General features: G+C 41.8%; 3 protein-coding genes and 1 long non-coding RNA gene across 6 annotated transcripts; all 4 read right to left on the reverse strand.

Annotated features, from left to right (window-relative positions):
• Nucleotides 1–2,357: 2,357 nt before the first annotated feature.
• On the reverse strand, nt 2,358–5,108 carry LOC128702435 (ctenidin-1-like). 2 transcript variants are annotated; one of them, XM_070091723.1, is made up of 4 exons: nt 4,969–5,108; nt 2,896–2,990; nt 2,755–2,862; nt 2,358–2,533 (listed from the first exon to the last, which is right to left on the reverse strand). In XM_070091723.1, exons 1-4 carry the CDS (start codon nt 4,987–4,989, stop codon nt 2,512–2,514), a joined length of 246 nt encoding a protein of 81 aa, XP_069947824.1. In that variant the 5' UTR covers nt 4,990–5,108; the 3' UTR covers nt 2,358–2,511. The 2 variants fall into 2 exon arrangements, with proteins under 2 accessions (XP_069947824.1, XP_053652651.2); XM_053796676.2 differs by having other exon boundaries at nt 2,755–2,990; nt 4,969–5,087.
• Nucleotides 5,109–17,550: 12,442 nt separating this feature from the next.
• LOC128702417 (uncharacterized) lies at nt 17,551–19,422 on the reverse strand. 2 transcript variants are annotated; one of them, XM_070091869.1, is made up of 3 exons: nt 19,299–19,422; nt 18,100–18,581; nt 17,551–17,781 (listed from the first exon to the last, which is right to left on the reverse strand). In XM_070091869.1, the coding sequence occupies exons 1-3, from the start codon at nt 19,314–19,316 to the stop codon at nt 17,742–17,744; spliced, it is 540 nt and encodes a 179-aa protein (XP_069947970.1). In that variant the 5' UTR covers nt 19,317–19,422; the 3' UTR covers nt 17,551–17,741. The 2 variants fall into 2 exon arrangements, with proteins under 2 accessions (XP_069947970.1, XP_069947971.1); XM_070091870.1 differs by lacking the exon at nt 19,299–19,422 and adding an exon at nt 18,934–18,963.
• Nucleotides 19,423–29,139: 9,717 nt separating this feature from the next.
• Nucleotides 29,140–34,636, reverse strand: LOC128702466 (uncharacterized). The gene is made up of 3 exons (XR_008409111.2): nt 34,462–34,636; nt 31,171–31,343; nt 29,140–30,872 (listed from the first exon to the last, which is right to left on the reverse strand). It is a non-coding gene; the product is annotated as an uncharacterized lncRNA (long non-coding RNA).
• Nucleotides 34,637–48,877: 14,241 nt separating this feature from the next.
• LOC128702391 (uncharacterized) lies at nt 48,878–53,575 on the reverse strand. The gene is made up of 3 exons (XM_053796638.2): nt 52,929–53,575; nt 51,050–51,273; nt 48,878–49,916 (listed from the first exon to the last, which is right to left on the reverse strand). Exons 1-3 carry the CDS (start codon nt 52,947–52,949, stop codon nt 49,904–49,906), a joined length of 258 nt encoding a protein of 85 aa, XP_053652613.2. The 5' UTR covers nt 52,950–53,575; the 3' UTR covers nt 48,878–49,903.
• Between the last annotated feature and the right edge of the window lie 18,514 nt (nt 53,576–72,089).

Below are 72,089 nucleotides of genomic sequence, written 5' to 3' on the forward strand. Positions count from 1 at the left end.
TATATGTATATATATGTATCCGTTGATGGTTTGTTTTCTGTTATTAATTATTCCATGTACTGAAATGTTTTAAATATATATATATATATATATATATATATATATATATATATATATATATAAATATATATATATATAAAATACCCTTTAACCTCCCCATACGTTGTCTCGTAATCTTGTGTTCTTGTCACTGTATGGTACATTAACAGCCACACGCGTTATATAACACAGAAATAGACAATATTTAGGAAGAGATTCTTCTGAGCACATCGGTAGAACATTAGAGTACCTCATAGCAGGACATTTAAACGGACAAAGCACATTCTATTCCTTTCTTTCATTATTTGGAAAGGTCTCACGGAATAATAGCTATCCATGTCTATGGTATCTAACGAGAAATTTATTTTCTCAAACCACATGACCTGTTATAAAAGATTAGAAAAAGCTTAAGGATGGCTTTTTCTTATTTCATACATGACATCTCAGAAACCCTCCTACCCCATATGGGGAGTAGGGGGATGGTAGGGTGGGATTGGCACCAACCACTAACCCAGTCTAAGGGTAACCGTGGACGGTGATACCTACGCTACTCAGACCTCTCCCTGCTTTGGTTGCTCCCTTGCAACATTGCACAGCTCCTGATGACGCACTGAGAAGTGTGAAAGTACTTGAGCTAAAGGTTTCCACCCCCCCTCCCCCGGGGCTTGTTCTGCGTAGTTAATATCGCCCGTCTGCGATTGTTTGCGCATATATATATATATATATATATATATATATATATATATATATATATATATATATATATATATATATATATATATATATATATATATATTATATTTATTTATTTATTTATTTATTTAGACTGTACAGTAGTTGTGCTTCACTACTAGTGCAGATTAACTGGATAAATCGTGAACTGAAACTTCAGCATTATAAAGTATCCTAAGTTCAGTTTAAGTCTCGAAAAAGTTTCTAATTATACATATACCATTTCAACAAAATGAACATACAATAAGATTTTTTTTATGGTTTATACCGTGAGTTTATTCCTGAAAAATTGTTTGCAAGTTTACTTAAGTAAAAGGACACAAGTGCAACTAATGTGACATTTCATTGTGGCAACGTTTCGCTCTCCAGGAGCTTTATCAAGCCATTACAAACAATACATGGACACAGAGGGTATATATAGGCTCAGAGTGAGGTGCAATATTAGTGATAGTAGCAGTAATAGTGACAAAAGTGTTGTAGTAGTAGTAATACAATATGGTAGAGCAATTAATTCGTACATGAGTAAAAGGATAGAAAAGCTATTACTTGGGCAACATAAAAATAGGTTGGATAAATATAGACTGGATAAAGGCAGCTTGTTTCAGTGTTCACTCTCTGTAATGTGCTTTGTGTAGTATAACAGGAGAGACTATGTGATGGCAGGGTTTACTGTTTTCAGGAGGATTCTAGCTTGATAAAGCTCCTGGAGAGCGAAACGTTGCCACAATAAAATGTCACATTAGTTGCACTTGTGTCCTTTTACTTTACATATTGTCAGTAATTCTACCAACTTTATTGCAAGTTTACTTAACATATAAGGTGTTCCTATTCTGTATTAAAGTATTGCTTATTTACGGATTTCATTTGGTCTACTGACATTTCATTAGTGTGATTATGATGTACGAAAATAGTCATTCTATGAATAAATCATCTCATATTCCCGAGATACAGCCAGTGCAGTTGGTGTTTGCCAGTCTTGTGTGGAAGATGTCATCCTGTCAGTAAAGTATGGTACTGATATTGGCCTTGTACATAGCAGTAAGATCACCACATCCCTAAAGTGTTGTAGGCTCTGCTACCACTATCACAAATTTGCTGCATTAGCATCAATGGCGCAAAAATCTCGTATCTCACTAATACGCACAACAATAGCATGACTAGTAAGAACAATATTAAATTAGATTCACAACTGTTGGTCTAAAGGAAGGAATAATAAATTTAACTTTTTACTGATCATTTTGTCTTGCTACTATTTTGATACTCTTCAAGCCTTGATGCTAATGGGAGGCTTTTGATACAAGAAATAAATCTTAAGATTCCGTATATTCATTCGGAAACTAACCCAACAGGGTTAGTTTCCGAGTGAATATACCCCTCGAGGGAGGTTCCTTGATGCTCGTGAGGGGCTCTTGATCTAGGGAATTGGGTCTGTGCTCCAGTTCCCTGAATTGAGCTGAATGCGTTCCATCCCCCCCCCCCCCACATGTGCTGTATAATCCTATGGATTTAGCGCTCCCCCATGATTATAATTATAATCCTAGTGAGTATAACCTTAATAATCATAATTTCAAAGAGTAACGAAAAACTTTTTCATTTGGTTATTTATTGAATGCAATAAGCCTGTTAATGTTTAAACATTGTCCACGGATAGTAGTGGCTTCAGTGAACGACGATCGTCGTTGAGGTCGTTCTCATGAAGGTGTCGTCGAGGTGTCCATTCGGTGCTTCCTCCAACTCCCTCTACCCATAGTAGCCACGACCTCTGAAGATACAATCGTGTAAACATTAGTCACTGTGGCCACACTCCCTTGAGCACCCAGGCCATTTACCTCACTCTAAATTTAACTTTTCCTGTATATCCTAAAACTGTAATGGTATGTGTATGACCAATCTTATTAAATTCACATAAATCATTAATGATTTACTTTTCCTTCATACATATATATTTCGGTTATAACTGGACTCACTCCCGCGTTAGCTTACCCGAATTTACCACCACCAAATCCACCACCACCGAATCCACCGCCACCAAATCCACCGCCAAGTCCACCACCAAGTCCACCGCCACCGAATCCGCCAAGTCCACCGCCACCGAATCCGCCAAGTCCACCGCCACCAAATCCGCCAAATCCACCTCCGTATCTACGGCGATATCCTGGAGAGGGATCTGGATAGGCTATGACCATTCCCACCACAGCCATCACCACCACCAGCATCATCTGGGAAGAGAAACAAAAACTAAAATTGTTAATACTGTGAGAGTAACAAGTGGTGTATTTTCTGATTGTTTATCAATATCATCTTCCTAGCTTCGTAAATTTGCTCTAAAAAAAATTCTTTTTAGATAAAAAGCAGGAAAGTATACTCGAGTTCTTAATCTAATCTTAACAGTTAAAAATACACCATATCAAAAACAATGCAGAGGCAAAAGAACAAACAACTGTAGTACAAAACTAAACTGTCATGTGAAAATACTAATTTTCAATCAAAATTACACAAAATAATAGAGCTGATCTCCAAGTAAACTTTATAATAATTATTTCCAACATGGAGAGCGTTGCATTTTCCTATATTTTCCAACTTTTATTCAGTAACACACAAACATTAAAATGGCGTTAAAGTGAGTTCTGTATATATCTGATACCTTACAAATTTTACCATGTTCATGATCAGTCGTGTATTAACAACAATGTGCTTAAGTGAAGCTGTAGGACTGTTCTTGACGCTGGTGAAGAGTTCTTGAAACAAGAAATATGATCTACGCTCCCATACCTTGGATCGAATTTAATTGCCTCCCATTCCCAAGTGTTGTGTGATTTCTACAAATGTAATTTTTGTCCATGGATTAATGCAGGTGAATTGTTCGGAATAATTATACTGATGGAGATTCACGTCCATTAAAACTTGTAAGAGGATTAATAAAAGCACCAGTGCTAATAATATTACTAGCATTAATACCAGCAACAGCACTAATACTGGCACCAATAGTGGCACCGACAACAGCGCCAGTAGTGACACAAACAGCAACACTAATACCAACAGCAGCACTGGCATCAACAGCAAACAACAAACTATGTTAAACCTCGGAAATAACAAGTGAAAAGTAAACTGAAAAGGATAAATTACTTTTAATGTCAAGTGTAATGGGGAATCCATCATTTTAGTATCCTCTGTGAAATATCTGTATTAAAAAAAAATCTAGGCTGAAGTCCCTCTATAGAGGCACAGTGTCTAGGCACTGAGGCTCGCGGGACTGTCTAGCTCTCATACAATGTCATGCAGATTATTCTTGTTCTTCATGGTACTCGGCTTTAACGAAAAAAATAAGACAAATCACCCAGACGAAAATGGTGAGACGCATCTTGGGTCTGGGTCCAAGAGAGCATGTAGGCCAGGAAAATTACAACTGGATTAGCTGAAGTTATTTGTTAATAAAATTGCTCACGAAGCAGTGTCCAGAATATCTTTCTGCCAAGTTTGTCTAGGTTACGAACCAAAACCAGTATGGTACAAGGAAAAATGAACACTATTTTTCTAGCTCTTACAGTAGATACTCAGGTCTCAAACAACTTCTGTTATACAGGAGTATAAGAGTGGAACTGACTGCCTGCACATTTCAAAGCCTATCCTAGCATGAGCCAGTTCAGGAAGAGCTAAAAGGTTTCTGATGAATGAAGCTACAGAAAGGGAAGGGAGTGGCTTCTTATATAGTTAACATTCGTCCAATTACTGTAAGCTGATCCCCTCAAGGAAGGTTCTTTGATGTTGGTGAGGGGCTCTTGATTTAGGGAATTGGATCTGTGCTCCAGTTCCCCGAATTAAGCCTGAATGCCTTCCACATCCCCCCCCAGGCGCTGTATAATCCTCCGGGTTTAGCGCTTCCCCTTTGATTATAATAATAATAATGTAAGCTGATCCCTTTTTTAATGTTCATGTAAATAACTCGGTTCACTTTATTCCTATTTTATCTCCTTTTACTGTAAATGATTTTCACACTTATGTTACAGTAGAAATAATGACTGATAGGCTTCAGAAAATAAGATAATACAAGGACCCCAATGGAAATAAGTCACTTTGATATTATTTTGGGTTATCCTGGGTTATTTACACACGTTACTATGTATAATAATTGTACTTATGTGTGTCTGTACCTAAATAAACATAAAAACATCACACCATTAATTCGTAAGTACTTACCAGCGCTCTCAGAGAGATCATGGTGGCTGCTGTTCAGTTGTGAGTGAGAAAGTGATACTTAACCAGGTCCAGCCTCACCTTATATATCCTGCTCACTCTAACCTTAACGTTGCTCTTGCCAACTGATGCTGTTTTATTATCATGAAAGAAGCACAGCCGATATATTTTGTTCTTTAGCTCACGTTATTAAATAAGGAAAGAGAGATCTGTCTTAGAGGAGTTTTTAATGAATTTTATTATTAGTAGTAGTATAATATAAACAGTGATTGTTGATTGTATTGGGAATTATTAACAGCAGTACAGGACAAGGCAAGGAAACTGGTCGTGACTGTGAGAGCAGCTTGCAGGGGAATTTTACAATGATTGCTCCAACACCTTAGGAGTTCCCTACCATTAATTTTTTTTGTTCTTTTTTTCCTCTAAGTCTCTCCTCTCAGTCTCTGTCTCTCTCACTGTAATATATGTATAATCTTCATGGGGAAGTGGAAAAAAAATTCTCCCTCCGTAAGCCATGCTTGTCGTAAGAGGCTACTAAAATGCCGGGAGCAAGGGAAACAAACTACGGTACGGATGGGAATTGAATTCTCGGCGAGTGAGTCGTAAAACTCCAGACCGAGGTGTTAGCCACTGGGCCAGCTGGTTGCAATAAGATTCATCCAACTCCGTATATTTATATACCACAGGAGTCTCTCCTGTATGGATTACTAAATTTAAAAAAAAGAACTTTGGTTTTTCTTTTTAGGTCATGTTCCTCAAAAAAAAGTAATAGTTTCGTATACCAGTAAATCATAATACTTCATTTTTAGTTTATCATTCTGCTTAATATTTTGTGAATTATATTTGTTTTATAAATAAGAGTATATAGGTTCCTCCCTCACCCTTTGTTAAATAAAAAAAAAAAAGTATAGGAGTAGGATATTAATTTTGAAAATATGCCTCAGCATTATAAATAAACTTGCATGGCAGCATATTAATTTGGTAGTAGGTTTGCTAGCAATATAATAAAGACTAACACTTTGATAGGTGAATAATAAGTGTACACAAGATAATTAGTAGATACTGAAAAAATCTGAGAATTTTGATGGGAAGTAGGTTTCCAAGAATATTTTGCAATTTATATGAATCCTGACAAGTTTGAAAGCTACTTTATGTAATCGCTGGGACCTCTGTTAATTACGGAATATATTTTTATGATGTTAATGGGAATAATGTATTTAATTATTGTATATTCAGGCATTTTGCTACTCGTACATTAAATTTAATATTTACAACTTAGTTAACTATTTAGATGCTTCATTATATTAAATATTATGCATAAAAAACTACATGCAAAATATATATTTAAAAATGGTGGGTAATGGTTAATGAGTGTGAAAATATAAATTTCATGGTATATGTTGGGTCTAGTTTAAATAGCAAATGTGTCTGCTTGGGGGGGGGGAGAAGATCCATGGAACAGCGTGACCAGAGTTGCTCTTGAGGTCTTGCATGATTGTACTGTGTGCGACTCGCTCTTCAAATTCTGTTGTATTTTGGTATCTGGGCTGTAGAAGTATATTAAAATAAGTGCTGATACTTTTTGTGCATTGGGGAACCAGGCAGGTATGTGTATTGTTATTTTATGCAAGTTCCTTCCTTATATAGCTTGTTTTTAGTGTACCTTTATGAAATGAATACGAGACAAGGGACACGACGGCTGGTTCTGACACCTCTGTGATAGCAACTACAATTTATGACGTGCAAGTGTCGGGTGGTAGGTACCGACGTTATCGATAGTATCATTGGCTGGTTCAGACAAATGAGTCTGGTAATGACAGTGAAAAGAGAAGAATTATGATTTGAATTTTTTTAAACACGTCGGCAAGGTAACCCGAAGGAACACTATCACATTCATTCCATCACAGTCTTGCCAGAAGCGTTCTGACATCACAACTCAGAAAACCTTCGGAACTGCAACATCCTCACTCCTCCACAGTGCAGGCATTTATTTCCCACCTCCAGGATGTTCGAAAAAAAAAAATCCGGGAAAATGGTGAGCTCTGGTTATCGACAACTACGCGGCAGAACTCTGGTATTTGTATTTTACAGTACACAGCTTATCATGACTCACGAAATAGTAATAACACGATTAGTTAGCTTAATATCTTTATTTACCCCATACCCATCCTGTAGGAATAGCATGAGTGCAAACATTATAAAACTAAAATTGTCCCGTGAGATTTAGGACTTGCCATAAGTTGGAGTCCCACCCGTTCTGTGATTTTATTACTGTAACCTAAGTATACCCGGAGAGGGTTTCGGGAGCCAACTTCCCCGCGTCCCGGTCTGAGACCAGGCCTCGTGGTGGATCAGGGTCTGATCAGTCAGGCTCTTACTGCTGGCCACATGCAAACTGACGTACGAACCACAACCCGGCTGTTTAGGTAATGACTTCAGGTACCTGTCCAGCGTCTTCTTGAAGACAGCCAGGGGTCTGTTGGTAATCCCCCATTATGTATGCTGGGAGGCAGTTGAACAGTATTGGGCCCCTGACACTTGTGTTGTCTGTGTACTCGTGGCGCCCCTGCTTTTCATTGGGGAAATGTTTTATCTGCAGAGTCTTTTGCTTTCATAGGGAGTAATTTTCGTGAGCAAGTTTGGTATCAATCCCTCTAGGGTTTTCCAAGTGTATATTATCATGTATCTTTCTCTCCTGCATTCCAGGGAATACAAATCAAGAGACTTCAACCGTTCCCAGTAATTTAGGTGTTTTGTCGTATTTATGTGTGCCGTGAAAGTTCTTTGTACACTCTCAAAGTCAGCAATTTCGCCTGCCTTGACGGGGGCAGTTAGTGTACAGCAGTATTCCAGCCTAGAGAAAACAAGTGATTTGAAGAGAATCATAATGGGCTTGGCGTCAACCTAGTTTTGAAGGTTCTCATTATCCATCCTATCATTTTCCTAGCAGATACGGTAGATACGTTGTTGTGGTCTTTGAAAGTGAGATCCTCTGACATTATCACTCTCAGATCCTTCGCATTACTTTTTCGCTCTATTGTATGGTTAGAATTTGTTTTATACCCTGATACATTTTTAATTTCCTCAAGTTTTCCATATCTGAGTAGTTGAAATTTCTCTTCATTTAACTTCATATTGTTTTGAGTGGTCCATTTTGAATTAGTATTTTTTGTGCAAATTGCTGTTTTGAAAGAGTGAAAATAGCACATTCTTCTGGTTGCACAGTACGTCCTACACGTCACGCGCCTACCCGAGTGCAAAGATGCAGATATACCAATGAAAAATGGTGGAATAACGCTGGTACTAATTAATACAAGCACCCATACTGGTGCTAGTACAAGCGCCAACACGTACTAGTACAAGCATCAACATCTACCACTACAAGCATCAACACCTACTAGTACAAGCATCAACACCTACTAGTATAAGCATCAACTCCTACTAGTACAAGCACCAGCTCTGGCATCAGCACTGGTACTATTATGAACAAAAGTACCAACATAAACACTGGCACTAACGCCATCACTGGAAATAGAACTTGTGTAGTACTAGCGCCACTCTTAGCACCAGTGTCATTACTGGGACAAGTACTTGTATAAGCATCAACACTAGTACTAGCACTAAAACAAGTATCAGCATCAACACTAGCACAGTTGGGAATCAGTCACAGAAAAAAAATTTCCCCTGCCTTAAGAATTTATCTTTTTTTTTTTTTTTTTTTTTTTTTTACAATCTTAATGCTGAGGAAGAGAGCCTTTCTCAAGGAGTACGAGTGAGCAAGACTTTTTTTTAAGTGGTAGAGGAGTGTGGGGAACTTAAGAGTTGTGTGGTAAAGGTTTTGAAATGAGTTAGAGTTGTAGAAAAAAGAATGAGGTAAAGGGTTGGAGATATGTGGGAATGAGGAGTTGGGCGTTGGAGATAGTTGGTTCTTTTAAAGTTGTATGGGTGTGGGAATGATTTGCGTTATTATTGAAGGAATGTCGAAGTTGTACTGGTGATAGGTGTTGAGCTGTGGAATTTCCTTAAAAGAGCGTGTAGGGGAATGAAATGATTCGGAAAAGCAAGTAAGAGTTTATGGCGGGTAGAAATGAACTGTAAGACTGTAAATTATGTAAAGTGGGTACTACTTTGGTATGCGATCTACATGTCATGAAGCTACTTTGGTATGCGATCTACGTGTCATGAAGCTAGTTTGGTATGCGATCTACAGCAAAAGTAATAGCCTAACCTAACCTAATTTTTTTTTTTTTTATATTTTATTAATAAAATCCATACAACAAATATAAATCAAAATGAGAAAGCGTTACAGGACTGCTATCCAATAAACAATATTACATACACACATCAGTGTTCTGTGTAAAAGCAAAACCCCTTCCCAATTCCTAGGATACAGACCAAGACGAATAATATCAACAAAACATAATGGAGCTACCCTGCAAAACAAAGCTATACCGTGGTTACACACAAAAAAAAATATCCACGATATGTAAAAATCTGTGTCTGCATAATACACTGGAAATAATCGTACTGCTTACAATAATGCATGGCATAAACAATAGAATGAACTGACGTAATACACAGAAACTTTTACTATGGTTATCCTAAAGCAGTCATCCATCAACCCCCCCCCCAGAAACCCACTTCACCCCACTAATTATTCCCTACTACCAAATGTGCTTACAACCGATCCATACTTTGTAACAAAAGTGAAATAGTCAATATCATCAGTAAGATATCGAGAGGCATGTAATATACAGTACTTGGCACAATCATGGACCACTCAAGAAGACCGCATCATATAAATTATAGCACAACATAGGAAAGACGTGTTTTTTGAAACAAACATGTTAAGACTATTACCCACTTAAAACTTCTACCATTAATTAAAACACAAATCTTCCAGCACACACTTTACGACTCGCAGGTCGCATGACATACATTGCTGTGACTCTTATGTACTAAGTAAAACCAGTACTAACAGGTGCACACAGAATACATCGCAAAAACAATTGCATTACAAAACTCCAAACAATTCACACTATATGCAACTAACACCAACCTGGCCAATTAGAAAATTTTGTATAACATAAACATTAAACACGGCGTAGCCTCTGTTGGTGACTTAGTGGTTCAACATGACTCAGCATAAGAAAACCATACCTTGGTTCTAAGTACCACTCCCCCCCCCTTTCTCAGACTATGATACTCATTCACGCCAGAAAGACACTATACCCCAGACCACACAAGGTTCCCTTCCTTCACCCTACATTACACCCAGATTCACCATACACACCAAATAAAACATACAGTCCAGACGCCCCAAAAAAAAAAAACTAACTCTTCTCTCCCCCCCCCGGGAGACCAACCCCTAGGCCCTACCAAGCGATTATACCTACCCCCACCTCATTACTCCCGTAACGTTTCCATCGTTAGATTCCTATACCCCAAAGAAAAAGCTCCCTCCCAGCATTGCCCATATACCTCTCTATTCCTACATTTCGTCCTATAAACATGACACATCAGCGCCTTGACACGCATCGCACCCCTAAGCCCCCGCATACCCCATGACACATATAAATAGTCAAGTACCAAATATGACACAGAACGTCGTACAGCATCCGAGCAATCTCCCATTTCAAGACTCAAAACTCTAAGCATCGACAAACCCCCCCCTCCCACTCTTCGGAGAACACCCTTGAACCAATCCCTAACCTTATGTAAACTATCACAAAAGTATACGACATGAAACGCCGTTTCCGGCCACCCACACCACGCACAGGTCTGATCCTGGGTCATTCCCATAATGTACAATTGTGCCTTGGACGCCAAAATCCCGAGGAGGAATCGGTAACCAGTTTCCCTAACCCGTGGTTGTAAGCGCAATTTCTTGAACCCCTGCCATATAGTCTTCCAATTATATCCTGGGAAAACCTCAGCACCGATGACTTCCGCCGATGTTATACCTATATTATCTAGTTTACCTGCCTTAACTCTCACAGGGTTTTGCACCATCAATAAGTGCCGTAACATTGCTTCGCACCTTGTGAGGTCCTTCCCCACCCACCATCGTCGAACCTCCCTCATCACTGCATCAACTCTCACTCCCCTGACCCCACCCCTTGTTAGGTATTCCTGTCGTACATATATGCCCATTAGTCGACTGTGTAGTGGTATTAGCCCCAAACCTCCTCGAGTTACGTGCGTCATAACTATGTCTTTCCCTAACCAATGCCTACGGTAACCCCATATGAAATCCAAAGCCTTCCTCTGTAACCGCAACGCATCGTCCGTCATCAATGGATAGACCGCTGAAACAAACCATAATTTACTATACACCAGTACGTTGACAACTATTACTCTTTGGTGTAATGTTACATCACCTGGTCTCCATCCCGCCATCCTACGAATTGCAGCTGTAACTACAATGGATGAATTAAATGCACGCGCTGCCTGTTCGTCATTGCAAAAATGCACACCACAGATCTTTATCCGCTCAACGGTTCTCCACCCATACTCCGTACCTAACGTCCCGCCCACCCAGGACCCCACCTCCAAAAGTTTGGATTTTTCTCTATTAATGCGCATGGAAGACGCATCGCTAAAAAACCTTATAACCTTATTTATGAACGCTAAACCATTCCTACTATGCACCAAGATGGTGGTGTCGTCCACATAACCTAAAATTTCTACTGCTTCTTCCTGTGCACAATCCTCCCCCCCCACCCCACCCATTACCAATCTATAAAAGGGGTCCTGCAAACAGGCAAACAAAAGCTGTGAGAGGGGACACCCCTGCCGCAGCCCCCACCCCATGCCTATCGCGGACCCCACCCTCCCATTAACCTGGACTCGTACCTGTGCCTCCGTATATAACATACGTACCCACGCTATTATTTCTTCCCCGAAACCCTGCTTCAATAATATAGCTAATAATGTTTCCCTATCCACATTGTCAAAAGCCTTTTCCCAATCCAATCCTACGACTCCGCCTCCACTACAATCTTTCACGAAACTTTTGAGGCGTCGATGACCATCTCTCATAGATCGGCCAGGAATCCCGTATTGCCCTTCCCATATTACCTTGTCCAAAACTCGTTTCATCCGGTTTGCCAAAATACGCGCAAAAATCTTATAATCCGCCCCCATCAATATGATGGGCCTATATGCCTCCAAAGATTCACAGACCTCGGCCTTTGGTACCAATACTACAACACCCAACCCCGCTTCACCGCCCATGCTACCTCTAGTTTTCATTGAATTGTAAAGTCGAACCAACATGTGTTTTAACAGTTCCCAATGAACGACATAAAAATCACCTGGTATCCCATCCCAACCAGGTGATTTCCTCAGTGCCTGTCCCTGAACAGCCTTGGAAACCTCCTCCTCCGATATACAACCCTCCATGTCCTCTCGATCCACGTCTCTCAAATTTGCCACTATGCCACGCAGTAAAGCTTCCCTCGCCTCTCGATTCCCCTCTCTACCCTTCCATTTTCTCTCAAACCATTGGTCTGCATAGGTCCCAATGCTCTCAGTAGTAACTAGCCTTTGTCCTTTATGATAACCGCCCAAGTCATCACCGACCACTACTGACAAAACTGTCGTCGCCATCCGTCGCATTCTGAAACTACGCAGAACCCCAACTGAGGGTTTATCCCCCCAAAGCACCTCCTCAATCCCAGCTCGCACCCTCAAAGCCTGAAATTTATCATTCTGAATTTCCCGTAATTGACTATGTAGACACTCTATTTCTGCTAGGTCATACCTCCCTCCTGTACCATAACAATCCCTCAGCTGTCCCTCTAAATATTTTTGCTTCCCATATCTATAACACGCCTCCTCCTTCCCTAACCGTCTATAAAAACCCTGTATTGCATGTTTCGCCTTTGAATGCCACCACTCTACAACATCCTCTATCCCATTCCCGTTATTCCAGAAGTCAACCCACCATAACCTGAAAGCTTCCACAGCATCGACTCCTTGCAACAAGCTGACATTTAATTTCCAATAACTAGTAAATACACGGATAGCGCCCTCCCACTCCAGTGTTACCAGAACACCACGGTGATCTGAGAAACCCAGATCAACACAATCGACCCTGCCACCACGGATTAAGTTGGTGATATAAACCCTGTCCAACCGCGCAGCGTAACCCCTTCTACAAAACGTATGTTCCACATTCCACCCGTCGCTACCCACAACATCCACTACACCAATCGCTTGCAATACCTCACGTAAAACCCTTAAATTACACCCCCCACCACGCGGTTCAACGTCTTTTTCCCGGATCACACAATTCCAATCACCTGCCACGACAGAAACTAAGGGTAGACTTCTGAGAAAATAAACCAAAACATCGCGTACAAAATCCTCTTTTACTCGTCGATTTGTTGTCGCTGGCATATATACTCCCACGAAACCCACCTGAATGTTCCCCCACAAACCCACCACACGCACAACCCGGCCCCCTCCGCCCCACTCCCATGCTACAAGCTTAAAAGGGCTGGTCTCCCTTATGCCTATCACAACCCCACCTTTGAGATTATCCGAATTTCCCGCATAGCACTTATACCCTTGCACACGTAATTCACTACCACACCGAAAATTGTGTTCCTGTATAAAAAAAACGTCAACATTCATACGTCTGAGCGATACCTCTACCCAACGTCTCTTGACCTCTGCTCTGAGGCCATTGACATTCATTGTTATACACTTGAACTCTCTGGTTAGGTTTTCTCATTTCGTTTTCCCATCACCTTTATACCTGACTTGGACTTGCCACTGCTGCACCTACCCGTTTTCCCCACACTCCCACTTAACTTCTCTAAGGGGGGTCCCTTAACTCCCTTGGCTACGTCAGCCCACACCATTTTACCAGACCTTTGACCCGGTGTTAAGACATCGTCCTCCACGTGTGTACTGGGCCTCTTCCGTGACACTCCCTCATAGTCCATAGGCCCATCGCTGTCTGTTCTATGTACCTCGACATCCGTCACCACCACAGACGTAAAAGTCGAACGCCTATCTTCACCGCCCACACGTCCCGCTAGACCATGGTCGACCACAGGCGACACCGCTAATGTAGGCGGTAAACCCTCCGTCGCCGGGCTATCGAGGATCCTCTGCAAGTCTTCAAAACTGGGCAATATCAAGGGCGTTTGTGCCTCCTCTTCCACCTGAGGTGACGCACTGTCCGCGCACCCAATCGCCTCGATCTCCGACGCTGGTGGTAGCGTCGAGACTATCCCCTCTGCAGCATCCACTGCTTCACTCCACTTTACGTCCGCTGGTAAAATCTGCAGCACGTTGTCCACCATTGTGGGCTTCTGATGGCCCAGCTCACCCTCCTCCATCGTATCTTTGGATGCAGTGTCTGTCAGGTCCGACCGTTGTTTCCCTCGTCGGTGCTCACAAGACGCCGCCATATGACCCGTCGCACCACACAGGCGGCACGTCCGAACCTGGCCCGGGTAGGTTACGTAGACCTGCGTCTGAAAATCTTCCAACATGACAAACGAGGGAATTGGATGTCTCAATGTTATTTTCATAGAAAAGGAACCTGCGAGCATACCAGCATAAAAACCCTGGGACCAACGCCCAATTTGGACAGCTTGTACGGTGCCATAGCGCCCAAAAGTCCGACGGATGTCCACCTCGTCTGCCTCGAAGGGGATATTACGTAGACGAACCCACGTATAACTTGTCGATACATCACGCAGGCGCACCTCCAGACTAGCGTTGATAACAATCCGTTTTTCTTGAAAGGCATCCACAACACTCACATACGCAGCAGACGACACAAATTTCACAAAAATTCTTGCGTTGCCGTTCAGAGAAATCCCATATAAATCCTCACGTGGGATTCCATACGTATCTCTTATCACAAGAGGCAGAATGACGTCAGCGGTGTCCTGGTATATTGCACCTTTCAATAATTCCACACAGACAGTGTTGACTCTTTTCCTGCGTTCCGCCATCTTGAGAAAACAAAACTTCTCAATACAGACACCAGAGGGCACCAGCCGCACGCTCTGCGTCCGCCCTCACCAACAGCTGGGTGAGAACTGATAACCTAATTTGACTCCTGTAGATCACGTTGGCTATGTAAATCGCATACCAAAGTAGCACCGTAAAGTGAGTTTAGGAGTGAGTTCGAATTTGCGTGAATTATTTTGAGAAGTGTGGTAGTTGCACTGTAAGGTTGTAGGAAAGGAATGGAAGAAGTGCATTGTAGTAGTGTGGGAGAGTTGGTGGGGTATAGGAGTACGGTGAAGGGGTATTAGCGCTTACTGGAGGATGAAGGGTGAGGTGGAGTAGGGAGTTGTCGGAGTAAATAACTTTATTCGGGTCCACTTTCACAATCTTTGGGTGATTACGACTGTCTTACACAATAATGTGTGTAAATAACCTAGGATAACAAAAAAATCAGTTACATATTCGATGGGGTCCTTGTAGTATTAACTATTAGATACGGCAAAATTCACTTATGATTATCATTAAATATAAAATAAAATTAAGTAAAAATTATTTACAATAAAAATAAAATTAAAAGAGTAAACAAAATACGCAAGAATGAAATATATGAGAATTAAAAAGAAAAAATCCTGGAAATGAATTACAATAGAAATAAAATAAAATTAAGGAAATCTAATAAATAAAAATGAAAGGCATGACCATTAAAAAGTAAAAAATAAAATCAGTTGAATTTATTAACATTTACACGAATGTTAACTATACAAGAAATACCTTTCTTTTCGGTAGATTCATTCATTAGGTGTTTTTAACTATCTTCCTATATGCTGGTAATACAACCCGGTCCACTACTTTATTGCTGTGTAATAAAAGGTGAGACCTGGCCACCTACTGTGTTGACCTTTCCCTAGTAACATACTAGCTTGGATTCTCAACCTTGACAAAATTTGCAGCTAGATATGTATAGTCGGTGGCATGAGTATTTATTGTGGTACTGTTATGTATTTGGTATTGTATTTTACCTGTTAGGACTGTTGATGTCTTGGCGCCAGTGAGCTTATGTATAGCACTATGTATACATTGTAAAATGTTTTTGATAAAACATTTAAAATGTTAGGATAACAGCCGGTTTTTTTTCAATACTGTAGAGTTGTTATTGTCATTATATAATATATTCTTAGGTTTAAATTAGTATGGTTAGTTTATAAGTTAAATAAACAATGGTGAAATGTTGTACGATTTGGTGAACTGGGGTAAATAGGGGGGAGGGGGTAGTTATACTGCTTGCATTTTTGCGGCATGTAATTTACTGTGTGTATATTAGAATTTGCAGATGGGAAGGGGTAAGAGGATTATGTATTATGTCTTATTGGCACATTTATATTTTGTTGTAATGGAATTATGTATAATGGCAGTATACACCTATCAGCTGTATGGAGTGTACATATTTCACATTACTGTATATTGCAGTGTTTAGACAATGATGACTTTGTTGTCTGTCGATGATCTGATTCTGTATACTTTTGTTTAGTTTTATGTATTGTATGTTATTAAATAAAATATAAAAAAAATTCCCAATATAGGTTTCTACATGCTTATGTGTTTTAATTTTTTTAATGCATATTGAAGTGCCCTCATACCGGAGAAAGGTTCTTGATCCAAAGGGCTAAAACTATCCTCCCTTGGATCAGACTTGATTACATCTGATTCCCAAGCGCTGTTATGGTTCATAAGAATTTAGCGATTCACTATTGAAAGTTGCGCTACACTTGAATTTATGGAGGTTGTTTTTCACTATTACTGCCCCAAGTTCATTTTGCTCACAGACTGCATTTAAGCTGAGAAAGTTCATTTTTTTTATTCTTATTCCGGTGTTTAGTTTCAGTTTTTCACTAACCTTAATCCACCTTGTCTCTACATCTGAGCATCTTGTATCATGATAATATATGTATATGTTCTTCAGGACATTAATTAATGGAACCGTTTCATCACTAATGGGTTCTTCAGTCCTTACAAGTGGCTTCTTCAGCATGTCAACATCATAACATTTACATCTTCTTCTCAATATATCTTGTAAGTTCTGACCACGTTACACACTGAACCTTCTTTTCTCTTGTGCTGTATAACCCTTGTGGCTTAGCGCTTCTTTTTGATTACAATAATAATAATTTTCTCTTGTGTATTATGACATAATTTCAGTCATTTACTTCATGAACTACCCGGATAGACATTATTATTGCAGTCAGGGGAACCCCTCAATCCATAGGAGTCATACAAAATCTGGGAAATAGGAAGAAACAAGGTTTGATCTAAGGATTGATAGGGTAGGTACAATTCCGTCGATCCATTGTTCTTCACCAAATATCCGGATTTAGTGTTCCATACCCAATATTGGTCTCGTTTGTATAGTGTATATTATAGTGATAGAATAATTGTTGAAATTCCTGAAAATTCATTTTGTATTGGCTAACGACTTCGTATAAGTAAGTACATACTGTATGTGTCTTTGTATTCAACTTTTAAATGTTATTTACCTCGGCGAACTTTATCATTCAATATAATTCAGTCTTATATTAGTTCTAATATATATGCCCCATTAGATAATAAAAAATATTTCAATGTTCAAAGCACAACACATTATTTGGCAATTTATTTATTTATTATACATAAATATTGGTCAAAAAAAGACTTAATGTAGATGCTTCCAAGGTGTCCATCAGGAGTGGCGTTAGTGGACGAAGGTCGTTTTGGTGGTTCCAACTTTCAGATGTCGTTCGGTTTGTTCGCCCAGACGTTCTCCAGCCTCACCACTTGCCGTAGCTACCACCACCGCCAAGACGAGCCCTGAAAGAACCCCCCCCGTTTTGTAAACGTTAGTGATTGTGGATAAACTGCTTCCGGGGCAAAGTGTACACCTATATCTACTCATCAGAATAATGTAAATTTACATATAAGAGGCAGTATAATGCATAAACTGTATTGTGAGAATTTATGACAGAACACGAGTCTCATAAAATTCTGGAATTAATACTAGATTGCTCATTGTCTAATTTAATTTAATTTATATAACTTTTCAGACAAAACTTGACGCATTAGATATTTATTCAGACTGTGTGTATACAGTATATGATATCTTAGGAACTGGTCTCAAGCTTTACTTACCCACCATATCCACCGCTACCGAGTCCGCCTCCAAATCCACCGCTACCGAGTCCGCCTCCAAATCCACCACTACTGAGTCCGCCTCCAAATCCACCGCTACCGAGTCCACCTCCAAATCCACCGCTACCGAGTCCGCCTCCAAATCCACCACTACCGAGTCCGCCTCCAAATCCACCGCTACCGAGTCCGCCTCCAAATCCACTGCTACCGAGTCCGCCTACAAATCCACTGCCACCGAAGCCACCACTTCCGAATCCGCTACCTTTGGACCCACCAGTTCCGAATCCGCTAGTGTATCTACTGCCGCCGAATCCACCCCCACCAAGTCCACTGCCACCGAATCCACCAAGTCCACCACTACCGAATCCACCGCCACTGAATCCACTACTACCAAATCCACCACTACCATATCTTCGGCGATAGCCCCCAGAAGGATCTGGGTAAGCCACAGCGATGCCCACCGCAGCCATCACCACCACCATCTGGAAAACAAAAAAACAAAGGTTAAACAGGTGTATGTAACTCGTCTCTGCAGTTTAGTCGATGTCCCAAAAAAGTACGTAGACTTCCGCTAAAAAAAATCTATAGGTAAACTGCAAAGAATATTACTTTGTTCGTACACTGACAGCTAAACAAAAGCATATTACATCACTTAAAAAATAACAGTCAATTCCACAAGTGACTTCTATACTGGTCTCAAACTGATACAATATAATGATCCAAAGGTGAATTCTGTATACATCTGATGCCTCGCAAATTTTACAAACTCGGTGATCAGCTGTATGGTAAAACCAGTGCATTAAAGCGAGTCTTCATAGTTGTTAATAGTATTACCACTTGTTGCAGCACTCAGTAGCAGAGATACCAGCTGCAGCAATGACTAAACTATCAGACTAATCAATGTCATCTTTACACTTCTCAAGGACCCTGAAAACAGTTCATCAGTACCTGGTGATTTGGTTGTTTTTAATATCCGAGAACCATGTCGCTAGTGACTGATCTGGTATAATTAGCGGCAGGCAGAAAGCAAATATTAACGGCTTAACCAGAACAGCAGAATTATAAACATTTTTTTTAACACTGAAAGCGTAAATATCAACTCCGGCATAAACACTTGCAACAGCACCATTACTGACACCAGAACTGATAAGAGTAGCAGTTCTTACCAACATCAACACTACAGTTTACTAGCTACTCACCAGGGCTCTTGGAGACATCACAGTGACTGCAGTTTGCTGTTGAGTTAACAAGTGCTACTTGGTTATGTCCTGCTCCTGCTTATATAGCCAACTCACTCAAACCGCAATGTTGCTCTTGCCAACTGTTGTCCTTTTACCATCCTAAAATGAATACCACGATATATTTGGTTCTTTAGTTTTCGTGTTATATATGGAAAGCGAAGGCTATATTATAGAAAAACTTATAAATTTTAGTATTTATTGTAGACATAAATATAGCAGTTGCATTGAGTATTGATAACAGTCGTACAGAACAGAGAGAGATAATCACTGACTATCGGAGTGAGGGAAGTACGGAGGGGAATTTTACAATGATTTGCTAGAACGTTTTGGGATTTACCTGCTATAAAATTATCTCTGCTCTTCTCTTTATATATTTCTTTAACTGTTTTTTTTTTACAAGGATAGGCTTATAGTTCCTACCTTTATGCATAAGTTAAGAGCTGTTACTTATCACATATTATTTAACCCTTCCATCCTCTCTCTCTCTCTCTCTCTCTCACACACACACACACACACACACACTCTCTCTCACACACTCTCTCTCTCTCTCTCTCTCTCACACACACACACACACACACCGAGCATGTCATTTGTAGATATTAAAGAAGAAGAGGTTTCACTTTGCAATAATTTCTGAATTTTCTTTGGATTGTGGCAAATGGACTTTGAATTTTTTAATTGCATTATAATTATGATATCTGTATTTTGACCTTAAATTATTCACGATAGCTGCAGACTAGTATTTATTGTAGCAAATTTTTAAGATCGCTAAAAAAATTAATAATGACTAAATTATTTCTGATCTTACTGATCTTAACAACACCCTCCAAACTATAGACATCAAACTTAACTTTTTGCCAGACTAATGCTCTTCTTTGTGATCTAGTTCCTCTTCAACGGGGTCTCCTTGTTGTGGTGAAGAGGCTCTTGGTCTGAGGAATTAGACCTGTCGGTCTCCTTCCTCAGACCGAACCTCATTACCCCCCAATCCCCCCCTTCCCTATCCCATCCTCCCCTTTTTCCTTTCCTCCTACTCCCCACCCCTCCCTTTTGCCCTTCTTCTTTTTGGCCTTTGGGATTTCTCCCACAGGCGTGCTAGTTCCTAGGTAGGGGAAAGGATACCAGGGTCCATCCCATTCCGTTGAGGTTCCTGGCGGCAGTGGCGTAGTTTGCCGTGGAATCTGGATCGCCTGGGGATGTCCCGATCCGGTATCCCTGAGTGTAGCTTTGGGTTTCTTTCAGGCGATGGGTGTAACTCTGGAAGCCACCTTTCGGATTCCGGGGGTGGTGGCCGAAGGAGGTATGCTTTGTGGCAGATATGCGGCCGCCTTCTCTTTTGTCCACCGAGGTAGCTCGGCAGACGTGAGGTTGCTATCCCAGATTGCTGGTTTACTGGCATGAAGGGTAGGGTATGGCACTGGTTCCATGCTGCATCTGTGCTACTAGCGGTGCTGAGGTCCTCTTTGGTGCGGAGGGAGATTTCCGGCCCTTTCATTCCTCCTGGGAACTATTCCTCCCCGCTCCCCCCTTTTTTTTATTCTTTTTTTATTTTTATTTTATTTTCTTTTTTTTTTCTTAAAAACTAAAAGCAAAGGAGTAACCTAACCATGGAGAACCCAGTCCATGAACCCACTACCCCCGGGCCCCTTCTTGATACCGCACCCCATTCTGACCCTGCCTTATTTTTAGACCACTCTTCAGACACTCCTGATGCCCCTGTACCTCTTGCTGGTGCTGTTTCCTCACCCGCTTCAGGTACCAGGGCTTCGACTGACTCCTTCGATTTGTCTGGCCTCCGCTCTCCTTTGACTATGCTTCCGGCCTCTCCCTCTTTGGTATGGCAATTTTCGAATTGCCAGCCCGTTTCACGATGGACCAACTCTGGTCCTACTCCTAAACGTCAACGTCAATCTCCTGATGATGTTCCTTTGTTACCTTCCCATTCTACTCGGAAAAGACCGACACGTCATGCACTCCCTCTCCACGCTCAGTTTCGGACCACACAATGGACTAAATTCTTTACTTCAAGACTGACTTCTTCTGCCTATCTTTCTGACCATAGTATTGGCAAAGCGCTCCTGCATCATGTTGGTAGAGATATTTCATTTCATGCTCTCAAGAGCAGTACGCGCATCGTCACTGTCCAGAATGCTACCCAAGCTCATGATCTTTCTCTCCTTTCGCATATCGATACTACTCCTATCACTATTGAAAAACATCTTTCTCTCAATTCTTGTAGTGGTACTGTCATTCTGCTCCATACCATAGTTCAACAGAATTTCCAGTAATGTTGCAATGACATTCTTGAACAGCTGGAACTCCAGGATCTCCCAATCCTCAAAGTAGACACTTATGTCCTTCCTGCCCGTGGGCAGAGACGTTACCCAGCCGAGAACTCCCGTCCTCTGTTTATGTCGCGGGACATCGGTTACAAGTTCGAAAGGTGATCTCTACACCACAACAGTGTAGAAATTGCTGGCGTTTTGGTCACCCAGGGAAATATTGCAGATCTATAGCTGAATGCCCAGTCTGTGGTGCCGACGACCATTCTAATACATCTTGCAGTCAGCCTCCATCTTGCCTTAATTGTAATGAAGCTCACCCTTCGTACTCCCGCCGTTGCCAGGTCTACTTAAATGAACGTGAAATCCGTTGCCTCAAAGAGGCAACGGATTTCACGCCTCCAAGGGAGACTACCCCGTGTTTCTTATTCTCGTGTTTCAAAACATCCCCCCACTTCTGGGGTCCCATCTTCTGCAGCCTCCTCTGTTGTTACCCCTCCCATAGCCACTCCAGCATCTAATCCTTTTGCTGTCCTTGGCTCTGACGTCCCAACTACAACTCAGTCTGTTCTCACATCTTCGCGTCCTTCCTCACAAGCCCCGGTATCGACAAGACCTCGTACGACACCTTATACCAATCGCCCCTCTACTTCTCAGAAGTCCAAAAAATCCACATTGCTCAAATCTTCTGTGCCCCTTCCTTCCCTTCTTCCACCTCTACACTTTACCTTTCCAGTCTCTGTGCCTAGTTCTTCCCCTCTCTCTGGCTCTATTACAAGTGTGGAGGTTCACCCTCCTCCTCATACTATGCCTTCCACCCCTGTCCCCTCCCAAGTTTCTCCCTCTTCTGCCACCTCCCAGGTTTCTACCTCTTCTGTCCCCCCTCACACTTCATCTCCAGTCCCCTACACTCTTTCGTCCCCCTCTACTTTGGTACAGTCCATTACTGTCCCAATCTTTACTCACTCTCCTCCTTCTACCTCCAATATGGTCTCCCATACATCTTTGACTTCAGAAATACTTGAAGCCATTTCAGAATATATTGCAGAGACTAAACCTTCAATGGACGCTGATTCACCTCCTGTTCCTTCTCTTCCCTCTCCTCCATCTTCACAACTCCATTCTTCGCAATGCTCCGTTCCTTCGCTGCTTGAACGTCTTCCAATGCCACCACACGTTGACTTTTCTAACCCCTCTAGTCCGTAGGTGCCCTTCCCTATGGATTCCTGGTATTTTCTTCATTGCCAATCATGGCCTATTTACAGTGGAATATCCATGGCCTCATGGGTAATCGGGGTGAGCTTCAGATGTTGCTTTCCAGGTTTTCCCCTGTTGGTGCTTGCTTACAAGAACCAAAATTACACTCAGCTGTTTTCCAACCTATCTCAGGCTATAATTTATTGTATTCTTCGGATCCTTTCTCAGATGGGACCTTTAATGAAAGTGCCCTTCTTCTATGCAGTGATATTCCGTACTGTCAACTATTTGTTCATACCTCGCTGCATTACACTGCAGCCCATATCCACTTGAGTAAGTGGTTTACAATATGTTCTTTATATCTCTCTCCTTCTCGAGCATTTTCTATCCCAGATTTTGCCTTTCTAGTTTCATCTTTACCACCACCACTTCTGTTACTTGGTGATTTTAACGCCCACCATTTCCTCTGGGGGGGGGGTCTCATTGTGACTCACGTGGCATCCAGTTGGAGGCTTTCCTCGCCTCTCACCCCCTTCATGTTCTAAATATGGGTACTCCCACCCATTTTGATCCTTGTACTCATACTCTCTCTCTTGCATCAATCTATCAGTTTGCTCTGCCTCCACTGCACTAGACTTCACCTGGTCTGTTCTACCGGACTTACATGACAGCGATCATTTTCCAATCATTCTTACTTCATATTCACCACCTTTCCGTAGCCCTCGCTGGCAATTTGAAAGGGCAAATTGGGACCTTTACTCGCAACTCACTGCTTTTAGTGAGGTTCCTTCTTCATCCTCCATTGATGAGCTCCTACACCTCTTCTCGACGTCAGTTTATACCGCAGCTTCTCATTCTATACCCCAAACCTCAGGCAGGCATTCTCAGAAGTGCGTGCCTTGGTGGTCTCCTGCTTGTGCTCGTGCAGCACGTTTGAAACGCACTGCATGGGGCAGGTACCGATACAATAGAACCAATGAGAGACTTCTTGTTTTTAAGCAGAAGCGTGCGATCGCTCGCCGTGTCATCCGTGATGCTAAACGCACTTGCTGGCGAGACTATGTTTCTACCATCGCCTCTGCTTCCTCTATGAGTGCAGTCTGGAAAAAAGTGAGGAAATTGAGTGGTAAATACTCTCCTGACCCTGCTCCTGTTCTACGGGTCGCCGGTATTGATGTAGCAAACCCTCTTGACGTTGCCATTGAAATTGGCACCCATCTGGTCTGTATTTCCCGGGGGCTCCATCTATGCCTCTCGTTTTTTTCCCTCAAAGTCTGCCAGAGAGTTAGTACCCTTGGACTTTTCATCTCTCAGAGAAGAACAGTATAATGTGCCTTTTACACTTTAGGAACTGGAGGCAACACTCTCAACTTGCCGATCATTGGCAGCTGGGCCTGACGACATTCATATTCGTATGTTACAACACTTACATCAGTCAGCCCTTGTAGTCCTCTTACACCTCTTCAATCTTATTTGGGCACAAGTTCTTCCCCAGCTGTGGAAATCTGCCATTGTTCTCCCTTTCTGCAAGTTGAGTACTACAGGACATGATGCCTCCCGCTATCGTCCCATCGCTCTTACTAGTGCAGTTTGCAAAGTGACGGAACGTCTGGTAAATCGACGTTTAATGTGGTATTTAGAGACACACAACAGTCTCTCCACTAGTCAGTATAGCTTTCGTAAGGGCCATTCTACCATAGACCCCTTACTATGCTTGGATACGTATGTTCGTAATGCCTTTGCGAATAATCACTCAGTTATTGCCATATTTTTTGACCTTGAGAAGGCATATGGCACAACTTGGAGGTATAATATTTTGGCCCAAGCCCACTCCTTAGGCCTCCGAGGCAATCTACCATCCTTCCTTAAGAGCTTTTTAACTGACAGACGCTTCCGTGTTCGAGTCAATAATGTGCTTTCCCCGGACTTCGTCCAAGCTGAAGGTGTCCCTCAGGGATGTGTTCTGAGCACAACACTTTCTCCTTGCTATAATGATTTGGCCTCTGTTCTTCCACCCAATATTTGGTCATCACTCTATGTTGATGACTTCGCTATTGCTTGTACAGGCGCTGACTGTCATCTCATTGCAGTTTCTCTCCAGCATGCAGTCGACCGTGTTTCCACTTGGGCCACCACGCATGGGTTTAAATTTTCCAGTACCAAAACTCACCAAATTACTTTCACTAGACACTCTGTCATCTCCGATCATCCTTTGTATCTCTATGGCTCCCGTATCCCCGAACGTGATACAGTCAGGTTTCTAGGCCTTCTCTTTGACCGTAGGTTATCCTGGAAACCTCACATTACCTCTCTAAAGGCAACTTGTCACAGCCGGCTAAACCTTCTTAAAACCCTTTCTCATCTTTCCTGGGGAGCTGATTGTCGAACTCTGCTTCGCCTACATTCAGCCCTCATTTTATCGAAACTCGATTATGGTGACCAGATTTATTCAGCAGCCTCTCCTGCTACTCTCTCTAGCCTTAACACCATCCATCACCAAGGATTACGTTTATGCCTTGGTGCTTTTCGCTCTTCCCCTGTTGAGAGCCTCTATGCAGAAGCGAATGTTCCATCCTTGTCTGATCGCGGTGATGCCCATTGCCTTCGCTACTATGTACGCTCTCACGATCTCCACAATTTATAGAATGGTCACCGATATTAGTAGACATTATTTGTTCACCACCCCTGTTTGCTCCATCCCTTTTCTCTTCGCCTACATTCGCTCTTGTCTTCCCTTCAGTTACCACCTTTATATGTTCATGTAGCATCTCACTTTTCCCTACCCCCCTGGGAAGTTCCAGCTGTTCGGGTCTGTTCTTTCTCACTCCCTTGCTCGAAAGTCCAACTGCCTACGGTGGCTTCCTGCTCTCTCTTCTTGATCACTTCCACTCTCATTCTCATGCCATCGCTGTGTACACAGATGGCTCTAAGTCTTCAGACGGCGTCGGATTCGCAGCAGTGTTTCCGGACAGTGTCGTGCGGGGGCATTTACTATCTTTGGCTAGCATTTTTACTGCTGAATTGTATGCCATTCTTGCAGCACTTATTCATATCACATCTATGCCTGTGTCATCATTCGTGGTAGTCTCAGACTCCCTTAGTGCTCTACAGGCTATACGAAAATTTGATACTTCTCGCCCCCTAGTTCTCCGTATCCAACTTTGGCTACGCCGTTTCTCTACCAAGCATAAAGTTTTTTTTTGGGTCTCTGGTCATGTCGACATACAGGGCAATGAACAGGCAGACACTGCTGCACAGTCAGCAGTACATGACCTACCAATTTCCTATAGAGGTGTTCCATTTCTGGACTATTTTGCTGCAATAGCTACCCACCTTCACACCCGTTGGCAACAATGTTGGTCAACTCTGCTCTGTAACAAACTTCATTCTGTTAAACCAAGCATAGGTTACTGGCCGTCTTCTTGTCATCAGTGCCGAGGTTGGGAGACCACTCTCTCCCACCTTCACATTGGCCACACTCGTCTTACTCATGGGTATCTCATGGAGAGACACCCTGTTCCTCTCTGTGAGCAGTGTCAAGTTCCAGTATCGATTAGCCACAATTTGTTAGACTGCCGTCTCTATCAACGAGCACGCAGAATTTACCTCCAACGTCGTCTTCGTTCTACTACTTTCTTTACCTTCCCTTCTTGCTGATGGACCTTCCTTTAATCCTGACTCTCTCATTGACTTCTTAACGACTGATTTACTCCACAAACTCTGATGATGATACCTTTCACACTCCCCTCGGCCCTTTCTAGCTCAATCTCTTGCTGCCCTTTACCCTTTCACCATCCACAGCCCCTCTGTTCTCCATAACGTATTACTCATCCATCTCCCTTTTGCCACCTGATGCCCTCGCTTCCTTCCTGTCCTGCAGCGTTGTATAGCCCTTGTGGCTTAGCGCTTCTTTTTGATTATAATAATAATAATAATAATGTGATCTAGTTCATATATCTCCCCTCCTGCCACTGGTGCTTCCTGTGTTTACTCCATTTCATGCGCCTCTTGTCGTTTCCAAAACGTTTCAGAAACTGGCCGCTGTCTTTCTGACAGACTTAAGGAGCACAGAAGACGTGTTAACCTTGCCGACACTCTTTTCTGTCATGTTAGAAACCACAGTTATCATATTAACTGGTTCTCTTACAAAACTGTCTAGGATTTACAAGAGCCGTCTTGTTGAAACATTCCTAATATGAATTTTAGTCCTGACTTGGTCTTAGGCGATGGCCTCCTTTGTCATTACATTGCCAAAGGCTCCAAACTTAAGAACACTGGCGATATGACCTGACTTTTGTCTCCTTTCCTTTTCACATTTCCTATATTTTCATTGCCTTTCTTATGCCTTGGTGGGTTCTGTTCTATGGGAGTTTAGTCCCGCAGGGTATTTTCTCCTATGCCCGTGGAGCAGTAGCTCTCCTGCAGTGCTTCTCTGTTCTCTTGTTATTATAGACTACCCCCACTGTTGCTGCTGTTTCTTCGCAAATACTAGTCTAGCCTTAAGGGAGGGGTAGACATGTTAACACTGTTGTACTACGATGACTACTACTGCTACTCTTGTTCTACCGCTCCCTTTCCCTGCCCATTGTCATATATGTTATGATCCCCTTCCTTCTCCCTTTTCTGTGCGGCTTGTTAATGGTTCAAGTCTGACTGAATTGTCGTCATAAGTTTGTCTCCTAAGTGTGGGTTATTTGTGCATTGTTCCAGTCACGGTATTGTGACTCTTTTTATTCTTTAATAATTACAATATTATGTCGCTCAGGAATATAACGCATCTGTATTCTCACCGAATCTCCTATTTTATCTTTGATATTGGTGAGAGCGACACGTATAACTTAATAGGAACTAGGACGTCCTGGTTAGTGGCATATGTTCACTAGTATTGCTAACGTCCTCGCTAATAGTAACCCCGTCCTCGCTAGTGGTAACCATGTCCTCGTGAATAGTAACCATGTCCTTGCTATCAGTTACCTCGTCCTCTTTAGTAACCACGTCCTCGTTAGTGATAACTACGTTCTGGCTAGTAGTAATCATAACCCCGTCCTCGTTAGCAACTACGTTCTGGCTAGTATTAATTAACCACGTCCTCGCTAAAGGTAACCACGTCCTCGCTATTAGTAACCAGGTTCTCGTACTCGTCGCTGAGTAACTTTAAACTTTGGCTTTCATGTTTAATAACATTTCCTGAGGCAGTAATACACGTCTAGTGTAGCGTGACGGTGCGAGGAGGAGGAAGAGGAGAGGCTGGGAATACCACATACAACTTGTGTACGACCCGCCGCTACCTTGCTGCCGGGGACACTCACCCTTGACGGGTTTTATTTTGAAAAAAAAAAAAAATACAGTGTAGATTATACTGTCATTGTTATCCATGTTACACAGCTTTAGCAGGCTGAATTTGAAGTGTTTAAAAAAAAGTCTTTGCAGTGCAGGATATATTGTCATTGTTACCTATGACACAGCTGTCTTGAATTTTCAAGTGTGTTGTAAGTACGTCAGTCTTCTAACTTTTATTTTTGTAGGTTTAACGCCTGCTGCAGAATCGTAGGCTTTTGTTTCTTCATTTTTTTAATGTCTAAAATGATTTTTTTATTTTATTATATATGAGGTAGTTTTTGTGACTACCCGAGATCAGCATATTATCCATTTTATTATTTTATTGGTGTACTGTTATCCTCATTGGGTCATACTTTGCAACTTTGGTTATCTCAGATAGGCTATCGTTGCTTTTGCACTTTGGTTTTAATAACTGGGTGTCCGCAAAGGGCTACCTTATAGCAAAGAATAAAAAGTCACGATACCGTGACTGGAACAATACACAGATAACATGTGCACCTGGGAGACTGAAAGCTATGACGTTTTGGTCCGACTTGGACTAGTTATTGGTCCAAGTCAGACGGACCGAAACGTCGTCACGAGTTTCTCCTATAACCAGGTTATTTGTGTACTTGGTAGTAGTTGCCTGAATTCTTTTTTTTTTTTTGTCATTCACACGTATGTATACGCACACGCATACATGTGTACACATACATATGCACAAGTAACTAAATATCCGTAATCGCATACATACGCACATATAGACAAGCATACATATGCACGCATGCCAACGCTCACATCGGCACGCATATATATAAAAATGCATACGTATATGCATACATACGCGCCCACGTACATACGGACACACATAATTTTTTTTTTTTTGTATTTTGCTGCATTAAAATCAATAACTGCCTTGTATTCCTTTTACTTGAATAATATAATAAATTTTCCGATATTGATGCATTAAGAACCTGGTTGGTGAGTACAGACACAAGTGCGACAGTTTGGCGTTTTTATTGATGATAAAGATGAAGATACCAAATTTTATTAGCTGTTTTCCGTTCCCACCCTGCAAGCGAGCCAGTGTATTTCTTTATAAGTTAAACTCCCTACTAGATGAATGGTTCACAGAACCTACGCTTGCCTAATTCTTGGGCACGACCTACTTCCACATTGAACAAATGTGACACCACCTATGACTGCTGCACCTCTCCTGCCTACGGTTTATAAGCTCCTCCGCACGTATGGCGTATTCTATTCAAGACTGATGGACTGACCACATCGACTCAAGGTTGAGGGACTGATTACCTCATTCTACTCCTGTTCTTCAAGATTCTCCTTTGTATGGACTGATGAAGCCACTGTGTGGCGAAACGTTTTCTTAATAAAGATACCCAAGAGTTGCACATGTGTCTAATTTATCAACTCCCTACTACACTGATGTATTGTAATTGTGAGGGGTAGTGATAACTGCATAATGTAAGAACCAGGGATGGAGTTGAAAGTGGCCTTGACAACATTTTGGTCAGATTCATGTACTGTCTTGATGGTGGTAAGATTACTCATAGGATGAGCGGTGTTACGTTAGGTAACATTCGTCAGGAAACTGGACGTGTTTCTTGACGGTGTTGTCCGGTAACCCGCCCTATAAGGCGAAAAAACTCTTAAAAATCTTATGATCAGCAATCAGTACAGTAATTTTTAATATATTACTTAATCCGTCGTTTATCTTGTCAAATTTTTCGTTTTCCCATGTGTTGTTTAATTGTGAGTTGTCTGCATTTACAATAATGATTTCTTAGGCATTTTGTATTTCCATCGGATAAGAACTTTCACAAACAAAGAGAAACAACACGAATAATAATACCTTTCAAATAAAATTTTGCTCTCACGACTTGAGGTCACAGCCGGCGAGGAGTCTGTTCATCCAAGAAACGACCTGTCCTCCCTTCCATGAAAAAATAATATATTCACATAGCCTTTTCAAGCAAGAGAGATAGCAAACATAGAAAATGTACGGAGGTCGTACAGTGCTTGTATAGAATCAATAAAAGATCTAAATTACTGGAAATACCTCAAAGCACTTAGATTGTACTCTCAGGAACGGAGAGAGATACCTGATAATATATACCTGGAGGGTACTTGAAGGCCTGGGCCCTGGTCTACACATGGCCATAACAACTTACCGGAGTGAAACATATTGAAAAAAGTTTAGAATATCAGGGAGACTATGGAAACAGAGAACACACTGCCAACATCTGTAATTCAAGACTTCAACTTGTAACCAGCAGAAATCACAAATATTGCCGGAAGAGAGGTAGAAGTTTTGAACAAGAGGAAATTGGTCCACTATTAAATAATTTTTTGCTTGCTTACTGTTTTGTAAGACATTTGATATTAAGTAATTTCAAAGTGCTAAAGAAAACACACTAATACGTTGGCCGATTTGTTTGTAGCCCATCAATGTTGGTGAGGAAAGACTTGATATTTTTTAAAGTGTCGTCAAGGGACGTCCTTGTTGCTTTGGTCGTATTAGCGGCATCAGGAGACGTAGCTCGTCCCTTTGGTAGTACTATTAGTAGCGTCAAAAGACTCGCTCGTCGCTGGGTCGTATTAGCTGCGTCAATAACCGACGTTCATCTCTGATCATTCTCATGGCTAAGTGTGGTCGAGGTGTCCATCTAGCTGGTCTGCAGCGTCTCTCTACTTGCCATAACCACCATGCCCGCGACTGTAAAAACAACGTTACAAACATAAGCCGAAATAAGTGTACTCTCAGGCTACTTAACCTCACCACTGTCTACTTATGTATCAGCGTTAATGCATTGCTCAGTCTCTTATGTCTTCATAAAATTTTCATAAATTTTGGAGCTTATGACTCGCCTCTTATATTAGGTAAATATGGCATTGTCAATACGTTACGCGATATTATTTGGTTAATGTTTACTTTAAACAATGTTTTGTTAAATACTAACGACTTGTTAACAAACCTTACATTGAAACTTGTTTGAAAGTTTGCATCAACTTACCCACCAAAACCTCCTCCTAAGCCGCCGAATCTGCCGCCACCGAATCTGCCGCCACCGAATCCACCTCCACCGAATCTGCCACCACCGAATCCACCGTGTCTATGGTGGTTGGCATCAGGGTCTGCGTAGGCCATGGCTACGCCCACGGCGGCCATTACGACCACCACCATCATCTGACGACAGAAAAACAAATTATGTGCTGTCTGTAAGTCGAAGTTGTAGACGTTGCCACTTGTGGGAGGTGTAATGATATTTGAATGTTATTTTTTTTTATATATTTTATTTAAAAGCAACATATACATAAACCATAAAAAGAAAGAAAAAAAAACAAGCCGAAAATTAGCAAATCAAAAAACCGTGACAATGTTAGTACACACACACAAAACAAAATACATTTGAATACATTGATATAACAAAATTCTACTGAAATAAACCCAACCAGTTTATGCGAAAAAAAAACAAAAAAAACATACCGACTTCCAAACAAACAGTCGGAGTCAATATAAAACATGAAGGAATAAGTCCTATAATCATATATATATGTATATATATATACACACATGTATATACACACAAACGTGTATGTGCACATGTGTTCGTACAGAACAGACTGGATTATACATAGAAATAATACGCAAAATGACTTGTCACTAAATAAACTAATTATGTATTACATCCAATAATAGAACTATACCTAAGACATTGGTTCCCACAAACACACCTACACACACACAAAGGTAATGTTACCGATTAACATTCAATATATAATATGACCTTCCATACAAATAGAAGGGTATATATAAACCCCATAAAATACTTACATATTCTCGTGCATAGTTCATATTGTACTCCTTCAATTATACGATAAAAAAAGACGTATGACAAGGATAAAGCTATCATCAGATTCGAATATATAAAGTATATCCTCACATATACATATGAATATAACCCCCTATATAAAATGGTTCCTATAACGATAAAAGAAAAAACAAAATCACATACAACTTTTAACTCTGTGATTTTACAAAATTCATAAGTAGTGAATGGTTTTGAAAACCGACAAGTTGAAGAACTGAGACACCCGTGCAACACATGGGAACAAAGATTCCCATGTGCCGCACAAGCGCCCCAACTCTTCAAAATTTATAAGGTCTACATACCCCGGAGCCCCCGACGGCTCCCTGCAAATAAACTTCACCCACATCAAACACCTTGCATAACCACTCAACCCTCCTCATCAGGCATCCAATCACTCCAAGAGGACACACCACTGAAGAGACCAACCCCTTGCCTCCTCACCCCGTCACCAAGCGGAGTAAACGTTCAACAGTAAGTCCACGATATCCCTCCGGAAAACTAGTTACCCACCGTCCCCCATATAATTGTTTGTTCCTACACGCTGTCCTATAAAAAAAAGCCGCCAACGCTTTTATCCTAATGTTTCCCTCCACCTCCCTCATCCCCCAAGAGACATACAAGTAATCAACTATTACGTATCTGATAGCCCTCCCCACCTCGTTGGGCACTCCTCCCATATCTAACATTAAAGCCCTAAGGGGTGATATCTGACCCCCCCAATAAAAGGAAAACCCTCTTCAACCACAATCTTACCACCTCCAAAGCAGAACAAAAATATACTACATGGAAAGCAGTTTCAACTTCCCCACAAAAACCACATGACGCCTCTCTCATAAAACCCATTTGTCTTAGCACCTCTTTCGATGCCAAAGTCCCCATAAGAAATCTATATACTAATTCCCTCACTCTTGCCTGTATTCTTAGTTTACTGAATTCCACCCATATCACTCGCCAATCATATGTGGGATACACTGCCATCCCGTGCAGTGATTCCTGGCGACGACTCGCGCCCACCAACCGCTTTACCTTGAGTTTTTTAACATTGCGAACCTTTAACATAAACCTCAACATATCTTCACACTCCACTAAGTCCCTGCCACCCCACCATTTGCAGACATCCCCCATCACCTCCACCACTCGAAGACCCCTTTCCCCCCCTGCCCGAATATACCTCTGCTTCACATATATAGCCTTCACCCTAGATCCTAATGCCATCAATCCCAATCTTCCCTGTCTTACCGTAGTCATTACCACATCTTTGACCAACCACGCCCTCCCAAAACCCCACACATACCTCAATACTCTCCTTTGTAATTCCATAATATCCTGACTTCGTAAGGGATAAATTTCCGCCACTCCCCACACCTTACTATAAATCAGCGTATTTACCACCACAACCCTTTGATGCAAGGTTACGTCCCCGGCCCAGAGACTCTTAAGCCTACTCAAAGCTCTGTCCATTACCATTTCTGAATTAACCCTCCTGCTCTCCTGTGCATCTGCCAAATACAAAATCCCACAAATCTTGAGCCTTTCTACAGTTATCCAGCCAAACTCCTCCCCCAAGGTCCCGCCTACTCAAGCGCCTACCTTCAGCAACCGTAATTTCTGCTTATTATCTCTCATCCCAGTAGCATTCCCAAAAATCTCGAGTACCCTTCCCACTTTGCTTAAATCTTCTATCTCATTAAGTAAAACAGTTGTATCATCTACATGAATCGTTATTTGCAGCTACATAAAACTTGCATTTCAGAGTTGATAGTTTTACAGAGGTAAAAAGTTTGAAAATGTGTCATGACAAAAACTATAATATTGTGTTAAAAAATACTCGAATTCTTATTCAACCAGAGAACAAGGTGGAAAGTTCATACTTCATTCTTAACTGTTTGGAACAGGAATGTATTATCAAAATGAAGATTTTTTTTAATGTAATCAAAGCAAATGATTCAACTCTAGTCTTCTAAAAGGCTTTATGATAATCATTTTCTTCCTCTGGATAATACTGCAAATTCCTACTCTTTATGTTTAGCCTAAATTCAGGAACAAAATGGATGGACATTATTTCTGCTTGGGTTTTGAGGAAAGTCTTTGATAGAGATCTTCATGAAAGACTAACCAAGAAGCTATAAAATACAGGAGTAGTAAAAGGCAAATTATTCACAAATAACCTAAACGTTCGAGAGGAAATAATTCATAGTGCGTTGAATATCGGCACCAACTGTAATACCACAACCAACACTAATACTAGAACGTACATTAGTGCTAGTACTAACACCATTACCCATACTTGAACTAGCACTAGTATCAAAACTTTCACTAGCACCAGTAAAAGCATCAACACTAGCACCAGGACTAGTTCGATCACTAAAAAGTACCAGAAAGCAGCACTAGCACCAGCATTAATATTAACATCAACCTCAATTAAGTACTAACCAAGGCTCGGAGATAGTTCATGGTGACTGCAGTTGACTTTCGTTCTTCGCTTTATAGTAAGCACTGATGCTGGTCAGAGATGCTTCTTGCTATTTACATCAAAATAGCTTCCCTGACCCTCCCTCCGTCTTGCCACTGGTGCCTCGTGCAGTTACCAGGTAATCAGTACAATACATTGTCCTCATCGCCTCCGAGCCGTGTGGACGAGCTGCGCAGACGCTCCTGTTTGAGTTTGTTTTGCGCAGTTTACCTGATTGAGCTGCCCCTAGCGTTGGTTGGTGGAAACTTTATTTTCTCCAACATGGCGCTGAATAGCAGAAGAAGAATCAACACTGTCTGCATTGAGATGATCCGTGGTGCTGTCACAGGATCCAACATGGATTTATTATTACCAGCGATCATTCGCGATACCTATGGTATAGCAAATGAGGAGATATGTGGTGTCGCATTAAATGGAATGACAAGAATCTTCGTTAAAATGACGTCTGCACAAGTCTACGAGGCAGTGGTCGACAAATATCAGGAGACCATCATACCGGTTAATACAGCTGTGTCATTCCTCGCCCAGCTGCCGGTGAGGGTGGACGTTTTGCTACTCCTCTCTGACAGGCGCAAGTGCTAGCCAGGCTGTCACAATGGTGGTTGGGGTGCGACGCAGAATTAACACTGTCGGCATAGAATTACTGAGAGGTACAATCAATCAAGATTCGGCGTTGACGTTGTTGCCTCTGATTATTCGAGAGACATATGGGATTGAGGATTGCGACCTTTACGGTGTAGCCTTAAATGGAAACTACCGAATGTTCGTGAAACTGCTGTCATCACACGTGTATGAGGATCTACTTGCTCAATATCAGGATGTTGCTATCGAGGTTAACGAGGGCATCCTGGTAAAGATGGTCGATGTTTCGAGTCAATTTACGTATGTAAAGTTACGTAATGTGCCTTTCGAGGCAAATGAAGCTGACCTACGTAGTGTGTTCGGGAAGTTTGGAACTGTACACGTAGCTCAACAAGGCAAGTGGACGGCAGGGGCTTATGTGGGTTATCCGGAAGGTAGTTTTAACCTAAAGATGACTCTGAGGCAACCTATACCTTCGTATGTGTTCTTAGATGAATTTAGGACACAAATACTCGTAACTTACGCTGGACAACGTAGAACTTGTAGACTGTGTGATGGTTATGATCACATAGCGGCTGAATGTGTGCGGCGGAGGACTGGCCAGGGAATACCAAGAAGTGACATTACGAGGCGAGGACCTACAGTGACAGATCAGAACCGCCAGGATGGACGTAGGCGTGGTCGGTTGTGGAGTGAGGAAGTGGAGGAAATGCAACGTGAGGTGGAGCATGAGGGTGCAGTGCAGCAATTGAGTGCGTCTGCTGAGGATGTGATCCACGAGGCGGACAAGGACGTACCAAATGACGTAGAAATTGACGTCGTGCTTGAGACAGTTTTGCAGGAGATGTTCCCTAAATCGGAGGAAGCCTTGACAGAGGTAACGACGGGAGACCAGGTACAGGGACAAGGGGAAGCATGCGGGTCTGAAGAAAGAAATGTAATGTCGGCTTGGCCAAGTAGTGAGAAGGGGAATGAGGTGATAGAGGTGGAGGTGCACAATGAGGAAGGTCAGGAGACTAGCATGGCGGAAGAGGAAGTGTCGAGGAAGCGGGCAGCTGTCACGTCTGACTCGGATGACGTCCTCACTCCAGCACAAAGACCAGGGAAAAAGGCGGGGATTGAAGGTGTGTGTAGAGGCACAGAGAAAAAGAAACGCCAGCAAGGGGTTAGGAGTGGAGGGGATGGGGTGAGTGCCAAGGACGGTGTGTATGAGGTTACTGGACAGCGGAAAAATGTGGTGGGGAAAAGTGGGTGGAAAACGTAAGCAGGCCTAAGGTGTATGACAATTAATGTTAATGGTTTATGTAAAAGTGGTAAGTGTGTATGGTTGCGAGGACTGCTGTATCGTTACAAGGTAGATGTTGCCTTTATACAAGAGCATAACTTGAAAATAGGAAAATTGCTGGAGGTGGATGGATATAGGGCTTTTGTAACTCCAACGACACGTTTAAAAGGTGGAGTAGGTGTTTTAATTCGTGAGGCAAGCCCGTTTGTTTTGCAAAGGTTTGAGGGGGGGGTGAGGGAAGAATAATGAGAGTGGACGGGTGGTGGATGCGTGAACGCGTGTCCTTTGTTGGAGTGTATGCTCCGGCGGAGAACGATGCGAGGGTAAAATCGGCATTTGTAAGGGATGATCTGGTGTATTTCTTGAGAGCACTGCCCAGGGTTGCATTGATTGGGGGAGATTGGAATTGTATAATACGGAGATTTGATGTGATGCCAGCGGGGGCGGGATATTTTTCAAACGTGTTGCGAGACCTGTGTAGAGATATTGGGGTACGAGATGCATTTTGGGGTGGAATAGGTGAAGTGCAACATACGTATGTAAGGAGGGAATACGCAGCTAGACTGGATAGGATCTATATAACGCAAGGGGTTTCAGTGGAGTCTTTTAACACTATAGAAGCAATTTATTCAGATCACATGGCAGTGGTGGTGGGGGTAGCATGGGACTCGTTAGTGAAACGGTTTGAAAGCTACTGGAAATTAAACACGCGACTCCTTGAGGATGAGGAAGTGGAGGAGGGGTTTGCTTCGCTGTGGAGGAAGCTAAGTGAGGAGGCAAAAAGGGTTGATAATGTTGTACGTTGGTGGGACAGTGTGGCCAAGGAGAGGATTCGTAGGTTTTACGTGGGTGAGGGGAAGCGGATAAATCGACTGAAGTATGGATTAACAAATTATTTGGAAAGTAGAATAGGATACTATCATGAACAAGGAGTAGTGGGAGGGGTATTCCAAACAGAGGCAATAGATGATCTGAAGAGCAGGATAAGAGAAGTGCAGGAGGAGAGATTTCATGCGGTGCGGGTGCAGGCGGGTGTGGAGGAAGTGCTTTGGGGGGACAAGCCATCGGCATGTGTGTTGAGGAGACAACAGCAGAGGAGAACAGCGACCACAATAGCAGATTTGGAAGTGCACACTGAGGTGAAAGGGTTTAGGGAGGGGCAGGTGTTAAAAACAACGGAGGTGATGAGTATGTTCGCGGATGCGTGGTATGGGCATTATTGGAAAAGTAAAGGAGTTAATAGGGAGGATCTCGATGGGGTGTGTGCTGTAGAGCCCGTAGCTCTGATGAGTAAGGACAGGGAAGCTTTGGGTGGTGAGATTGAAGAGGGGGAGATATGGAGAGCGCTTGTAGACATGTGCAGAGGCAAAGCACCAGGTATTGATGGACTACCAATTGAATTTTACTTAAAACATTGGGATCTGTTAAGGGGTTTTTTAGTAACGCTGTTCAATAGAATGAAAGATGGGGGAGAATTGGGCGAGAAGCAAAGTACAGGGGTCGTAGTGCTTGTGCCCAAGGGTAAGGGGCAGAGTACACTTAAGGATTACAGGGCGATTACCCTCATGTGTGCGGACTATAAATTGTTCGCGAAGATTTTGGGGAATAGGTTAAAATGTGTAGTGGGACGTGTAGTTTCAAAAGGTCAACTAGGGTTGCCAGGACGGTCGATGGTCATGGGGCACGGAATTCTAAAGGGGTTTGTTGAGAGTTTTGAGGGGACGCAGGAAGGAGGGGGTATGGTGGCGATTGATTGGCAGGGTGCTTATGATCAGGTGGAAAGGGAGGGTTTAAGACAGATCCTTAACAAACAAGGTTTTGGGGATGAGATTGTGGGGTGGATTGAAACGTTGTATAAAGGGGCAAAAGCGAGAATTCAGATCAATGGACGTGTGGGAGGTGTGGTGAACATGGATAGGGGCTTGAGGGAGGGTTGCCCGCTATCACAGTTATTATTTGCATGTGTGCAAGATCCATTTTATAGGTTGGTTGAGACCAGAGTGTGTGGTGGGGAGGGGTCGAGGGAGGGCTTGATTAGGCATCATGTGGTAGGTTACGTGGATGACACGACACTCCTAGTCCGGAAGGGAACAAGATTGGGAGAGTTGGGAGGGGTGGTTGGCATGTTTGGAGGGGCGACAGGCATGACGGTAAACATTGAGAAAACAAAGATCATGGGGCTAGGGGAGTGGAGAGACAGAGTTGATTGGGACTGTGATGTGGTGAGAAGGCAGGAAGGGCAGTTATTAATATGTGGCATTTCGTATAGAGCGACCATACGGGAGGCTAGGGAGGCGAATTCGTTGAGAATGGTGGAACGCGTGGAACATCGGTTGGGGATGTTGCGGCCTTATCACTTGACATTGTTGCAACGGGCGATTGTTATTAACGTATTGCTGTACAGTAAGGTATGGTATGTAGCAGCAGTTTTTCCTTTGCTGAGGGCTGAGATTACTCGTATCCTTAGAAGTGTTTTTAGGTTCTTATGGGGCTCAGGATGTGAATGGATGAAGAGGGAGGTGGTGACTTTGCCGGTGAGGAAGGGAGGTTTAGGTCTGTTGGACCTGGGAAGGAGGGTGAAATGCATTTTTGTCAGGTGGGAGTGGAAAAGATTAGGGGGACAGAGGGGGGCATGCATGCAAAGGTTACATGATATTTTGAGGGGAATGTATGTGGGTGGGGAATGGAGGGAGTGTGAGATTTTGTTGAGGGCACTTTTGTGGGCGCGCGAGCCAGACAAATTAAAGGTGAGGGATTTATATCGAATATTGAGGGTAGAGGAGACGGCCCCAGTTGAGGGGCTGTTCTCGATGTATGCATGGGGAGCTATATGGAGTCTGTTCGGTAAACTAAAGTTAGGGCCCAGGGTGCGAGAGATCATGTTCAAATTTTTACATGGGATTCTGCCTACTGGATCAGTCCTCAGAAACAGACGTGTGGTAGAGGAGGGTTGGTGTGGGTTATGTGGGAAGTTGGAAACAGCCTATCACGTGGTATACTTTTGCGATTATTTGGGGAGTGTGAGGGAATGGCTGGGGAAAGTGGTCAGGAGGATAGGAGGAACTGGGGTGTCAGTGTTGAGAGCGCTGAGTCTTGATATAGGGGGGGTGGGGGAGAATGTGGCACGGGGAGTAGCTTATATCGTGGTGGATTTCGTGTACATATCGTGGGGAATGAGAGGGGTGGATAATGGGGAGACGAGGAAACGAGTTTTAGCGAGGATTTTTTGTAGGACAATGAATAGGAATCGGGGAATTTATGGGAGGAGATGGGAGGGAGCTTTCACTGAGGGTTACAGGTCCATAACTGTTGGGGAGTTGCTAGAGTTGTGAGGGGGGGGGGAAGTGGGTTTAGATTGTTGTGTAAAGCATTAGATTAAAAAACGGGGGGGTACCAAACGGGCTTGCCAAACAAAAGATGTTGGTTTGGTGTGCATGTGCGTGGGTGAGTGACAAGTGCAAGAGAGAACGATTGTGTGTAATTGGGGTGTGCATGGGAGTGCTGAGTTCATGCATTCTTAGTAGTTATTTAATATTGTTAATTAATGCCTTCTGCTGAAGGCTATCGTAGTAGCGTATAAGAGTACAAGTCTGAGAATGCTGCATGGGACAGCAATAAAGTTAGGATTTGACTCCCATTGTAAACTAAGTCAGTTTCTAATGTATATATATACATATGTATATATAAATAATATTAGGATAGCAGCTGGCGTTTTCACTACTGTAGAGTTGTTATTGTTTTCAATTTAATATGTTCTTAAGTTTAATTTAGTATGGTTAGTTTATAAGTTACATAAACAACGGTGAAATGCTGTACATTTTGGTGAGCTGGGGTAAAAGGGGGGGGGGGGATATACTGCTTGCATTTTTGCGGTATGTAATTATTGTGTGTGGATATTGAAATTAGCAGTTGGGAAGGAGTCAGAGGATTCTTTATTTTGTATTACTTGAATAGTTATATTTTGTAGTAAAGAATTATGTATATGGCAGTATTCACCTATCAGCTGCATGACATATTACTGCATATTGCAGTGTATAGAAATTGATGAATTTATATTGTCTGTCGATGCTCTCATACTGTATGCTTTTGTTAATGTATTGTATGTTATAAATAAAATATAAAAAAAAAAATACAGCTGTGTCGGTGAGACTTCATGATGTATCTCGATATTACACCTGGGTGAAAATCAGGAATGTGCCTTTTGAGGCGACTGATTTTGATATTACCAGTGAACTGCGTACTTATGGGACGGTTCACGTAGCCACAGCAGGGAGATGGGCAACTGGACCGTATGCAGGTGCGCTGGAAGGCGCGTATACAGTTAAAATGACTCTTCGACACCCTATTCCTTCATATATTGTGTTGAAAGAATTAAGGACTCAAGTCTATGTAACGTATGCGGGGCAACAACGTACGTGTCGGCTATGTGGGTCATATGACCACATCGCGGCGCAGTGTGGGAAACGAAGTGGGTACCCGGCACAACAGCAACGGCAACAGCAGCAACAGCAGCCAGTGGACGAGGTTGGCGATGAGCGAGAACAGTCTCTTGCTACACCACCCCAACAACGGTTGTCATGGAGTGAGGAGGTGGACAAAGAAAAGGAGCTCGAATCGCCAATTGTAACGCTTCAAGGAGAATCTCAGTCATTGGACATACATAAGGTTTTTGAGGAGAGACTACCTAATATGGGTGAAGAAGTGGCGGCGTCTTTGGTAAAGGCGTTGGATGACTTGTTAGAGGAATCGGTCCTAGATCAGGTGGAAGACCCAGGCTTAGTTCTGGGGAAGGCTGTGAATGATGATATGGCAGAAGATGACGGTTTGTCGACGAGAGAGTCTAAAGGATTGAAGGTGCATGCAGTAGAGGTGGAGGTGCATCAGGACGGTGCTTCAGATGTCAAAATGCAGGTGGAGGGCGGGACACGAAAGAGGACTGCAGCATCATCGGATTCTGATGATGTGCTAACTCCTGCCCAACGCCCTGGGAAAAAGTCTTGGGTGGAGGTACAGAAGAGAGGGAATGGTGAACCCAAGGATCAAGGGATTGCAAAGGTGATTCCCAACAAAGGGGGGAGGGACAGAGGTGTTACAAAACGAACTGGGGTAAAGTCAATGCCGGGGACAAAAGGAAAACCCATTTGTTGAATTCAAGTGTTTTACTATAAATATTAATGGGTTGAGAGCTGAGAGGAAGCTTAAGTGGTTTAATGAGTATTTGGTGCGACTTGGTGTGGATGTGGTATTCTTACAGGAACATAATTTTAGGCCTGGTTATGAGTTGGATATGAGTGGTTATAATGTGTACATGGAACATGCGACACGTTTGAAAGGTGGGGCTGCCATTTTGGTAAAGGAAACTAGCCCGTTTATAGTAAGGCGTAGTGAAGGGGGGGAGGGGAGGGTAATTAGAGTGGATGGAACTTGGGGTAGGGTTCCCATTAGTTTAGTATGTGTATATGGTCCGGCTGAGGGTGACGTGAGTATTAAAACTAAATTTGTTCGGGACGTGCTGGTCTATTTTTTACGTGGTTTACCGAATGTTGCAATAATAGGCGGAGATTGGAATTGCGTGATACGTCGTAAAGATGTGGAGCCCAGAGGTGCGGGGTGTTGTTTGGGTATATTGGGGGATATATTGACCGGGGTGGGGTTAAAGGATGTGTGTGGGGGGGGAGGGATGGTAGAGCATACCTTCATTAAACGAGGTTATGCGGCGAGGTTGGACCGAATGTACGTGCCTTGTGCGGTTACTGTGCGGAGGGTGGATGTGATAGATGTGGTTTTTTCGGATCATAGAGGAGTGGTAATAGATGTGGATATTGAGGGTGTGCCTCGGAGGGGTCCATCATTTTGGAAATTGAATGTAAAGTTATTAAAGGAAGAGGATAGTCTTTTGTCTTTTGGACATATGTGGGATCGTTTAGTGGTAGAAGCACCAGGGGATGTTGCCATGGTTAATTGGTGGGAAACAATAGCTAAAAAACGTATTAAGGAATATTATATTAATCGAGGGAAGAGATATAATCAGTTACAATACGGTTTTCAAAAATATTTAGAGGGGCAGTTGCGCGACTGTTATGCACAAATTAATGCTAATTATCCTGTTATTGAAATTGAAAGTTTGAAGGAAAATATCCGGAATTTACAAAATGAGAGGTTTGATGGGGAAAGGCTTAAGGGCGGGATTGAGGAGGTTTTGTGGGGAGATCGGCCGTCGGCGTGTGTGTTGCGGAGTCAACACACACGTCGCAAGGCAATGGAGTTAATGGGGTTGAATGTTCAGGTAGGTATGCAAGGGTATAAAGTGGACCAGGTGTTGACGACGACTGAGGGTATGAGTGGGTATATTGATGCTTGGGTTAAGTTGAAAACGCAAAGTGTGGGAATAAGTGAAATAGCATTACAGTCAATTGGAAGGTTTGTGCAGTGTGAGTTGACAGAGCATGATCGATTCGTTTTGGAAGGGCCGATAACGGAGTGTGAGACATGGGAAGCTTTATCCGGGGCGCAATTAGGTAAGGCACCAGGAATTGATGGGTTGCCCAGTGACTTTTATCTCCAAAATTGGAGCGTTTTAAAAGAATTTTTGGTAAGATTATTCAATATCCTTAAGCGGGATCGGGTTTTAGGGGCACAGCAGCGGATGGCTGTGGTCGTTTTAGTGCCTAAAGGTGAGCCATTAACAGTTAAAGTCTATCGTGCTATTTCGTTATTGTGTGGTGATTATAAGATTTTTGCAAGAATTTTAGCTAACAGAATAAAAAAGGTCCTGGGTAAAGTGATCGATAAGGGACAATATGGGGTGCCGGGAAGGTCTATGTATGACGGGCATGGGTTGATTAGAAGTTTTATTGAAGAAAGAGTAAAATTGGGAGTGGGGGGGGTGTTGGCTATAGATTGGGAGGCGGCATATGATAGTGTAGAAAGGGAAGCATTATGGAAGATTATGAGATGGCAGGGGTTTGGAGAGGAAATTATATCATGGGCCAAATTAATGTATCAAGATGCATCCTTGCGGGTGTAGGTAAATGGAAGGTTAGGAGAACAAATTCAGATGAGCAGGGGTCTACGTCAAGGTTGTCCCCTTTCACAAATATTTTTTGCGTGTTTACAGGATCCCTTTTATAGAGGAATTAGAGTCTTATTGGCAGCAAATGGGGTTGGTGACGAAAGGGGTGGGGGGGCTGGCATTGTTGGATATGTTGATGACACAACGATTTTAGTAAGTGGTAACAGGGATTTGCCTCGGGTGGAAAAGTTAGTAAATGTTTTTGAAAAGGCTTCTGGCATGTCAATTAATAAGGAGAAAACGAAGTATATGGATCTTGGGGATAGGTTAAGTGAGGAATGTGAAGTAGTTGAAAGGTGGAAAAAGGTGGACCAATTACTGATATGTGGGATCGTTTATGTAAGTGATATCAAGTTAGCACAACAAATAAATTCAGTGCGTATTGTAGATGCTGTACTGAAGCGCATCAGTGGTTTACGAGCTGCACACTTAACTTTGCATCAAAGAGTAATTACAACGAATGTCCTATTATATAGTAAACTTTGGCATGTAGCAGCAATATATCCGATACTTCGTAGTGAGATACAAAGGTTACAAAAGCGCTTTTTTAGATTCATTTGGGGTACTGGAAGCGAATGGTTAGGTAGAGCGGTTGTCACACTCCCGGTTGGCCGAGGAGGGCTGGGTCTTATAGCTGTTGAAAAGAGGATTATGAGTGTGTATTTGAAACGTAGTTATAAGCGGGAGGGGGGGGCGAGGGAAGGCGGACTTCATAAGATACGTCAGGACATGCAACGGTGGTGGGTGGGTAGGGAGTTCATAATAGGTGAGGCAATGTTACGGGTCATCATAAACATGAGAGATCCTTCACATATTAAATTGGGAAACCTTGATAGGGTGGAAGGTAAGGCAGTGGTAGCAGTGGTAGAAGGTGTTTATCCGATGTATGATTGGCGTAATATCTGGGGGCGTTTGAACAAATTACGTTTAAAACCTAAAGTACGAGAAGTAATGTATAGATTTTTACATGGGATCTTACCGTCTGGAATGGTTTTATTCCATAAGAGAATACGGGAGGATGGGATATGCAAGGCTTGTGGTGGATTGGAGACTGTTTTCCATATAGTGTATTTTTTGCGAATGTATTGAACTAATAAGGGTTTGGTTGGGTAAGGTAATAAGGTTAGTGGGAGGGGGGGGTTTGCAGGTGTTGAGGGTTTTAAGCTTAGACATAGGTGGGGTGAATCAGATGGTAGAGAATGCGGTAGGGTATATAATTACAGATTATATTTATATGTCTTGGGCTATGAGAGGAGCGAACGTGTGTGAAAGAATTAATGCATTAACAGCAACTTTTTATAGGAGAAAGTGTAGAAATAAGGAGGTGTATGGGGGGAGATGGGAGAGGGATTTAAGTGAGGGTTATAGGAATTTCACATTACGGGATTTACGGGAGTTGAAAGGCAGGTAAGGGGGATAAAATGGGCTGGTTTCCTAGAATGGGCGGTAGCATGATGAGTTTGATGAATGTTATATGAGGTATGTCTGGGGTGCAATTTTAACATTATTTGTTCAGAGTGTTTCAAGTACAATACAGTTATATTTGGAATTGTCCACTTATAATTATGTATGTGTAGGTGTGTATATATATGCATGTGTTGTATGTGTGTGTGTACTTGTGTATGTATGTATGTATATATGTATGTGTATGTGTGTGTGTATATATGTATATATATATATATATATATATATATATGTATGTATGTGTATATGTATATATATATATATATGTATATATGTATATGTATGTGTATGTATGTATATGTATGTATGTTTACTTTCTTGTATATACTTTTAATGGTTTGTCTCATGAACATTTTCAATGATATTCAATACATATTTTCTATGCGCATTTATGATTTTAATACAATGTGTAAATGTCAAAAAGGGCTTTTTATGTTTCAGTTTAATTTACAATGTATTTTTGTAAGCACAATTGATTTGGTGCCAATAGAAGCATAGTGTGTTTTGATATATTTGAGTATTGTTTTTCTTTTTAATTTGTCTAGATGGTGGTAATACTATGTATGTAGTTTAAGAGTTTTACGAACCTTGAAGTTGTAAGAATGGATGAAGTTATTCATGGTTGAGTTGACGTAATATTATAACTGACGTTGTAAGTAATTGTGTTCAATTAGACAATATACTTTATATACTTATTTATATGTATGTACATGAATGGTAAACTGAATTCTGATTTTAAAGGTGAAGAGTGGGTTTTCCTTTTTTATTGTTCTTTTTTTTTCTTTATGGTAATACAAGGTTGTATCATGTACACCAACAAATATGGTTAGGGGTATGTGGTAAAATTTTTGTGTTGATTAGACATTTATAATACAGATGAAATACTAGGCTTAGGTTAGGGTAAATTTATGATAATTGTGGAATGTTCTTTGATTCAAACTGCTCTTTATTATACTTGTATTTTATTATTCTAGTGTAAATTAAGAGCAAGGATGATTAATTTGAGGAAGAGTTAATATAGGTTTGCATGTTTTTGCGAAAGTTAACTTATCGACATGTATCTAGTATAGGACAGTTTTAAGCTTCGGTATCTGATTTTATATGTAGGTAATAGTGGTCATATTTGTTATATTGTAATGTTATTCGTTGATGTTTCAATATCTAATGTAACGTTTTTTCAGTTATTGTTCATATATTGTCATCTTTAGGGTTTTTCCTTTTGTCTATTGTCTATTGTTGGTTTTAAATAAAATATAAAAAAAAAAATCAGTACAATCGTTTCACTGGAATTAAGAGTACTAATTTGTTTTATGCATATTTATCAGTTGACTGATGAAATACTGTTTAGGTAGGTATAGAGATGTATAATAACTTGGGATGTTTGTGTGCAGTACTTGGTATAACATAAATTTACCGCATGAGATGGGAAATTCCTTGGGGAGGCTGAAAGGTACCAATTTGTTGGGTCCTGGTTTTTTCCTTCGCCCCAAGCTTCTCGTCTGCTTTCACTGGCGTTGTACTCAGTCCACGGAGGCAGCTCTTCCTATCAGGAGTGATACTCATACAGGTCTGAACATTATTCCTGATGCTTCTCAGCCGCTTTCTTTATAATTTACATATTTATTTTTATTGATTTAGGTAACCTAGCCTAACTCTGATCAGTTGCTGGAAAAGTTAGGAAATTGATTAAGAGAAACTCAAGAAAATGAACGTAGTTAAGTGAAGGAAGGTTGTCATCTATGTGTAGTGCAGAAACATACTGAGAAAGTGAATTGCACAACACACACATAAATTCATTGACTGATAAAAGGATTAAGTGTTTGTGTGTGTGTGTGTGTGTGTGTGTGTGTGTGTGTGTGTGTGTGTGTGTGATGCCACGTTTACAGAAAATAATGGTAATAAATAATTATACTTCAGTAATGGATCAACCAAAAGCAATCAGATATTTTAGTTAACTTTCAAGTTAGGCAGTTAATAATTCTAATATAATAATTCGAGTTAACATCAACTAGACTGCTGTAGGTGGAGAACTGTCATAATGCACTTCCAGGAAGACACCGACCATTTGCTGCTTGCTCAGAGCGCATCATGACTACCTAACTTACCATCACTTACCAGCATAACCCATAGCAGCTGGGTCAAGCTCTGCCTCTTTATTCTTTAAGACGACTCCTCTCATCTATTCTCAACCTATCCCAGCTTCAGAGTTCACCCTCAAGTGGGCTTTTTCCTATACGCGCCGAGCAGCCATCATAGCATGGTGTATCATTGATGTATCATTCATGATACGAAAATTGTTTTGTTGAAGTTACACATATCAGCGATTTCGTGTTATTTATATTTGGTTCACTATAGATGTGGAATACCTACTTCAGTGTTGCAAACTGACCCTCAGCATCCGTCGAGAATGCACTTGCTAGTCATGGAACATCTGCTGTACTCAGAGTATAAACTTTGTGGCCTCAAGGCAGTCTTAAATAATTATTATCTGTACTTTGGTGAACGAGTTCAGTAATAGTTCCTGAGCATGGCCGACCCTAGTTCTATACAGGTGTCTTCACTAATGCAACTTGAGTTGAAATTGAAGGCTGTGATAATTAGGTGTTCTCCTAAAGGGGTTACGTACTGGATTTGTCATTTTTTTTCTCCAAGGTTTCCGTGAGATCATTTGTTAACGTCTCTTCTGATCGGTTTGCAACTTTCAATGCTGGTGTCTCTTAGAGGAAGGTCCAGATTGTTATTGGGCTGCGTTGATACATAAAAATTCAATTGCTATATTTTCTGTCCAATAACTTGAATATGTATTTTCTGATGGGCTTCAAGTGTGTCAAGACTTACGAATCGTACTTAGTTGAAGTCGCCGACTGATTTTGGGTTGTGTAACTGTCAGTCTGAGAATTTTATAAACTAACTGAGATATTAGTTTCTATGCGATGACTTAAGATGCCTCCTTATATTATAAAATTTTCAGCTATGGTGTATCTTACTAAAATAAAGGTTTGGATTTTAACTTGACTCACGAAATCGTAATGACACGATTGCAAACAAACCATACCACGGGCGGGATTTGAACCCGCGGTCAGAGTCTCAAAACTCCAGACCGTCGCGTTAGCCACTGGACCAGCTAGCCACAATAAGATTCGTCCAACTAGGTATATTTCTACACCATAGGAAGGGTAGCATAGGCACCACTGTGACCACAAATGCAAGTTTTTACAGACGAATCTCCAGCTAGCGTGGCCGTGACGAACTCTAGCTCAAGTCCCCTCACTGCCGTCAACATGACTCCAGTGGCTAACGCGACGGTCTGGAGTTTTGAGACTCTCTGACCGCGGGTTCAAATCCCGCCCGTGGTATGGTTTGGATTTTTATTTGGTCATGTAGGTGTCAATTTTACAAAAAAAAAAGATACCATACTATCCTGTATCCTATATAATTAATGAGACACATGTTCAACATTTGGTTATCTTTATTCTGGAAACGTTTCGCCACTCAGTGGCTTCTTCAGTCCAATTCAGAGACAGATGAGGAGTTTGAGGTAATCAGTCCTACAGCCTGGAGTCTGTGTTCAGTCCATTAATCTTGACAAATGTGCGGCATATTCGCGGAGATGGAACTTATACGTATACTGATAACAGATGAGGTGGAGCAGTGGTAGGCGGAGTCACCAGTGGACAAAACCACTAGTGGAAGTACAGTAGGTCGTACCTATAGGTTAGAAACGTTTGAAGAAATCCCTGCTTCAAGCTCCCAAGATGTTGCTGTCTGACATGATGTTAATAAACAGTTTAGAAAGCCAACAAGTTGGTAAATAATTGGACTGAAGAAGCCACTGGGTGGCGAAACGTTTCTAGAATAAAGATACCCAAATGTTGCATAAGTGTCTTATTAATCAACGTGTCGACTTTCTAAACCGTTGATTCATATCCCATATAACGGAATTTGGGATATCACGATCAAACGCTAAACCCAACGACATGTCCTCTTAAATCAGCAGAGCATCTTTTACACAATTTCCTTTAGTATATTATTAATTTTCATCTCATATCCTGCAACACTTACAAAAAAATAAGTTTATTTAGGCTTTTAATTGTATAGTTTTTAAATACTATGCTCTAGCACCACAACTGCCGTGACTTTCACTTAGACCAGTCATTGGGTTTCTGTGATATGCCAGCAACACTAACCTCCCTCTAGTGTATCAGTTTCCTGACTAGAAAAACTACACACTATCGACCTATCAAATCTTATAAATATTTTATACGTCGTTATTATTGTACAACATTATTTCAATGTTTTGTAGTTTCCAGATAACCATATCACGAAGAACTCCATCGACAGCTTTCATGAGTGGTAAGTTGATGTATTCTGCCCGTCCATTTTTGTCGTAGCTAATTTGTGACTCGTACTAGATTAATAAATTTGATGTACAGAAATGTGTTGACTATTATAATTATAATCATAATTGAGCGCTAAACCCACAAGGGTCACAGCGCCCATGTGTTGATTGAAAACCGAACCGTTGGCTATTTATCATTATTTTACTCTCCATGTGTGTTTTCCATTGTTTTTCTGATGACTTATTCTAAAATTTACATAACACTTGCCAACGAGACACACCTGTTGTTTAGAGGGGCTTGTGTGTCATGTTTTGTTTGTATTAAATAAGTAGACAGTTTTATGCTTAATGGACGTTAAAATTCAGTATTATTCAGCCTTACATTAATACACTTGATTTTATCCGCTTTTATTGTTGGGCTTCGTTACTAATTTTTGAGACACTTAATAATGCAAATAGTTGCAAAGAACAAAGAAAAACAAGCTATTTTACAGGCAAATTTCTTGGTTAATTTATTTATGATGAACTGTTGGTCAAACATTACTTTTGTGAAAAATTTTAAACATTGTCCATCAAGAATGACGTCCGTTGATGACGCTTGTTGTGGTCGTTCGTATCGCAGGTGTCTTTCAGGTGTTCGTCCAGCCATCTTTCATTTCTCTACTTGCCATAACTGAAAAATCCGTCATGTTGTAAATATTAGTTATTGTGACCACATATATATATATATATATATATATATATATATATATATATATATATATATATATATATAATATATATATATATATATATATATATATATATATATATATATATATATATATATATATATATATATATATATATATATATATATGACGTGCCGAATACGTAAAACTGGTCAATTAGCAAGAACTCATTTAAAATTAATTCCTTTATGAAATTTTCTCTTATACGTTTAAAGATATATTTTTTTCATTAATGTTAATGTAAAAATTTTTAATTTTGCACCAAAAGAATCTTAGAAAACTTACCTAACCTTATTTTGAGAAGAACAATTTATTTTAGCCTAACCCAACTAAATATATTTTAAATACGTTTACAATAATTTAATACTAAACAAACACAATGAAATATATTTTTTTCGTTATGTTTAGAATGATTTTGGTGAAATTATTGCATACACAAATTTTCACTTGTCCTAATATGGCAAGATGAGCGTTGCTATTCAAGCCAAGATCGCAAGTTCTGCCTATTCGGCACGACATTTTATATATATATATATATATATATATATATATATATATATATATATATATATATATATATATATATATATATATATATTAGTAGTCCGTCCCTCAGCCAGGCTGAGGGACCGACCACCTCAAATAATATTTCTCCGAGGTTGATAGAATCATTACATCTTCATTTCACTCTTACACCTGCTGTCTCTGTACTAGACTAATGAAGCCTACTGTGCAGGGAAAGCGTTTCAACAATATATACCCAACTGTTGCACATGTGTCGTGCTCATAGGTGATGTAATCTCGTTCTTCATGAATGACATCTTTTTTTTTTTCTTCTTGTACGCCAGTACTCTCCCGGCCCGGGTCTTTTCCAAGTAGTGGTGACCCGGCCTTGGCTCCCTATCTGGGGAGTATCTCGAGACCTAAGACATCTTATTTAAGCCATTCCAAATTATAGAATGAGCAAGTTTTTCTTGTAACCCTTAGCAATAATTATGGAATCCTTTACATTTTTTTTCTTTTGGTCAAATACAAACGATGTTCCATTAAGAATTTAACTCGTCTTTTAACTTACCTGCCATGTCCACGACCTCTGCCACCATGTCCGAATCCACCACCACCATGTCCGAATCCACCACCACCGAATCCACCACCACCGAAACCAACACCACCGAAACCACCACCGAAACCACCGCCATATCTGCCACCACCTATTCCACGGCCGTGGCTGGGCTCAGCCTCGGGCTCCGCGTCAGCCATGGCTCCACACACCGCAGCCATAACGACCACAAAAATCACCTGAGAAGGGAAGACACACATAAGGAGGAAGAGGTCATAGGTCATACGTCTTAATTTAACAGAGTGCTGTTGATAATGCCATTCTTCAGTTGTATATTTTATTTTGATTCGTCGAAGTATTCGTAGCAACTCAGACTTGTGAATCAGAGTTTCCCACAAGTAAAATATTAGATGAACAGGCGCCATCACAGAAACTTTTAAAATATATAGGTAAAAAAATCTGAATTCTTAGTTTTAAATTTATGCTCTAACACTAGTACCAGCACTAACACTGGTACTAGCACTAACACTGGTACCAGCACTAACACTGGTACTAGCACTAACACTGGTACCAGCACTAACACTAGTACCAGCACTAACACTGGTACCAGCACTAGCACTAGTACTGGTACTAGCACTAACACTAGTAATAACACTAACACTGGTACCAGTACTAACACTAGTACTAGCACTAACACTGGTACCAGCACTAGCACTAGTACCAGCACTAACACTGGTACCAGCACTAACACTGGTACTAGCACTAACACTGGTACCAGCACTAACACTAGTACCAGCACTAACACTGGTACTAGCACTAACACTGGTACTAGCACTAACACTAGTACTGGTACTAGCACTAACACTAGTAATAACACTAACACTGGTACCAGCAATAACACTGGTACCAGCACTAACACTGGTACCAGCACTAACTGATACTAGCACTAACTGGTACTAGCACTAATACTGGTACCAGTACTAACGCCAGTACCTGCGCTAACACTAATACCAGCACTAACACTAGTACCAGCACCAACTCTGGTACCAGCACCAACACCAGCACTAGTACTAGTACCAGCACCAACATTAATGCTAGCACTAACACTAGTACTAACACTAGTACAGCACTAACACTAGTACCAGCACCAACATTAATGCTAGCACTAACACTAGTACAGCACTAACACTAGTACCAGCACCAACATTAATGCTAGCACTAACACTAGTACTAACACTAGTACCAGCACCAACACTAATGTTAGCATTAGCGCTAGTACCAACACCAACACTATTGTCATTACCAACATTAGTATTATTGCACCAGCACTGGTACCCTACCAGTACTGACACTAGTACCAAAAACAACACTTGCACCAGAACTGGGGCCAGCCCTACCAATATCCACTCCAACACTGGTACCAGCACTAACAACCACTCCAACACTGGTAATCACTAGCATCCACACCAACACTAGCACTAACAACCACACCAACACTGGTACCAGCACTAGCAGCCACACCAACTTTGACACCAACATTAACAACCACACCAACATTGACACCAGCACTATACCAGCACCAGCACAGGTATCAGTACCATTAATAGTAACTAAAGCAACACCAGCATCATCACGGTTGGTACTGGTGCACTGTTGGTACACCATAACCAACAATTGCATCAGCATCAATACCAAAGCAACGGCACTAATACTAGCTCCATCATTAGTAGTGTTTACATTAACACTGGCGCCAATACGACAGCTGATACGGTATTATACATTAACAATGACACCATTACTAGTGCCACCACCAACACACGTCAGCACTAGCACAAACACTGGCACCTACAGCAGTAACAGTGCCAACACCAACAACAGTAAAAGGAGTACTTACCAGGGCTTTGAGATAGTTCATGGTGACTGCAGTTGACTTTCCTCGGTGTCAGTTCCAGCAACTGATGCTTGTCTGCGTCTCCCTTCAATATTTATATCCAGTTGCTTGCTCTGTCACGTTACCCTCCTCTATGCGCCGTCGTTATATTGCCAGGTAACTATCGCTACCATTGCTACCGGTTGGGATCCTCTCCAAGATACGATACTACGTGCCGCAAAATGCCCTTCTCACACTATACCACTCACTTATTTATCCATACCTCACCTATGCTATTTGTGCTTGGGGATCAACTGCAGCAACACACCTAAAGCCAATAATAACCCAACAAAAAGCTGCAGTAAGAATAATCACTAAATCCCATCCCTGGCAGCACACCCCCCCACTCTTCAAAGATCTAAACTTACTCCCAGTTCAGTACATTCACACTTACTACTGTGCAATCTATATCTACAGGGCCTTAAACTCTAATATCAACCTTGACCTAAAACGCTTTCTTGATAGTTGTGACAGAACCCACAGGCATAACACCAGACACAAACATCTCTACGACATTCCCCGTGTCCGACTAAACCTTTACAAAAATTCAATGTATGTCAAAGGCCCTAAAATCTGGAATACCCTACCTGAGAACTCTAGAACTGCAGACACATTCATCACCTTCAAAATTACCATTAGAAAACATCTTATCTCCCTGATACACCCTGTCAACTAACTACACGAATACCACCTGGTGGTTCACACTTACACTCGCTCACTCATTTGACCATAAACAGAAATATTAATCTCAGTCTTAAAATATTGAATCCTGTGATACTCCAATACTGAAACTATATACTGTGCCAAAACAAAAGCATTCACATTGCTAAACTCATAAACTAGTATTTAGTCACTTAGCCATAATACCAACTTACCTCATAATTTGTAATATTTTACAATTAAGAATAAAACTAAGTATGCCCGAAATGCCTAGCCATGCTAAGCGTTCTAGTGGTACACTCTGTAATCACAATTTTACTACATGTAAACCAAACAATAACCAAATTTCTGTAAACTCAGCATTGTAATCCTTATAGAGAATAAACTTTGAATTTGAATTTGAATTTGAATTTCTGACCTGAAGAACGCATTTGGTGAAATTCAACATGCACATACTCGGTACAGCAATTAACTGGTGTCTTGTGTTTTCTGAGGTAGTTGCACTGTACAGGAAAATATGGAGATACTTCGTAACTCAGGCTGTTGTATATATAGAGGACATCAGATAATACTTCCTTCATGAGGTTGGGAATCCTGCTGTAGTACTGAGATCATTCACTGTTTGGTTGACCTTTGGGTATTTTTGTTTATTCAAACCTCATTTCCGCTCCACCTATGTTATTTAAGTACAGATGGGTGCCTTGTTGCTAGTCAGCGGCTCTTTATTCAAGGATATTAAGCTACCCTCGTCTTCCTAATAATAATAATATATAATAATAATAATAATATAATATATAATAAAAATAATAATGTGTTCAATCCGTTGCGTGTAATGCTGCTCTGTGTTTTGAAGAGAGAAATATACCCTGAGATAAACATCAGCTACAGAAACAACAGTGAAAAGCCTTGGTGTCAGTAACAGTAGCAATGGATGTAGACGCAAAGAAACAGCAACATGAGTAGTGGCAACAACAGGGGCAATAACAGCCAGGGAAACATCAATAACGGAAAAGCAGCAGAGAAAATGAACAACAGCAACACCAGCAGAGAAAAACTGTAGGAGCCGAAGCAGAGGTCAGAAAATAGAACATCAGCAGTTGAAATAGCATCAACTGAAGTAACAGTAATAATAGCATTTGAAACAACAGTAATAAAGCAGCAGCAACAGAAATAGCAGGAACATAAGCAAAGCAGCAGCAGCAGAACATCAGAAGTAAGCGCAGCGGTAAAGCATCAGCAACAAAATCAGCTGGTGGTAGTAAGATAAGATTTCGTTCGGATTTTTAACCCCGCAGGGTTAGCCACCCAGGATAACTCAAGAAAGGCAGTGTGTCATCGAGGACTGTCTTATTTCCATTAGGACCCTCAATCTTTTTCCCCAGGGTGCGACCCACACCAGTAGACTAATACCCAGGTATCTACTTGCTGCTAGGTGAACAGAACAGGTGTAAGGAAAAGCGTCGAAATGTTTCCATCCTGCCAGGAATCGAATCCGGGCCCTCCGCGTGTGAAGCGAGAATTTTGCCAGCCAGGAGCACCAACATCAAAAACAGCACCAGTGATAGCAGGAAGAGTAGAAAAAGCAGCAGCAATATTATCAGGAGTGCGCTTCTGCTGTGGAAGCTGCGTCACAGGTGAAAAAAAAGTCACAGCTGTGACTTGACAACAGTCCAGACAGAGAGGACCATCATTGTCTCCTTGACTGAGTGCGGATCATTTGTGATTCGTTCCAGCCACGGCATATAAATGAAAATTAAATAATTTTTTTTGTTTGCAGCGGCTAGGCTGAATTGAACCTAGGAAAAGTTGGTTGAAGCTCTGCTGCCGCCGTATTGCATTCAAAGTACTTGTGAACACATTTACAGAATGGATAATTCTGCTAACATTTGATCACCTGTCTTGTTTATCCTAGCTTCCTCCTTCAAGGGAACCTGATGGCAGTTAAGAGACTCCTGATCCTAGTGTATTGGAGCTACCCTTTATCTTGCTCTAATCGAATCTGATTGCCTTTCATTTTACAGGTGCTGTATTGCCTTTTGCAGGTTTAACGCTTCTGCATGGAATAATAATCATAATATAATAATAATTGCCAGACTGATATATTAATTCACAATATTATTCCTCTTCACATATAACATGTATATTTTCCTATAATTTGTTTTTTAGTTACTGAAAGTTATTTTTACATTTGTCAACAGTATGGGCCGTTGCCTATAATGTGAATCTGGGTGTATGTGATGGCGTACTTACTTAGCTGTGTGTGTTAGGGCCGAAACTGCTCCTAACCCCTTACATTCACCCCACATACTTTATCTGCCTTGATATTTATTTGACTCTGGTCTCGGGACATATCGTTACTATCACAATGATAATAAAATAAACATAATGTTCATGTGGCTCTCATTTGCGTCTGTTTCCACCTGTGGCCATTGTCCATATTATCCCCAACTTGAACAGTTGGTCGATTTTTACAGTCAGATCCTCTTATAATTTTATACACTTTTGTCATTCTTGCAACACACGACATGCAACACAACCCGACGGCACGTCAAAAAAAACAGTCAACCCCAGTACTTTAGCTGCGAGCTGATAAGCTTGTGTGGTTTTATTCCGTTGGGCCGTTTGAGAGGTAAGTCAGTTCTTTTAAACGCCTGGCAAACCTTTGGACCTTTTGCGTTTTAGTTTTAAGTGTATATTCTAGGGGACCTTGTAGTGTCTTGGAGGATTCTTTGTCTAAAGTCCTGATTGTTCTGAGATTTGCGAGTCTCCGGGGCATATGTGCTGCCAGGGTTACATAGTTTGTGTTCGTCTAGCGATCTGTTTGCTGTGATGCTGACTATAGCTTTTTTTTTTCTCCTGTTACTGGCAGGTTCAACTTCACCCCAAGACTGTACACAGTAAAATCTACTTTGCAGCATTTTTAACAATCTTTAATTAGTTTGGGTTGACCTTCGATAACTACTTGTTTGAATCCCACCTTTAAGAACCATCCAAGTGACCCAGGAGCTGGCACCTATCTTCTGAGGTTAGAATAAATAATTTTTGAGAAAAATTGTGTATGTATGGCAATTGTCGCGGACAAGCGATACAAGATGCAAAACCACAGGGGGAGTTGAATAACTCTAGGGCCTAGAGTTATTCAACTCCCCCTAGAGTCTAGGCCTTTCGTGTTGCAGCAAAGACTTTCCAGGTGTTTGCAGTGTTGCAGAAAGAAGAGAGTCTGGGCAGGTGCGTCCACCCCGGTGTATATATATAAGAACATAAGAAAGAAGGAACACTGCAACAGGCCTACTGACCCATGCAGAGCAGGCCCATGTCCCCCCCGGATTAGACCAATGACCCCCCCCCGGATTAGCCCAATGGCCCACCCAGTCTGATCATCTCCACTCAAGGATGGAGCACTGCACCAGACCCAGCAGCACAAGCTAGTCAGGTCCAACTCACACCCACCCACACCCACTCATGTATTTATCTAACCTATTTTTAAAACTATACAACGTTTTAGCCTGAATAACTGTACTCGGGAGTTTGTTCCACTCATCCCCAACTCAATTACCAAACCAGTGCTTTCCTATATCCTTTCTGAATCTGAATTTTTCCAACTTGAAACCATTGATGCGAGTCCTGTCTTGGCTGGAAATTTTCAAAACGCTATTTACATCCCCTTTATTTATTCCTGTTTTCCATTTATACACCTCGTTCATATCTCCCCTAATTCTACGCCTTTCGAGAGAGTGCAGATTCAGGGCCCTCAGTTTATCCTCATAGGGAAGATTTCTGATACATGGGATCATCTTTGTCATCCTCCTCTGTACGTTTTCCAGAGCATTTATATCCATTCTGTAATACGGTGACCAGAACTGAGCAGCATAGTCTGAATGAGGCCTAACCAAGGATATATGGAGTTGAAAAATAACCTGAAGACTTCTATTATTTATACTTCTAGATATGAAGCCAAGAATTCTGTTAGCTTTATTGCGAACACTAATGCACTGTTGTCTTGGTTTTAGATTACTGCTAACCAGAACTCCTAAATCCTTTTCGCAATCAGTAGTATTAAGATCTACAATGTTTAGTTTGTATGCGGCATGGTTATTTACCTGTCCAACATTTAGAACTTTGCATTTGTCAATATTAAACTGCATCTGCCACTTCTCCGACCATTGCATCAGTCTATTCAAATCATCCTGGAGTGCTCTAGTGCCCTCATTAGAAAGAATTGGACGGCCTATTTTTGCTTATGTCGCTATTTATTCCCTCATCTATGTCGTTTATGTAAATTGTTAACAACAACCGGCCCAACACTAACCCCTGAGGAACACCACTAGTGACGTGCCCCCATTCTGATTTCTCCCCATTTATGCAAACTCTCTGCTGTCTATTTGTCAGCCATGCCTCTACCCAGGAAAAAATTTCTCCTCCTATTCCGTGTGCCTTAAGTTTCCTCAACAGCCTCTGATGTGGAACTCTATCGAAACCCTTACTGAAGTCCATATACACAATATCATATTCATTACCATGATCTACCTCCTCAAACACCTTAGTGAAAAAAGTTAGTAAATTCGTAAGACAGGAACGCCCCTTTGTAAAACCGTGTTGAGATTCTTTAATCAATCTGTGCCTGTCAAGATGGCTACGAATTGCTTCGGCAATTATTGATTCCATAAATTTTCCCACTATGGAGGTAAGGCTTATTGGTCTATAGTTCGAAGCCAAGGACCTGTCACCTGCCTTGTAAATAGGTATTACATTTGCCATTTTCCACTTATCAGGCACTATGCCACTTTGTAGTGATATGTTAAAAAGATTAGCCAAAGGTATGCTAAGTTCCTCTTTGCATTCCTTTAACACCCTTGCAAACAGTTCATCAGGACCTGGGGATTTGTTAGGTTTTAGTTTCTCTGTTTGTCTGAGGACCATGTCACTAGTTACCACAATCGTACATAGTTTATCATCATCCTGTTCTTACATAATCTATTATTTCAGGAATATCGCTAGTATTTTCCTGGGTGAAAACTGAGGAAGTAGGTATTTAGAATTTTACACATATCCTTATCACTGTCAATGATCTGACCAGAGTTACTCTTAAGTGGGCCAATCTTGTCCCTAATCTTACTTCTGTATACCTGAAAGAACCCTTTTGGATTAGTCTTTGAATCCCTTGCGACCTTAGCCTCATAATCCCTTTTTGCTTTTCTTATTCCTTTCTTTATTTCTTTCTTTAATTGAATATATTGATTTCTTAACTGCCCATCCCCTCTTTTGATACGCCTATATATGCCTCTCTTTTGACCAATGAGACGTTTTAATCTATTGTTCATCCATTTGGGATCATTTTTGTTAGATCTAATTTCCCTTCTCGGAACAAAAGTTGTCTGGGCAGCTAGAACTATGCTCTGAAAAACGTCATATTGGCAACCAAGATCACCTACCTGACCCATAGTCAGGGCATCCCAATTTAGCCCACCCAGGTAATTTTTCAGTCCCATGAAGTCGGCCAAACGAAAATCTGAGACAGATTTGATTGCAGTTATCTGGGTAATTCCATGATATATTAAAACTAAGTGATTTGTGATCACTTTCCCCAAGCTCATCATTAACCTCAAGATTATTAATTAGTGAATCTTTGTTGGCAAGAACCAAGTCAAGCAGATTGTTTCCTCTAGTTGGTTCTGTCACAACCTGTTCTAAAAAGCAATCCTGAACCGTATGAAGAAAGTCACTAGACTCAAGATTTCCTGTCATATTGTTCCAATTAATTTGTCTAAAGTTAAAATCTCCCATTATCACAACATTTTCATATCTAGATGCCTTATGAATTTCGTCCCATAACAGCTTACTGCCCTCCCTATCAAGGTTTGGGGGCCTATAAATCACACCCAAAATTAATTTGCCATGTCCCTCGAGAAACTGTAGCCAAACAGATTCTGTGTTCGATGTTTCTAATCATATATCATGTCTAAGACAATAATTTAAATTTTCTCTTGACATCGCCACACCACCGCCCTTCCTGTTGACCCTATCAGTGTGGAATAGTTTATAACCCTGTATGTTGCATTCAGAAGGCATTTCTTTATCTTTCAGGTTGAACCAGGTCTCTGTTATACCAATAATATCTATATTACCTACACTTACAAGTAATCTTAGCTCATCTATCTTATTTCTTAGACTCCTACTATTTGTATAGTAAACCTTAAGGGAGCTAGTCACTCGTTGCCCTCTACTATCCCTCTTTGCTTGTTGATCAATTGATTTGCCATTACTAGCAACTTTATTTTGAATATTGGCTTTTAAACATATCCCTGAGGTATCCCGGTAATAACTGCTGTTTTTAACCCTAATGCTGCAGCCTGATTGCTTCCCACAAACACCCATACCTCTATAATCTATCAGTTTAAATTCCTAGACAAGTCATCAATTACCCTCTCAACTGAATTGGCTAATGCAACCACTCCATCCCAAGAGAGATGAACCCCATCCCTTGCAAACATATCACGTTTGCCAAAGAATAGGTCCCAGTTATCAATGAATGGGATTGCAAGTTCCTTGCAGTACCTGTCTAGCCAGCAATTTATACCAATTGCCCTAGACATCCATTCATTGCCCACTCCCTTTCTAGGCAAGATGCTACATATGACTGGGATCCCTCCCTTAGACCTAACTACTTCTATGGCTGACCTGTACTTATCCAGCAGCTCCTCTCTCCTGCCCTTCCCAGTGTCATTACCCCCAGCACTAAGATAATGGGCTTGTTTCCATTACCTGCCATAATATTATCTAACCTGCTGACTATGTCACCAACACCAGCTCCAGGAAGGTACACTCTCTGACCTTTCTGTTTCTGTTACAAAATGCACGGTCCATATTTCTTACCTGAGAATCGCATACTATTAAAATATTCTTACCTTGATTAGCAGGGGAATCAGTGGTACCTTCAACCTCACTAACCACTGAAGTACACTCGTCTTGGAGAACAGAGAATTGATTTCCTACCTTCACATCTTCTCTATTAACTCGCCTTATCTTTCTTCTTCCTGAACTGTGAACCACTTGCCAATTAGAGCGGCTGCCACTATCGCTGCTGGCGACCATTCCTTCCTTACCAGCTAAATCCTTCTCACACTCGCTCCCAAACTCATCTATGCGAAGCTTCAGCCTCCTATTTTCATCCTGAAGAAATAGAATCTCCTTCTTCAACACTTGAACCTGAGATTCTAAAACACTACAACAAGCCATGGTGCTTGGTAACAGCCCACGCTAACTCCCAAGAGCTTAGGCAGGTATGACCGCAGGTGACCACTGACCTCAGCATACTGAGGTCAGTGCGGCTGTTCAAAGGGGTAATGCCTGCTGTATTTTGGGCACACGCCCCAGCTCTGAGGAGCTGGATGAGATTTTCGCCTTATAATCGCTGAAGTACACGTAACAACATGTACCTTATATGCCACCTTTATATCAACAATGTATCTCTTAAATCTTCTGTCTGTACCATATTATATTATGTAATATATATATATATATATATATATATATATATATATATATATATATATATATATATATATATATATATATATATATATATATTTATATATTCAAACAGCTCCGGGGAGAACCTTGAGTTTTCCCTGAGGTACGTTTATTGTCTTTTCTGAGGATGAGGGTCCCCATTCCAGCTATAGAGGTGGTACTTCCCTATATATATATATATATATATATATATATATATATATATATATATATATATATATATATATATATATATATAAATATATATATATATATATATATATATATATATATATATATATATATATATACATATATATATATATATATATATATATATATATATATATATATATATATATATATATATATATATATATATATATATATATATATATATATATACATGTATATATATATTGTGTGTGTGTGTGAAAATGATAAAATATTCTGTATAATGATAGTAAGGATGGGTAAGGATAGAAATATGGGAAAAGGGTAGGTGGGTGAGGTGAGGTGGGATAATAAAGGTAAGTCATTCGCCGCTTGACCTGCGCAGAGTGCGGACGTGTGACTACTGCCCTCTGCTGGCCATTGGAGGAGACATATTTTCACAACATGGCGCAGTCTGTGAGAAGGCGTTTGCACACGGTGTGCATTGAATTATTGCGTGGTGCAATAACGCCTCAGTCTGCACAAGTGCTTTTACCGCAAATTATCCGTGACACCTATGGTGTTGCGGATCAAGAACTGTATGGTGTGGCACTAAATGGTGCCTATCGTATTTTCGTCAAGCTGAGTTCAGCTGGAGTGTATGAACGGCTGGTTGACAAGTACCAGGACAGGAGCGTGGATGTTAATTCAGCGATACGTGTTCGCCTAATCGACGTGTCTAAGCATTACACATGGGTGAAAATCCGAAATGTGCCATTTGAGGCGGACGAGAATGATCTGCGGTATGTATTTGAACAGTATGGACCTGTACACCTGGCTATGGCTGGTAAATGGACGGATGGGGCGTATGCCGGCTTGCCGGATGGTACGTTCACGATCAAGATGGAGTTGAGGCATGCCATCCCGTCTTACGTCATACTGGACGCATTTAGGACACAGGTAATGGTGTACTACGCTGGGCAGCAGAAGACGTGTAGGTTATGTGGTGCATATGACCATATGGCGGCCCAGTGTGGGAGATGGCAGCGGAGAAAGGACCTAGGTAGTGAGATGGTGAAAGAGCCAGAACCAGAGGTGGGTCATGCTGATGAGGCACCTGTACATAGAAGTGGCACTTCCTGGAGTGAGGAAGTGGAGCGTGAGCTGCCACTGGTGGGTACCAGCCCATCACTGTCACAGTTAGTGGGAAGTGAGGCATCTGCCTTGGAGAACGGGAAGACTGTGCAGATTGGTGACGTGCGGGTAGAGGGAGGCCTAATGGTGAACGTGCAGGAAAAATCCTTTGAGAAGCAGGTTTCTGAGGATCACTTGAGTATGGTGAGGAGTACTGTGCAGATTGAAGATGAGGAACTTGGACGATTGGCGAACATGGCAGATGACTCGCCAGGAGTGGTGGAAGTGATTGAGGTGACTGCTGAGATTCACAGGGAGGCATCCAGTGAGTTAGAAATGGATGCAGAGTGTGTCAACCGTAAGAGGGCGGCGACATATTCCGACTCGGATGATGTTTTAACCCCGGCACAGAGACCGGGGAAAAAGCCGTGGGTTGATGTGGTGCGTGGGAGTGCTAAAGGTACGCCTGGTAAGGTGTTGGATCAGGGGAAGCCACCAGTGGGCAGTGGAGAGAAAAGTGGACGAAGCAGACACACTGAAAGCGTGTCAGTGAAAGGTGAACAGGGGCAGAGGGTGAAATCACATAAGTAGGTTTCCGGTGCATGACAGTGAATATTAATGGATTGTGTGCGAGTGAGAAGCATCTGTGGGTAAAGGGATTTTTAAGACGTTATGCTATAGACATTGTTTTTGTGCAGGAACATAATTTCAAGCTGGGAAAGGAATTGGAGGTGGATGGGTACAGAGTGTTTGTGATGTATTCGGAGCGAATGAAGGGAGGGGTGGGAATCCTGATCCGAGAGACGAGCCCGTTTGTTGTTCTTAGGAGTGAAGGGGGGGGGGTCGTGTGTTAAGAATAGATGGGTGGTGGAGAGGTGAGCGGATGGCAGTCGTTTGTGTGTATGTGCCGGCTGAGAATGATGTAAGGGTAAAGAATGAATTTGTGAATAACGTATTGGTATATTATTTGCGGTCATTACCGTCAGTGACAATAGTTGGTGGCGACTGGAACTGTGTGGTGCGCAGGAAGGATGTGGAACCGAGAGGGGCAGGGTGTTTTTTGGCAGGTTTAGGGGATCTATTGAGAGGTGTGGGATTGAGGGATATAGTTGATGGAGGGGATTGCGAGATAGAGCACACTTTTCATAGAAAGGGATATGCTGCACGATTAGATAGGTTGTATGTGACAAGGGGAGTGAGGGTGACGCGGGTGCAGACGGTGAATGTCGTTTATTCAGATCATAGGGCGGTTTATGCTGATTTAAATTGGGACGGTTTGCCTAAGAGATATTTGGGGTACTGGAAGCTGAATGTACGACTACTGGGTGAGGGGGTGGAGGGAGGGGATTTTGACAGTATGTGGGAGGACTTATGGGGTGGGGGTAAGAGTGCAAGCGATTTATTGGGGTGGTGGGATGGGGTTGCGAAGACGAGGATCAGGCAATATTATGTGCGAAGGGGAAAGAATGAGGCATGGATGACATATGGGCTTCAACAGTATTTAGAGGGGCGGTTGCAGGGTTGTTATCAGAGGGGTGCTGTGACAGGTGTGTATCCAATGGAGGAAATTGAAGCATTAAAGTGGCAGATAAGGGATATGCACAATGAGAGATTTGATGAGGCGAGGGTGCAAGGTGGGTTAGAGGAGGCGATTTGGGGTGACAGGCCGTCAGCCTGTGTGTTACGGGGACAGCGGAGACGCAGGTTGGCAATGGAAATTGATAAGCTGGTAGTACACGAGAACTTAGGTGGGTATACGAAGGGTCAGGAGTTGAGAACTACTGAGGGTATGAGTGGTTTTATGGATAGTTGGTTTGGAAAATATTTGCGGAGTGTAGGAGTGAACGGTGAGGATTTGGAGAGATTGGGAGAGAATGTATCTTGTGTGCTGAGTGGAAGTGATCGTATGGCATTGGGAGGGGATATTGAAGAGGGGGAGGTATGGAGAGCTTTGGAGAATATGGCGAGAGGTAAAGCGCCAGGTATAGATGGGTTACCTTGTGAATTCTATGTGAAGCATTGGAGTGTGTTGAAGGATTTTTTAGTGAACCTGATGAATGTGATGAAAAGTGAGGGGAGGATGGGTGAGTTGCAGCGTACCGCAGTAGTAGTTTTGATCCCAAAAGGGGAAGGCCCTACTACAGTGCAGAACTACAGGGCGTTGTCGTTGTTATGTGCTGATTATAAGATATTCGCAAAAATCTTGGGGAACAGGCTGAAGTGCGTGATAGATAGAGTTGTTGCGAGAGGTCAGTATGGGGTGCCGGGAAGGACGATGTATGAGGGACATGGAATAATAAAAGATTTTGTGGAAAGTATGGAGGGGGAGAATGAAAGGGGGGGAGGTGTCTTAGCATTGGATTGGCAGGCTGCGTATGATTGCGTAGAACGAAAGGCACTGTGGCATATCTTACGGAGGCAGGGTTTTGGGGGAGAGATGGTACGTTGGATTGAGACTTTGTATAATAGGGTAGGTGTACGTGTGCAGGTGAATGGGAAATTGGGTGAGTGGGTTTCAATGGGTAGAGGCATAAGGCAGGGTTGTCCTCTGTCTCAACTGTTGTTTGCTTGTATACAGGACCCTTTTTATAGGGCAGTGGGGCGATGTTTAGGGGTGGTACGTGGTGTGGAGAATGGTGGGATGGGAATAATAGGGTATGTGGATGATACAACAATTCTAATGAGCAGGGAGGAAAGTTTACATGAGGTGGAGGATGTAATTGGTGGTTTTGAAGGTGTTACAGGTTTAAAAGTGAATGTGGAGAAATCGAAATTGTTGGTCTTAGGGAATTGGGTAGGGAGGGCGCGATGGGAAACAGCTGTGCGTTGGTGTGTGGTGGATAGACTAAAGGTGTGTGGGATAATTTATATGGGCAACGCCGGGGAGGCACGGATGCTTAATTCTGGGAGGGCAGTGGATAGGTTGGTGGGTAGGTTAAATGTTTTGAGACCCTTGCATTTGACGATACATCAACGTGTAATAGTGGTGAATATGATGTTATATAGTATGGTCTGGCATGTGGCAGCAGTATATCCGTTGGCAGGACCGGACATAACTAGAATGCTAAAAAAGGTTTTTCGATATATATGGGGTTCTGGGTGTGTTTGTTTGGGTAGAAGTGTTGTTATGCTACCGGTCGACAAAGGTGGATTGGGTTTAATAGATATAAGATTAAGGGTTAAGTGTATATATTTGAAGAGGGGGTTTCTCCGAGTGGAAGGTAGTGTGGGGAAGGGTGTGCAAGCATTATATGAGGAGGCACGAAGGTGGTGGGTAGGATCAGAGATGAGAGAGTGTGAGGATGTGCTGCGAGCTTTATTGTATGTTAGAGATCCGTCTAGGATACGGGTAGGTGTTCTGGAGCGTGCTGTAGGGGTGAGGGTGATTGCAAATGTTGAGGGCATATACCCAATGTATGCATGGGGAGACATTTGGGTAAGGTTGCGGTTGGTGCGCATCAGACCAAGAGTGAGAGAGGTAATGTTTCGTTTCCTTCATGGAATATTGCCGTCTGGTGCGGTGCTTCGGGAGAGAGGGTTGATGGTGGAGGACGTATGTAGGGTGTGTGGGGATAGGGAGACAGCTTTTCATGTAGTATATTTTTGTAAAAATTTGGAGTGTATACGGGAGTGGATGGGTGGGATTTTGAGGAGGGTGGGTGGGGGAGGGATATCGGTATTAAGGGCATTGAGTTTAGATGTGGGAGGTGTGGAAGAGTCTGTGCAGCGTGCTTTGGTGTACATCATAACTGATTTTGTTTTCGTATCATGGGCCATGAGGGGTAATGGGGATTGGATGGTGCGAAAGAAGGTATTGGCTGCAACAATGTACAAAACACTTAGTCGTAATAGGGGGATATATGGAAGTAGATGGGAAAGGGTTTTTCCTGAAGGATATCGAAGTATGAATGTCAGAGGTTTGTTGGCGGAGTAAGGAAAGAAAAAAAAAAAAAAAAAAAAAAAAAAAAAAAAAAAAAAAAAAAAAAAAAAAAAGGGGGGGGGGGGATGTGTTTGGATTTTCAGGGGTTGCATCGGGCTCGTCTCAGAATTTGGGAATGTATGAGGAGTTTCCATGATATGGTGTAAAAAGGCAGCGTAGTTGTGGAGTGTGTTTTAAGTAAGTTTGTGGTGGTTTGTAAGGGAAAAGTTAAGATTTTTATGGATATGGAAATGAGCAATATTTTGTGTGCATGTGAAAAGTATACGGTCATACTCAGAATGGTATACTGATGTATGTTATGGATAAGTTAAATTTGAAATATGTTGTAATGTATTAACAGGATTGGTGGTTGTATTAAGCAACGGACATGCGGGCGTGATAAATATGTCTGTGTACCAAATGTACTGCTAATAATGAGATAATGTAATGTGTGTGATTTTTATCATACATCAAGTGTATATAGCAGTATGTAAGAGAGAATTTCATGTACTCAGTATGGGTTGTATATTGGTATTTGGTGAAGTTCAATGAATATTATTGACGAGTGATGGGTATATAAGGACGTGTTCATGTACAATGTGTTAAGTAGTGTTAGGATGGTGAGGCAAGAAATGCTGCGGTCTGTAGAATAAGAATATAGTCTAGTTTAAGTTAATGTTTAATAGTAATGACTATGTATATTTCATTATATAGTAGAAGAAGTTTGTTACTTAAAACTGGAAATTATATTTGAAAAATATTACTAAATACGTGTTTGTGTAAGTTCGCTTGTGGTGATGAATGTAGTGTATGGAAGTGAGGTGGGATGAATGTAGTGTATGGAAGTGAGGTGGGACGAATCATTTGTTATATTATACTGTGTTTAGTTTTTCTGTGGTGAGGTGTGGAGATTGTTATTTTCTAACCTTTATTTGTTTCGTAATTATTGAGGTGTTACGTATTATGTATTTGATATGAAGTATAATATACAACAATAATAAGTGTGTAAAGAATTTTTGGATAATTGAGAATGTCTTCGTACATACAGTTTTATGTAAAATGTCAATACCTGTGACATTCTTTGGGTTAAAAAAAAAAAAAAAAAAAAAAAAAATAAAGGTAAGTGGCCCCTTTCGCTCCGCTTCCCTCCCTCCCATCCTCTCGTTACGTTGCCAACAACTAATTCTGACTTTATCTCACACACACACACACACACACACACACACACACACACACACACACACACACACACACACACACACACACACACACACACACACACACACACACACACACACACCTGGTCAAGCACGTCAAGAAGTTAGAGAAAGTACAAAGGTTTGCAACAAGGCTAGTCCCAGAGCTCAAGGGAATGTCGTACGAGGAAAGGTTAAGGGAAATCGGACTGACGTCACTGGAGGACAGAAGGGTCAGGGGAGACATGATAACAACATACAAGATACTGTGGGGAATAGACAAGGTGGACAGAGATAGGATGTTCTAGAGAGGGGACACAGGGACAAGGGGTCACAACTGGAAGCTGAAGACTCAGACGAGTCACAGGGACGTTAGGAAGTATTTCTTCAGTCATAGAGTTGTCAGGAAGTGGAATAGCCTAGCAAGTGAAGTAGTGGAGGCAGGAACCATACATAGTTTTAAGAAGAGGTATGACAAAGCTCAGGAAGCAGAGAGAGAGAGGACCCAGTAGCGATCAGTGAAGAGGCGGGGCCAGGAGCTGAGTCTCAACCCCTGCATCCACAATTAGGTGAATTAGGTGAGTACACACATACAACAGGCCTAGTGTCTAATCGACTTGTGCCTAGGACAAAATGGTAACTAACACAAGGAGGAAGGAGGAGAGACAACAAGAAATGACAGTGAAGTATGTGAGGAACTCAACAAGAGATTCAAAGAAGTGTTCACAGAGGAGACAGAAGGGGCTCCAGAAAGACGGAGAGGTGGGGTACACCACCATGTGCTGGACACAGTACACACAACCGAGGAAGAAGTGAAGAGGCTTCTGAGTGAGCTAGATACCTCAAAGGCAATGGGGCCAGATAACATCTCTCCATGGGTCCTGAGAGAGGGAGCAGAGGCGCTATGTGTACCCCTAACAACAATATTCAATACATCTATCGAAACAGGGAGATTGCCTGAGGCATGGAAGACAGCAAATGTGGTACCAATCTTTAAAAAAGGAGACAGACATGAAGCACTAAACTACAGACCAGTGTCACTGACATGTATAGCATGCAAAATCATGGAAAAGATTGTCAGGAGAAGAATGGTGGAACATCTAGAAAGGAATGATCTCATCACCAGCAGACAACATGGTTTCAGAGACGGGAAATCCTGTGTCACAAACCTACTGGAGTTCTATGACATGGTGACAGCAGTAAGAGAAGAGAGAGAGGGGTGGGTGGATTGCATTTTCTTAGACTGCAAGAAGGCGTTTGACACAGTACCACACAAGAGATTAGAGCAAAAATTGGAGGACCAAGCAGGAATAACAGGGAAGGCACTGCAATGGATCAGGGAATACTTGTCAGGAAGACAGCAGCGAGTAATGGTACGAGGCGAGGTGTCAGAGTGGGCACCTGTGACCAGTGGGGTCCCACAGGGGTCAGTCCTAGGACCAGTGCTGTTTCTGGTATTTGTGAACGACATGACGGAAGGAATAAACTCCGAGGTGTCACTGTTTGCAGATGACGTGAAGTTGATGAGAAGAGTTCATTCGATCGAAGACCAGGCAGAAATACAAAGGGATCTGGACAGGCTGCAGACCTGGTCCAGCAACTGGCTCCTGGAGTTCAATCCCACCAAGTGCAAAGTCATGAGGATTGGGGAAGGGCAAAGAAGACCGCAGATGGAGTACAGTCTAGGGGGTCAGAGACTACAAACATCACTCAAGGAAAAAGATCTTGGGGTGAGTATAATACCTGGCACATCTCCTGAAGCGCACATCAACCAAATAACTGCTGCAGCATATGGGCGCCTGGCAAACCTCAGAACAGCATTCCGACATCTTAATAAGGAATCGTTCAGGACCCTATACACCGTGTACGTTAGGCCCATATTGGAGTATGCGGCACCAGTTTGGAACCCACACCTAGCCAAGCATGTAAAGAAACTAGAGAAAGTGCAAAGGTTTGCAACAAGACTAGTCCCAGAGCTAAGAGGTATGTCCTATGAGGAGAGGTTAAGGGAAATCAACCTGACGACACTGGAGGACAGGAGAGATAGGGAGGACATGATAACGACTTACAAAATACTGAGAGGAATTGACAAGGTGGACAAAGACAGGATGTTCCAGAGACTGGACACAGTAACAAGGGGACACAGTTGGAAGTTGAAGACACAGATGAATCAAAGGGATGTTAGGAAGTATTTCTTCAGCCACAGAGTAGTCAGGAAGTGGAATAGTTTGGGAAGCGATGTAGTGGAGTCAGGATCCATACATAGCTTTAAGCAGAGGTACGATAAAGCTCATGGTTCAGGGAGAGTGACCTAGTAGCGACCAGTGAAGAGGCGGGGCCAGGAGCTTGGACTCGACCCCTGCAACCTCAACTAGGTGAGTACAACTAGGTGAGTACACACACACACACACACACACACTCGACCCCCGCAACCTCAACTAGGTGAATACACACACACACACACACACACACACGCTCGTATGCATGTCTGTGCGTGCGCCCTCGTGTGTGTTGCATGTGTGCGCGCGCGCTGGTGTGGGTGTATGATCCACTTAATATTTGTATTTATAACTCATTACAATTGTGACCAGGTGTGGACGTATCAGTGGCTCATTATTTTGTAATTTGTTCATGACTGTAACCATGTATAGGAGTGAGGCTGATTCATTACCTTTGTAACTTGCCATGATTGTGACCAGATCTACCTGGAGTTCATTACCTTTGTAACTAGTTCACCTGTCATAACTTTGGGGTCCAGTCCTTGGACCCATTATGTACCTTTGTAATCTTTTGACTACCGCCCACAGGATGGGTATGGGAGTGCATAATAAAGATATTAAACTAACACACACCACTAAATTGAACAAGACTTGAGTGCCTGCAGAACAACGAGTGTTATATTTATTCTCTGTTTCCTGGAAAGTCTTTCACGAGACACAGTTTAAGATGCAGAAATACTGGCAGCTTTAGCGGACAGCTTAGCCTTCATGATTGGATATTTCCACTGAGATCCGGAGAAGATAGTCCAGTTTTTTTGGGGGGGGTTCCTGTTAGTTTTGATTACCCTGAGCTCGTGTCTGCCCCTTTCGTGTCGTGGGTGTAGTGCGTATTTTGTATCAGCAGCAACGAAATCTGAAATAGAATGAACGGCACTGAAATCGGTATCAGTGAAATTCCCCGGAACAATAAACAACGAAATCGTCTGCAAAGAAAATACCAGACACCGATAAAAGTCGCAGAAACAAACAAAAACAAAACAAAAAAATAAACAGCAATTGGAAGGACAGAAACAAATTCACTAACAATAAAAGTAGCATTAAGGAAGCTGTAGCACCAGCAGAAACAAAAGCAGCATCAGAAACAATTCAAATAGTCGCAACAACAGAAGTAGCGGCAGAAAAGTAGGATCAGCAACAACAGCCGCTATGGAAGAATCAGCAACAACAGCAAAAATGGAAGGATCATCTACAATAGTGGTAGCAATAACAGCAGCAGCAGCAACAACAAAAGTAACAACAACAAAAACAGTGACAGCATAATCACACACAACAGAAACAGCATATGCAGCAACAGAAAATGAATCAGTGGCAACAGGATTAGGAGCACCAACAAACACAAGCAGCAGCAACTTAAGACAGAAGAAGCTAAAATACAAGCAACAACAACAAAAGCAACAGACATAAAACGCACAAATAATGTCAGAAGCTACAACAGCAACATAAACAGTATCAGTAACAAACATGAAACGCAGGCAGGAGAAACGTCCTGTCTCTGAAACATTCTGTGTCTGTCCACTTTGTCAATTCATCTCAGTATTTTGTACGTCGTTATCATGTCCCATCCTTTATCCCTCCTTTCTTCTAGTGTCCTCAGGTTGAGTTCCCTTAACCTCTTCTCGTAGGGCATAACTTTTAGCTCCGGGACTAGTCTTGTTGCAAACCTTTGCACTTTCTCTAATTTATTGACGTGTTTGACCAGGTGTGGGTTCCATACTGGTGATGCATACTCCAATATGGGGCTGACGTACACAGTGTACAGTGTCGTGAATGCGTCCATACTTAGATGTATTTACTCACGTATTTGTGGTTGCAGGGGTCGAGTCACAGCGCCTGGCCCCTCGCTGGTCGTCGTAAACTCCTCTCTTCTTGAAGCTGTGTATGGCTCCTGCCTTCACTACATCACTCTCCAGATTGCTGCACTACCTGACAACTCTATGGCTGAAGAAATACTTCCTAACATTCCTGTGACTAACTTGAGTTTTCAACTTCCACTTGTGTCCCCATGTTTCTGTGTCCAATCTCTGAAACATCCTGTCCCTATCCACCCTGTAAATTCCTCCAAGTATTTTATATATCGCTATCATGTCCTCCCTATCCCTCCTATTCTCCATTGTCGTCAGGTCGATTTCCCTTAACCTCTTCTCGTAGGACACACCCCTTAGTTCCGGAACTAGTCTGTTGCAAACCTTTGCACTTTCTCTAATTTCTTGACTTGCTTGACCTGGGGTGGGGTCCATACTGGTGCTGCATACTCCAATAAGGGCGTGACATGCAC

This window comes from Cherax quadricarinatus, chromosome 37, assembly GCF_038502225.1.
Source record: "Cherax quadricarinatus isolate ZL_2023a chromosome 37, ASM3850222v1, whole genome shotgun sequence".
Lineage (NCBI taxonomy): Eukaryota > Metazoa > Arthropoda > Malacostraca > Decapoda > Parastacidae > Cherax > Cherax quadricarinatus.

Coding starts and splice junctions, on each gene's coding strand:
- LOC128702435 (XM_053796676.2), bottom strand. CDS start 4,989: ATGATCTCTCTGAGAGCGCTG. Junction 2,991..4,968: donor TGATCTCTCTGAGAGCGCTG/GTAAGTACTTAC, acceptor TTCTCTTCCCAG/ATGATGCTGGTGGTGGTGAT. Junction 2,534..2,754: donor TTTGGTGGTGGTAAATTCGG/GTAAGCTAACGC, acceptor TTGTATCTTCAG/AGGTCGTGGCTACTATGGGT.
- LOC128702417 (XM_070091869.1), bottom strand. Junction 17,782..18,099: donor GGTAGCGGTGGATATGGTGG/GTAAGTAAAGCT, acceptor GGGTTCTTTCAG/GGCTCGTCTTGGCGGTGGTG.
- LOC128702391 (XM_053796638.2), bottom strand. CDS start 52,949: ATGAACTATCTCAAAGCCCTG. Junction 51,274..52,928: donor TGAACTATCTCAAAGCCCTG/GTAAGTACTCCT, acceptor TTCCCTTCTCAG/GTGATTTTTGTGGTCGTTAT.